We start from the raw sequence: 51,108 nt of genomic DNA on the forward strand, positions 1-51,108 counted from the left end.
TGATTTTTAAATAAATATCTAAATAATCCCAAATCATAAAAGCGCCTAACACAATGCATCACACTAGATAAATATACAAGGTAACATATGCAAAATAAATTCATATCTTAATGATTATAGGAGGAATAAATGTGCGAGTGTCATCCGTATCAATGCATCCAAGCACGGGACTAGAATGTCCAAGCCATGTTATTATGTTATTATTATCCTGCATCTGTAGTATCAATTTAATTATGTAAAAATATATACGTGTAACAGTATGACAGGGCAATTATTACCACCATTGTGTTTATTTCTGCTTTTTTGTCTATATTCTTTATCTTGTTGATGGACTATACACAATGGTGGTAATAATTGTCCCTGCCTCAGCTGGGGTTCAGCCCTGGAGGACAGGGGTGCAGAAGAGGCATGTACCTAGGACACAATGGTGGAGGTGGGGTGCTAGGCACGTACCTCCCTTTTAGCCTTCCCCCAGTCCTGCCCCTCATCCCCCCTCGACTTAACCTGCCTTCCACACTCCACCAAGGGGAAGGGGGGGGGGGGCGAAATATTACTGGAATTATTACTTCTTTTCCTAGCTTTAGCGAGGGTGTTACTGATATAGCTTCACATAAGACTCCAAGGGATACTGTCATAATTTTTATGGTATACTTTTTATTTCTAAATTACAGGGTTTACATAGCAAATAATTCACTCTACCATTTAAAATGTTATTCTTGAAAATTTTAGTTGTAATATTGGTGTGCAATGGCTTGATAAAGGGTCCAGTAAGGGCCGAAACTTTGCCTTTCTGTTGTCTACTTGTACTGAGCCAATAAAGTCACTTTGAGGCAATACAACAAGTTCTACAGTGTGCGGCAGTTTCTTAGACTATATGTAATATTTGGTGTGTAGGTGCCATCTCAGTGCATTGTGCCTGAGTCTGAACTTTTAGAAGGAACCAATGCTGCACATTAGAACTGCTTTCAGATAAGCTAAGTTAAAGAAGATTAGCCACATAAGAAGCTTTCTCTGTTTAAGATTGCAGCTGCCATTTTAGCTTGGCCTTCATAGCTTCTTGCTTGCAGTCTAGCCAGTCTTACACATTTCTAAAGGTGAGAGGAGTGAGTTTTATGAATTGGAGGGGGGAGCAGGGGAGAGAGGGAGGGGGGAGCAGGGGAGAGAGTTTTGCAGACTCTGGCCCCGGGAATGAAGGATATTTCTGAGAGAGGAAGTCAGATACTGAAGTACATGTTTACAAAAAAGGAAACAACATCCTGTGTTTCTTTTGATAGAGGACTCCATGCAGCTTAATCTAAACGTTAGTTTTAGATAGCTGCATTTAAACGTACAACCTATATCCGAACGCCGGAAGGAAACTAAAATCTGAACGTGTATGGCCACCTTTACTGTTGAGTGCTATTCAACTGGGAGCTGCTATCTTGCTACTTTCCCATTGTTCTGCTGATCGGCTGCTGGGAGGGGAGTGATATCATTCAAACTTGCAGCTCAGCAGTGTGACTGATGTTTATCAGAGCACAGGTCACATGGTTGTGGCACCCTGAGAAATATGGCTTGCCCCATGTGAAATTTCAAAATTAAATATAAAATATTGAAATCCATTTTTCAAAAATTTCAAAATATTTTAAAGCAGGAGTCTGATGAAGAAGCTCTATTATCTGATGCGTTTTGAAAAAAACATGTTTTCCTTATAATTTTTTATACATATGTTTGAATACTGGGTTGTGGTCAACTTGATTTGATCTCTAACAGAATGGTCCACATGCTGCATTGGGAACAACCCCCTAGGTTTGCTAAGAACGTTTTTATGAAAGATACCATAAAACATAACCAGTGACCTGCACTAAGAGCTTACATATACAGATAAACCTTTCACCAGGACAGATGCACATGGAAGGGTGCTTATACAGGTATAGGACCCATTATCCAGAATGCTCGGGACCAAGGGGATGCTGGATAAGGGGTCTTTCTGTAATTTGGATCTCCATACCTTAAGTCTTCTAGAAAATCAATAAAACATTAATTAAATCTAATAGGATTGTTTTGCATCCAATTAGGATTATTTATATCATATCTTAGTTTGGATCAATTACAAGGTACTGTTTTATTACTACAGAGAAAAAGGAAATTAGTTTTTTAAAATTCTGAATTATTTGATTAAAATGGAGTCTATGGGAGACGGGCCTTCTGTAATTCGGAGCTTTCTGGATAATGGGTTTCCAGATAAGGGATCCCATACCTGTATTTGTTTTCACCTGCCTGTACATGTAATTGGATAATACTTTATATTTTGCAATACTGCTGCCCTAACATTTACATGATTTGCAACTTCTTCACAATACAGTAAACATAAGTACACAAATATGCAGAAATTTAGAGTAATCATAAGATCCTTTTAACATTTCAGCTTTAAAAAAGGTGAAAATAAGCTGTACTAAGATGGCAGTAAAAAAAAATGTCAAGGCAAGGGGCTCTGCTAATTTACTCCTTTTCTCTCAGCCCTTTCTGAGCTGGGGAGGGCCCTTGGCAATAGATTTTCTGGTGGGTGCCCAAGGTTTCTGCTACCAATATATCCATTTAATAAAAAAAATACTTTTAATGCTAAGCATTAGAGAATAAGCTATGGATATTGGCCAAACTATATAAGCAGGAGATTCAATTCACAGAAGGACATTGAGCAAATGTAAGAATATAATTCTAACAATCTGTAATATGACTTATGTGCTGCATCACTTTACTATACTCCCTTTTTTATTTGCTACCCTTTTATAGGAGTTTCATTTTTTTGTGGTTTTGCAGCTATCTAACCTTAGACACACAGGGGCACATTTACTAACCCACGAACGGGGCGAATGCGTCCGATTGCGTTTTTTTCGTAATGATCGGTAATTTTGCGAGTTTTTCGGCGTCTTTATGATTTTTGCGTAAAAACGCGAGTTTTTCGTAGCCATTACGAAAGTTGCGCAAAGTCGCGATTTTTTCGTAGCGTTAAAGTTTTAACGCTACGAAAAAATCGCGACTTTGCGCAACTTTCGTAATGGCTACGAAAAACTCGCGTTTTTACGCAAAAATCGTAAAGACGCCGAAAAAACTCGCGTTTTTACGCAAAAATCGTAAAGACACCGAAAAAATCGCAAAAAATACGAAAAAGTCGCAAAATGTTCGTTTCCAATCGGAATTTTTCCAATTCGGATTCGAAATCGTGTCTTAGTAAATCAGCCCCTTAGCTTACCCTATTCTTTTTTTCAGTACAGTTCTAATGGTCAGTAAAGCATTGAAGTTTTATTCTAGTCTATTTGCCTATCTTATTTCTTTCTTAATATTGTACCTTTTGTTTAACCAGCATATAATCATACAGTAAGCACCAGTGCATTATAATTTTGCATAATACACACATATTCCATTACTGCTTTTTAGTACTGCATCTTAGTAGCAGTTTAGGGAGCTTGAGCCTACTTACTTTAATATGTTATCCTACACTACAACATATGTGACTACTCTTTAGTTGTACCTATCACAAACATGCCATTGCCTAGCCTCTGTACATGTTACTATGGTCACATTTTAAGCTCTAAGCTTCTTTCTGCTCCTTACTTGATATAATGGTGTTGGCAGTTTCACAGTCCCAGGGGCCATGCCCACACACATGCATAAATCCTGACTTTAAAAGAGAGCACAAAGTTAAAGGTAGCTGTGACAGGATGTGTAAACAGTGTTCAGTTCATCCAGACTTCTCTACAACTCCTATTTTAATTACCTATCCAGTTACCATAACTGTGGTTATATATATATATATATATATATATATATATATATATATATATATAGTGCATAACATTTATTCTAAAATGCAGTTAAATTTAGAAATGCTATTTATTTGTGGCATTTTATTAATGTTTGAAATATTTAATTGTATATTATTATATACATATTAGCATTTGCTATCATTTTAAGAAGAAATCACATAACTCTGGTTCTATTCTGACCAAAGGTTGGCACTGAGAGAGTGAGACCACAGATGTGTGCCTGTAGGAAAACGCATCTTTGTGGAAAATCAGCACCATGGACAGCAGCATAGAATAAAGGCACAGTCTGCCTCGCACGTACCATATAGCTCCTTTGCGTTAGACATAATACTTCCTCCTTATCGTCATCTGCATATTTACCATCATGATTATTTATTTAGTCTCAACAAGTTAGGATCGATTATCATAAACTTGTAACGTTTACTGATTGCTTTACATTGAGGGGGCAGCAGGGAGAACACCCCTTTGGAAGCCATATAGAATGTAGCCAGAAGGATTTAATCAGCCTTATGGGCTGCTGTGATCTATGGGTAGTTCATTTTTCTACTTTTTGGTCACTGACAATGTCTTACAATTTTTAAATGCTAGGGAACAAATCACAAGGCACAGCTATGCTGAAGGATTTTGTCAGAAATTGCTATTTGAATATAACTGAAGTGACTGCTTTGCATGCCAATCATTTGAAAAGATGTGGTGTTGCTTAATTTCATAGGCCTGAGCCACATGTAGAGTGTACATGTAAACAGTTTGATGGGAAATAAAACTCCCCCTACCCATTTTAATCAATACTGCCTCTCTGCACAGGTGTTGCACCTGAAGAAGGGGTCACCCCCGAAAGCTTGTGCTGTTTGTACATTTCTGCAAATAAATGATTTAAAGGCATTGCCGACACACTGGAGTGCTTCTTCCCCTTTGCAAACATACATGGAAAAAAGGCTTGGGAGCGTCTGTGGAAGTTAAGCATCCTTTGAGAACATGTATGTACTAAGTGGTGTGCTGAAAATTTTTGTTTATGTTGATCTCTGCACAGGTGCCCATGCATGCTTTTGAAGTCCATAACCCAGACTTCCAAATTATTCCTGTTTTTCCTATAACTCTCAGCAAATGCAGAGCAGTGTAGCAGGGGTGGTGACTGCCATGTTTGGTCTCATCGCTTCCAGGTTGACCAGATCAGCTTCTAGTGCACATGCTTCTACTTGCCAGTTACCACTAGGGAGTTTAGGCATCAGATGGGACTAAGCCAAACATACCCTCTGTGCTGCTCTGCATTTGCAGAACAGGTATGGGGGAAATGAATGTATGCTAGGATCTTTATATTTATTTTATACTAAAATACTCTCCTTTTTTGCACTTTCTAGAAGTTCAGTTTCAATCCAGTTTAGCAGGACTGTATTTATTATGGGTATGCTTTTAAATTTGTGGTAGCCCTTTACACAAGAACAAGGAGTGCCTAAGCTTTTCTGTGTCTCTATGCTACTCCTTTTATAGTACACTGAATTCTTTCCCCTGCCCCATTGTCTTTTAGCATCAAGGCATAGTGGAATTGAGCTTTAACTTTATTGTACTTAAAATCAATATTTTTGACAAGTGGAGCAGCACCTGTGAAGCCTGAGTGAGCTGTTCATTTTAATGATAATATAGCAGCAGTTCAGACCGAGCCAGCTCTCGCACACTGCCTAGGGACCTATTCTAAAGCAATCAGGAGAAGTAATGTTATCTCAGCTCCCAGCATTGTGTGAGCGACGTGACCCTACAAGATGACTGCTTCTTTAGTTTTCTTCTGTATCTTCAGACCCTATCATTTTTAAGTCAATTTCCATTTTATAAAGGACAAGGAAATGGTAACTGGTACTGGTAATAGAGAGTATTTTTACTATGAAAAAATATTTGCCTGAAATCAAATTACACACACATATATTTGCATGGACTTTTCTGGTCCACCTTGAACATGAAGCCTTAGGCCTATGTGAGCTGCCACTTCTGCGCTATGTAAATATGTGCTACAGGCAGGGGGCAGCACGGGGAGCAGCCTAGTGCCAATGAGTACTGACCTGTTGATGGATTGGAGTGGCTCCCTAAAAGGGTACTGTTCTCAAATACTACAAGCATTGACAATGTTATACAATGCACTGTGTCCTCATAGTCTGTACAATAATATACAGACAAAAAAAAGGCAGCATAGGTATTCTGTAACAAGCACACTCTAGCGGGAAATATAGTCTGCCATGAAGCTGCAGGAAGATATTTTTTTAAATATAAACATCTGTTAATGTAAACATTAACCCCCAACAAAAGACATTTTTTTTACATCTAGACATCTATAAAATGTGTGCTCTTGTCTGACATGATTTTTTGCATTGTGTTATCTGTGATATAGAGCTGTATAAATTGTCTTTTCTTAACCAATGGAGGCTTATGAAGCAGTGCTGGCAGTGCTTTCTAAAAATTTACTATTGTTAGGTTTGGACAAATAGATGTAAGAAAATGTGAATGACCTCAGCGAGTTAAAGAACTCACTCATGTTGATAATAAATCAGCCCCATATTGTGCATGTTGACTAGACCTTACATATGTAAAACACAACTGGTAATATGTCTGATGTGTACCCAAGTCTACATTTATGTTCAATGCAAAAATGTATCAAAAAATGACCATTATTTAGCATCTAATATCATCTCTATAGAACTCTATGGATTAAATCTTGAATAATATCAGCCAACATATGAAATTCCTGAATTACTTACATCATGCAAAGGCAAATAAAATCAAACCCTATCAAAATGCTAAAGTTAATTTTAAATAACCACATAAATATTGACCAGTAAAGTCCAAATTGTAATATTACGAGAACTAAGATAGACACAGTGGCACTAAATGTTACAGATCTATATCATTCATTATGATACAAAACCTATTGTACAACACTATCTCCTGCTCATTAAGTAAAACTTAAATCATTATTCAGATGAGGCTCTTGCTCATTTTCTGTTTGCTTGAACTAGCAGATGTTTTTTTCCTCTTCACTTACTTCTCTTCTCTTCACTGATTTTATATCCTTATTTTCAGAATGACATTGATATACTGTCCAAATCATTAATCTTTACTGTTTCTCTACATCACAATTGTATTAGGACATCTCTTTATGGTTTGACTATTTTTCTGAATTACTGTTTGATGTCATAAAATACTGAAACTAGCTTTAAAAAAAAAGTAATTATCACCAGTGGCAAAATGGTCTCTGTTAATTAAATGTCTTGTCTCACCTATTAGTAGTATCCCCATGGCTGTCAGGTAATGCATCTGGTATACTGATGAGAAAGGAAGAGCAGCCCGAAAGGAGTATGACCTTGAAAGGAGTCCTTTCTCCAGTCTCTAGAAACAGACAATAGCCAGTGGGCACAGACTTTCTTTTAATGACTCTCGGGGATAAAATTAAAACAGTTTACTGAAATCCTAGTACAATATTTAGGGTCACTATTTTTAGCAGGTGTAGGAAAGCAACTAATTTGCACACATTTACTTTAATTAATACATATTAGGGTTAATCGAGGGTTGGCCTGTTTAAGAGTTAGGAGAAATGAGTTGTTTCCCTTTACTGGTTAAAGTATTCCCTAGCAGTTCTATAGTTGGCAAGGTGTGTCAAGTGTCCCTAGTCTTTAAAAGTGGAGTCATCATTGACTCTTTATGCATCTTACAGCCGCCCCTCAGGCATTTGGCAGAACCCACAGATTGCCAGTCTGGGCCTGGATTTAAGTGGTTAGGTTCAGGGATAAAAAGATTCCTGCAATAAGGCACCACTATGAGCATCCTTTTAGAGCTAGGGACAAGTAGTTTTGCCAATACTATGAAAATGTAACATATTGTCATATGTAACATTATTTATGGTTCACAGTTTGGCAAGTACTATTGTATGGTAACATAGTAAGTTAGGTTGAAATAAGTCATACGTCCATCAAGTTCAACCTTAATGCTTATATATAACCTGCCTAACTGCTAGTTGATCCAGAGGAAGAAGAAATCCCCATCTGAAGCCTCTCTAATTTGCAGCAGATGGGAAAAAAATTATTTCCTGACTCCAAGAAGGCAATCAGACCAGTCCCTGGATCAACTTGTACTAAGAGCTATCGCCCATAACCCTGTATTCCCTCACTTGCTAAAAAACCATCTAACCCATTCTTGAAGCTATATAATGTATCAGCCAGTACGACTGGTTCAGGGAGGGAATTCCACAACTTCACAGCAAAAATATTAAGATGGAACCTCCCTTCTTCTAATAAGAGTGGGTGCCTTTGTGTCAGTTGTAAGGACCTACTGGTAAACAAAGCATTTAAGAGATTATTGTATGACCCCCTTATATATTTATACAGTATAAACAAAGCGTAAACAAACCCAACTTGGCCAGTCTTTCTTCTTAACCGAGACTTTCCATACCCTTTACCAGCTTAGTTGCCCTTCTCTGGACCCTCTCTAATTCAGTAATATCCAGTTTCAGCACTGGAGACCAAAACTGAACAGCATATTCTAGATGGGGCCTTACCAGCGCTCTGTAAAGGGTAGTTTTAGAAAGTCTCAGGAACAGAGTTCTCTGGAACATGAAGTTTGCTTGACTTGGGAAGTTGAGTTAGTCAGTGTCAGAAACTGTGCGGGTGAATGATCCAAACTGCACTTGACTGCAGTTGATTTATTGCATTACTACAGAAATAAGGCCCAATATTGTTATTCTGAAAACCTTTATATTGTTCCTAGAACACTAAGGCTGGCAAAAAGAGAAAATCTCTAAATGAAAAACATAAAACAGGTGCTAAAGTAAACAATGCACTTTTTGGTTTGTAACATTTGGTGTAGAACAGCTTTAAAAATGCAGCGTCTTTTATTTCCTCTGTCCATGAAGAAATAGTTACCCAATTTCCTCCTGCTCCACCAACCTCATTAGCTGTTCCCCTTCCTTTGCGGAAATAACCGGCCATGGTAGCCACAAATCGGGTCACCAGTTTTTGCCCTTTGTCTGGGTCATCTATAATGGCTAGTCCTGGCCACTGCTGTGAGTTGATCAAACTCTTCTATCGTTGCCCTTTCTTCTTGGCTGTTCCCTAGCTTCCCAGTGCAGCAGGATCTCCTCCACACTTATAACATGCTTTGACCACCCTTGTTGCTTCAGGTAGTTGAGCACTTGGTTTGCAGTTGGCTTTTTGTTCTTGTAATGTGCTGAAATTATTAAAAAAAAAAAAAAAAGTTTGTACTGCTGCAGAAAAAAATAATTAGAAAACAACACAAAAGAAGCCTGCGTGATTCTTACCAATGACAGCATCCAAGCGGCATTTTGTCTGCGGCCTCCTCCACCTCTAGTAGCAGTATTTTCTGTGCGTTTCCGAAAACCTCTGGCACTCTTTCAGTGTTGGGCCTTTGGATGTACCACATCTCCTTCCCTGACGACTTCATTTCAAGTGTGCCAGATACTTCGCCATGTCTGGAAAACAAAATCAGAACAACAACAACAACAACTTAAAAGGACATCAACAACTGCAAAGGCAACCCCCACTGAGAATGCTCAATCAGCTAAACTAACCGTGAGTTTGACGGCTGCTCCAATGTCCTCTGAAGCTCGCTCACTCTCATTGCAGCACGCATATACAGTATATAGATGATGCTTTATGTGGGTTGAAATCTGACCTCAGATATATATTTTTCAATTCTTGGTCTTCTAAAGTGCTTTCACAGATGATGACTTTTTCAAAAATGTGAAGCGCCTCCTTCCCAGTGGCCAAACAAGCAATAAAACTACAGCAGAAACATTAGTGTGCTTCATTTGTTTACCGATACTTTGAACGGCCATTAACCCTTTCCCTGCCAAGACCGTAGGTACTACGTCGTTTTAAAAAAAGCAGTTTCCTGCTAACGACGTAGTACCTACGTTCTTTCTCCCTGAGCGATTCTCTCTGCATCGGCGGCAAAAGCCGCCGGTGCAGAGAGACAGATGTGCCCCCAACCCCTTCGGCAACGAGCCGAGGGGGTTGGGGGGGATGGTCCTGCGATGCGATTGTCGCAGGACCATCCTACAAGCAGCAGATGCGATCGCATCTGCTGCTTGTACAGCTTCCTGCTTCCCCCCCCAGAGCCGCCTCCCACCTACTTCCTCGGCGACTGCAGGAAGGAGAAGCAGGGAACCGATCTGACCTTCAGACAGGTAAGTGTGACTTTATTTTTAGTTATACACACACTTACACACATTTATATACATTTATACACACATACAACACAATTTAGCACAGGTTTTTTTTTTCCCACTTTGCACACTTATATACACTCATATACACACTGTCACACAACCTCACATTTTTTTGTTTATTTTTTTTTCATTTTACTTTATTTTGACAGCGTGACTATTGGATCAGATATTCTGACCACTAATTATGCTGTTGTGTGACTTATTTTGTTGTTTCATTGATTTGCACATTTTTATCCCTATATTAGTATTCCTGATCTGTTTTAGCATATCTTTGCCATGTGTAACTTTGGTGTACAAAAATAACTTTACCTATTTTGAATTCATCAGAATGTGTACTTTCCAAAAATATATGGTTTTCTGGGGATCCCTGTGTAGTTTGGCGGTCTTACTGCATATAATAGGCTGTCAGGGGGCTCTGTGTGCAAAAGCTGAGCTGGCAGGCGAGAAATCCTTATGCGCTATTTTCATTTTAGGGTCAGTACATACCGCAGACTTTGTTATATCTATGCATATTGGGCATCAATCTATTCATTAGGCCTCTGATGTTCCTATTTGGGGTGATTTGCCATTGTATGCAAGAAATTGTGAGAGATAAATGCGGCAAACTGCAACATTTTTATGTGATTTTCTGAAATGTCATAAAAACCGCTAGTTTGCAGATTGGTACTTTGGTGTAGAAAGGACTCTTTACCCTTGTTGGATTTGTCAGAATGTGTACTTTCCAAAAATATAAGGATTTTAGGGGTCACCCTACATTTCTGCAGCTTTTACCCCTCATAAAACTGCCATGTGTTTATGAATTAGGTAAAGATAAGCCATGAAATTAGTGTGCACAAGGTATATTTGGGGGTCTCTAAGTGCCATGTGCTTTGATAAACCTATGTACAGTGGGCATCAAACTGTTCAGTAGACCTCTGGGGTTCATATTTAGGGTGTTTTGTCTTGGTACCTAATGACCTGTAGAAAATAAGATGCTGCATAGTGGAAGTTTTGAGGTGATTTTTGGAAATGCCATAAAAATCGTCAAACTTAGGAAAGCTTTATGGCTTGGTACTGTGGAGTAGAAAGACATGGGTACCCATTTTAGATTCGGGGAATGTGTACTTTCCAAAAATAAATGGCTTTCTGGGGTGAATGTACATTTTACTAGCTTTATCCCACACGTAATGATGTAAATGTTGATTTTGCAGAAGCTGAAATTACAGAAATGACACATACTTAGCTAAACCTATACATATTGGGCATCAAACTGTTCAGTGGACCCCTGGCATTCATATTTAGGGTGTTTTATTTGGTTACTTTATGACCTTTAGGAGATAAGATACTATAGACTGAAAGCTTTGAAGCGATTTTAAAAAAATCTCACAAATTTTGATAAAAACCAATAACTTTAGGAAAGCATTGCGACTTGATAGTTTGGAGTAGACAGACAGTTGTGCCTATTCTGGATTCCCCAGAATCTCTTCTTTCTAAAAATGTTACATTTTCTGGGATAAACTTTCTGTTAGCGGAATTTTTGGCCTTAAAATCTAAAGTATGCAGCTTTCTGGAGCAGTGCTTTGGAAATTTGGTAGTGTACTGCTGGGAGTTTTTGACCTATACAAGTGACAAATCTCCATAAAACTATATATATTTGGTATTGGCACGTTCAGGAGACATGGGACTTTCCAAATCAGGTGTATTTTCATGCATAAAATAATTTTTGTTTCTGGTATGTGTGTTTATATTATGGAAAATATAATTTTTTTTCATTTTTTAGACATTTAGAAGCCTATATCTTGTTACAAAATTGGAATTACACAAAAATTCTACCATATTTTAAAAGCTTAGGTTGTCCTGAAAAAAAACAATATATTGTTTTCCTGGGTAAACTAAAAGTCCCCCCAAGGAAAGGCCCCTAAAGTGAAACAGTGCAAAATGTTAAAAAAAAACTGTCTGGCAGTAGAAGTTCCGCTTTGTTCAAAACGGCTGGCAGTGAAAGGGTTAATACAAATCAGATGATGGAGACAATATTCCCAGTAGAAAAATAACTTACCTTTCTTGGAATCTGTGGACATCAGTTGCCGGGTTCTGAATTTTTGATCCTTTGCTGGAGACAAAAAAGTATTGTGTCTCCACTGCTGCTCCTCTTTATAAAAGCTGGTCAGACAAATCTGAAATAAGTGTCGAACCACATCTCCTCTACCTCACCAAGGACCACAATGTCATGTGTTGCAGCCTTTACTTTTTTGGCAGTATAGTACTCAGTCATGTGCTGGATAACACTTGGTCTCTGTAGGTGCTGTAAAATTAAGAGTGCTTCCAAGTAGAAAAGCATGGACATCATATCCTTGTAATTCATTCCTGGAATTGGCCCGATCAATTATCTCAGCAAAAAAACTGTTTGCCAGGGTTAGCACTTCTTGGAACTCTCTTGGATTTGTGCACATTCTGTAAAAAGAGAAATACAAAAGGCAAATTTAGTACACAGATCTATAAACAATCTGCTTGGACTTATCCTGTACAATATCACCTGCCGCTAATGAGACTCACCTTCCAACATACTTTTCTTTACTGGCACCTCTGCAAAAGGATTTCAGGATCTCTGTTATGCTTTAAAATTGACCCACGCAGAGATGGATCCTCTTCCAACAGCTGATGTTACGAGTGGGAGAATGGGAAGGTGAGTCCTTTAGGCAGGGGCTGTTACAGGATGGAGTGGGCGTAAACAGGACGGAGCGGGCGTAGACCAGGTGGGACCAGCCAGGACAGGACGGAGCGGGCGTAGACCAGACGGGACGGAGCGGGCATAGACCAGATGGGACGGAGCGGGACAGAGCAGGCAAAGGCAAAGATCAGGAGTCAAACAGGAAGCGAGCAAGGAGCGAGAACAGGAACAAGACAAAGGAACAAAGGAAGCAAGGAAACAAGGCTAAGGAGCAAGACAAAGGGGCAGAGCAAAGAAGCAAGACGAAGGGGCCAGAACAGGAAACAAACTAGGGACAGGCCACAGTGCTTAATGTAAACCAATGTTCAGGCGATGTGTGTGAGAAGGCCTGGGCTTAAATAGGGCAGAGTCAGCCCTAATTGGCTGACCCCACCTAGCCAATAAGGCTGCTGGGGTGATGTTATCAAGCCCAGGATACGGGTGAAAGGAAACACAAGGCAATCACCTCTTGCCAGCCGCTCTCCTAGCTCAATGGTTAGGGAGAGCAGCCAACAACCAGGAGGTCAAACCCCAATGGACCCTTACAGCTGATCCTCTGAGGTGACAAGCAATACATTTTTTCACCCCACTCATGTAATTTCTTGATGTCGTTCTGCTGGCTGCGTAAGCTCCTATTTCCCAAAAGAACGTCACGCTCCTCTCAATGTTACGTATGCAGCTAGTGGAAGGTTCGTTTGGGTTCACAAAATGCAACCATCTTGATACATTATCAACCTGAAAGTAGAAGGTTAGAATTAACTGGTTTGCCTGTGAAATAGTCTGTTATTTAAAGTTTGAAATGGAATCAACCAACATTGCAGTGTTAAAAAAGTACCTCATGTTTGATTCCTGATTTGGCATGGTTTTTCCAGGTAGCTTCTGAATCCCTGCAGCAGTTGTGAATCAGCCGAGTGTTTTCTGTGAAGTCCAGCCTCCTCCATAATCTTTTTTGTTGACATCTTGCTGGCAGATGTGCTAGGAGACAAAGGAAACCTTGTGAATAGGATATAAAGCATGACCGACCCTGATGAACTGTACAAAAGATGAACTGTCACAGAGTGTCAGGACTGGTCTCAGGTGAGGGACCAGCAGGTAGGAGCCTATGTGCAACGTAACCCCCAGAACTCCCTTTAAAGGACAAGGAAAGCTTATTTTCAAGTAACATTTATTATACAGGCATTTGTCTATAGTACTCACTGAAGAGCTTGTTTCCCAGATCCCTGCCTTCCTGTCTTTGATCTAGTGCTGGCAGCCTGCAGCATTCTGAAGACTCCAGCGACGTCACCAAATCTGCAAGCTTCTTCCTGTGGGCTGCCACTGGCAGCCTTAAGCCGCAGTGCCTTCTACTGTGGCATTCTGCGCACTCCTGTAATTTGAGATCCCCTTCCCTGCTGTGCCTGTGCGCGCTCCCTGCATCATTAGTATACATGTCTTAGCCCCGCCCCTAAACGCCCCTCAGCCAATCAAAAGCGGAACCGCCGTTGCCATAGCAACGCGCGTCAACAACCACTCCATTCGATTCTTCAGAGCTACAGGAGTATTTACACAGCGCCAGCGTTGCGCAGTGAGGGGCAGAGTAATTTCTTTCAATTTTTTTGCACAATTGCAATGGTAAGCAAATAAAGGGGACATAAGAAACTAAATTGAGCACTTTATAATTGTTTATATTGATTTTTAATAGCGTTTTCTACTCCCAAACTCTGCTTGATAATAAGAAAACAGCAAGCACGGGAGTGCACCTAGGCTCAGGGGGGAGGGAATTCTGCACATGCTCAGTACAGACATTGAGGCAAAGGAAGTGGGCATTCCTTTTCAAAGATGGCCGCGCCATTAACTGAAACAAGTGTGCAGCATGCATCTCTGTAAATATTTAATTAGGCAAGCCAGAAATATGGCGTTTTTATTTAACAATACTAGTACTATTTAATAGTGTGGTTAGTAAAATTTGACTTTCATTTTCCTTTAAGGGCAGGACAGCCAAATGTGGTAAAGCAAAGATATTTAATAAACCAAACAGAACAAAAGAGTAAATATACAGGCCTGTGATGATAGGCAAGAATAGAGTCCAGTAACAGGGAATAAGGTCAGGGCTGGCAGAGTACTGGCAAGGTTCAAAGGCAGGCTGAGGTCTGTGGCAGGCAAAAGAGGTCAAGTAACAGGCCAAAGGTCAAACCAGGGAGATCCATAAAAGACAGGGTACCAGGTGGGGACAGGAGAACGTAGACAAGAATCAGGCAGGGAACGCAGGAATCAGGAATCGCGGAAGTCAAAATCAGGACGTGGCAAGATGAGTTCAGCAAGGATGATGATCAAGCACTGGGTGTTGCCAGGAGCAGGTTTATAAAGGCTGCTAATTACTAAAGCAGCAACACTTGCGATAAACAAGATAGGTTGCGACTGAAGGGAAATGGGCAGAGATGCTGAAAGCACATAAGGGCAACTGACCCCACATAGCTCAAAGAGCCTCCTGTGGCTCAGCAAGTAAATGCACTTGTAGCTCAGCACAAAGTCCTGGGTTTGATCCCCTGCAGTTCCTGACACAGAGTCTACTTAGGCTTTTTACCTCAGCATAAGAAGCGAATGCTCCATATCCATTTCTTCTACACAAGTATCCTCTTCATCAGCTGAGGTTCTGTAACATAAAGCAAAACTGTAATCATCCATCATTCCATATTCACAGTTACAATGTGTACAAACAATACACATTTGGGCAAAAAATGCTAAACTACATAAACATAAGCATTTTAATACATATATTAAATATATATCCTACATATAACCTACTTCTATCAACCACACACATATATAAGAAGGCTGTTTCACCTTTATAATATGTTAATCAAGTATTATTGAGTGCTTACTTCTCTGTGTCTGTGTGTGATGGCTTTTCACAAACAAAACACCCATTGGACTCGAGAAAATTGATGAAGAAATGCAGTGATCGTTCATACGCTGCAGCATATGGGGGTTGCCCAGTACAATGTTCAAAAGTACAAACTTTTGTTAACTCTTTAAAGGCTGTCTTAACAGATAGTGAAGCAGCACTACAGCATTTTGGTTAGTTGCAGATTCCTGGCAGTTGACAACCAGCTGGGGTTGAGTATATAGAAGCAGGGATTCAAGCAAGCAAGTGATGTATGTGTACCTTTAGCTGCACAACAGACATATGAAAACATAACAATTATATATAAATACTGACTGGTAGCTGAAGTCAATGATGGGGGTGGGAGACATATCTGATCAACAGCCTGTCTTGTGCCTGTTATAATGTAACATTAGGTAAGCAAGTGATTCAGAGCTGGAGACTGGATACTTCACAGAGCTATTGCACAAAGTAGGGTTAGGGCAAAGTAGAGAAATAAAAAATCTAGTTTGGTGAAAATAGATCAACTGTTGCAGCAATTGTTAGAAAATGGAAGAGGCCAAAGACGACTGTCAGTCTCCCTAGGACTGGGGCTCCATGCAAGATCTCACCTTTTGGGGTATCACTGATGATAAGAAAGGTGAGGAATGAGCCCAGAACTACAAGGGAGGAGCTGGTCAATGACGTAATGAGAGCTGGGACCACAGTTTCAAAGGTCACTGTCGGTACAATACTACGCCGTCATGGTTTCAAATCATGCATTGCATGGAAGATTCCCCTGCTCAAGTCATCACATGTCCAGGCCCGTCTGAAGTTTGCCAATGACCATCATTGATCATTGATCCAGAGGAGGCATGGGAGAAAGTCATGTGGTCAGATGAAACCAAAGTAGAACTTTTTGGTCTAAACTTCACTCGCCGTGTTTGGAGAAAAATAAGGATGAGTTGCATCCCAAGAACACCATCCCTACTGTGAAGCATGGGGGTGGTAACATCATGCTTTGGTGCTTTTCTGTGAAGGGGACAGGACGACTGCACTGTATTAAGGAGAGGATGAATGGGGCCATGTATTGTGAGATTTTGAGCAACAACCTACTTCCCTCCGTCAGAGCATTGAAGATGGGTCGTGGCTGGGACTTCCAACATGACAATGACCCGAAGCACACAGCCAGGATAACCAAGGTTCTGGAGTGGCCTAGCCAGTCTCCACACCTAAATCCAATAGAAAATCTTTGGAGGGAGCTGAAACTCCGTGTTGCTCAGTGACAGCCCCGAAACCTGACAGATCTAGAGGAGATCTGTGTGGAGGAGTGGGCCAAAATCCCTGTTGCAGTGTGTGCAAACCTGGTCAAGAACTACAGGAAACGTTTGACCTCTGTAATTGCAAACAAAGGCTTCTGTACCAAATATTAACACTGATTTTCCAGGTGTTCAAATACTTATGTGCAGCAGTGCAATACAAATACATTATTTAAAAATCATACAATGTGATTTCCTGATTTTTTTTTTAAATGCTGTCTCTCACAGTGGGACTGCACCTACAATGTGAATTTCAGAACCCTCCATGATTTCTAAGTGGGTGAACCTGCAAAATCGCAGGGTGTTCAAATACTTATGTTCCTCACTGTATATACATATATGTATATATATGTATATGTGTGTGTGAATACATGAATATATTTTTGTAAAGCAAAATCTGCCACTATAACATTGATTCCTCTGAACAGGTCCCAGCCCTCGGAATATAATTGTAGGAAAAGCTCCTCTGTTAGAAAGAGAAGACTCATATTGTCGGCTGGAATGCCAGAGTGCTTACCATATCCTTGGCTTCCAACCAGCGGGCCTTTACTACAGAACTAAATACCTCACTTACTGTGCATGTCACCTGTACTGACCATTTGCCTGGATTTGCTCAGCAATATGGTTCGGACTTTTCTGGGTTCTGTAAGTGAGAAATAAAGACATTTAGGTTGTGGCCAGAAAACAAGGTCCTGCCAAAAGCACAAAATTGTCGGACAGGTATAATGTGCTTGCTTGGCTGCTGAACCAAATTGTAGGGCCTCTGCAAAATGGGAGGTAACTGCTGTACATCTTCTTAGTTCATGGCACAGGCCCTTTTCTCCCCACCAATGGGGCATGTTCCACTTGCTGCTCTGTATCAAGTCACTGGATGACCCTCCTGCCCCAACATAACAATCATCTACTCTGCAACCACAGGGGTCACCATCGTTCCCAGCTGGTGGAGAAAGAAAGAGATAGAGGGTATTAAGGGCCCAGCCAGCAAGTTGGCACACGTCACGGCTTAGTAATCATTTCATTGAATCCGGCCCCATGTATTATTGTGTTTAACAAAGAAATTCCCATGGAACCTCAGACCCTGTTCCTCACAAATTCCTTGACTGATTTACCCCGGCATTCCACGGAGCAGTTTGGGATAAAGGGGGCAGACTGACAGGGCACATATTACCGTTTACAGGCCCTTTTCTCCCCACCAATGGGGCATGATCCACTTGCTGCTCTGTATATAGTCACTGGATGACCCTCTTGCCCCAACATAACAATCATCTACTCTGCAACCACAGGGATCACATTTGTTGCAGAGTCCCGGATTGTCCTTCAAATGTCCTGCTTCCTCCGGCTGCGCCCCCCAGCTCTTCTTCTCCCCATGACGTCACACTCACGTCTCTCGGGAGCACCACTTCTTCTGCTTCTGCACCGCTCTGTTCCATTCATTTAGGTGCAGAAGCTGCGGTGCTCCCGAGAGACATGAGTGTGACGTCATGGGGAGAAGAAGAGCCAGGGGACGCAGCCAGAGGAAGTGGACGAACACAGCGGGCAGGTGGTGTGGGGAGCAGGGGGAGCCACAGGAAGCAGGGGGACGCTGGGGAGGACATTGCGGGGAAGCTGATGTTGGGTAGGATGCTGGGGGGAGCTGAGGATACTAGGGGGGAGCTGGAGGAAGTTAAGGGGGAGCTGGAGGATGCTGGGGAGGACACTGGGAGGGAGCTGGAGGATGCTGAGGGGAGCTGAAGGATGCTGGGGGGAGCATGAGGATACTAGGGGGAGCTGGAGGATACTAGGGGTGAGCTGGAGGATACTGGAGGATGCTAAGGGAGAGCTGGAGGATTCTGGGGAGGATGCTGGGAGGGAGCTGGAGGATGTTGGGGAGGATGCTGGGGGGAGCTGGAGGATGCTGCAGTGGGGAGTGACCCATAGTATGGGGACACTGGGGGAGGACCATCAATGCTTTAGGGGGCCCTGGGCTGGCTAGCAATGTTTTAGGGGGTCCCGGCCCTGGCACCAATGCAAAACGTACCACGTATGCACCTGGCTACCAGTGTTTTAGGGGGACCCTGGCTACCAATGTCTGTGTGTCCTTTGTACTGATGGGACTTCATACAGCTCTGGTGATTTTCTGAGTTTTGAATTGTTTAGAAATGGGTATTAGAGATGCTGAGGGTCAATATGTAGCATGGGATGCTTGTCTGCCATGATATACAGGTGCCACAGTGCCTAATGAAATCCTTAGGGCCACTCAGATTGTAAGCTCTACGGGGCAGGGACCTCCTTCCTACTGTGTCTCCTACCACATGGCACTTATATATATATATATATTTATATATATATACATATATGTATTTATTGTATTTATTTATTATATCACTCGTCCTCCCTGTGTGTAATTTTGTATTCTGTAAGACTGTACAGCGCTGCGTACTCTTGTGGCACTTTATAAATAAAGTTATACATACATACATACATACACAATATGTCATAAAATGATTGAGGCCACTGTGTCTTTCTTCTGGTGCACTTTGTGTATGCTATGCTTTTCAGGTGTGGTTTTGTAAAATTGGCCTATTTTGGGGGCGTAGCCATAAAATGTATTTTATTTTAAGGGACCCTTTGTTTTAGGGAGAAACCTAGTAGGGTTTAGTACACTGGGCTGACAGCTAAAAATGTTGTTATCCCATATGTTTATCCATATCTCTAATCCCCTCATCCTATGGGCAAGAGCAGGTGCTCTTGGAAACTGCAATTTAGGAAACTGCATATGTATGTATGTATATCTTTATTTATAAAGCACTACTTATGTACGCAGCGCTGTAAAGTAGAACGCATATTAATTTAGTTTATAAGAGGACCTTTACCCCATTTCCTTTTGGTATGGTTTTCAAGGTAGGAATTCACAGTGTTTTTGTCATTTTATTTGAGCTCAACATCACATAGTTCAAGATTTGTGAAGTCATAAGCATTGTGTACACTTTAGGTGAAGGGGTTGAAGTTAATCAGGGATTGGTAGGAAGTCATATATTATATAGTTCACCTTCAAGTTAACTGTTAGTATGTTGTAGAATGTCCTATTTTTAGCAATTTTGCAATTATGTATTTTTTTGATAGTTTTAGAATTATTTGCTTTTATCTTCTACATCTTTTCCGTTTTTAAATGGGGGGCAATGACTCTGGCAACAGAAAACTATTGTTGTGTATGTGTTATTGTTACTTTTTATTCATTATCTTTCTATTCAGGTCCTCTCTTAAGGTCCCCATACACGGGCCGATAGTAGCTGTCGATATCGGTCCCTTGGACCGATTCGGCAACTAATCGGCCCGTGTATGGGCACTCCTGACAGGCCTGCCTGACCGAGATCTGGCCTGAAATCGGGCAGATCTCGATCGGGCAGGTTAGAAAATCTGGTCGGATCGGGGACCGCATCGGCTGGTTGATGCGGTCCCCGAACCGACTTTGCCATTGCCCGTTGTTGTAATTCGATCGTTTGGCCCCAGGGCCAAACGATCATATTACCCTGGATTCTCCCGATATCGCCCACCCGTAGGTGGGGGATATCGGGAGAAGATCTGCTCGCTTGGTGACATCGCCAAGCGAGCGGATCTTATAGTGTATGGGGACCTTTATTCAGATTTCAGTCTCTCATTCAAACTACTGCCTGGTTACTAAGGTAAACAAGACCCCAGCAACCAGACAACCAGAGACCTACTGAAATTTCAAACTGGAGAGCTGCTGAACAAAAAGCTAAATAACTGAAAACCACAAAAAATAAAATATGAAAAAAGCTAAATTCTCTCAAAAAATCAATGTCTACAACATAGTAAAAGTTAGTTTACTAAAGAAAAGATCAAGGATTGTGAGGTCAATCCCATTCCTGGATAAGAAGTAGGTTCAATGATCATAACTAGTCCCCAGTTTTACTTAGGTAGTCCTACATACTGCATTGGCATAGAGTAGGGGGATTTCAAGGGCATGACCTCTTGGTTGTAAGGTAGGCCAGACCCTTCATGATTTTTCTTCCTCCTCAACCAGCCCTATATAGGACTGTTAGATTGTTTGACTGTTGTAAGTTACAGAGAAAGGGCAACATTTTAATTATCACAGCTGAGTGAATATCAATAAATTCTTTAGAAGTCACTGGCACCCAATATTTAGATAAGATAAGATAAAACTGAAGTAACCTGCTACAAACTCAGAAACACAGAAGTCAGAGGGTTCACACTTATACAAGAGGTCAGAAGAGTAACTTGTGCATCTGTGGATGTATGGCAGTAAGGAGTGATAGCAGTCAATGAAACTATAATAATGCAGGCAGATAAGGTAGAATGTAATACATCCTGAGAATTTCTAGGCACTTTTAGCTTCAGAAACATGAGTGGATTTGACTGCCATGTGTTTAGTGCTTGCAATCAGATAATACATACATAAAACAGCAGCAAAACATAAAAAACAGCCATTCTGTTAATTGCTTTCTCTGTTGCTGTCATGGCTGTCTCTCACATTTCTAGCATTAGACACATGGGAAGCTGTAACAGTCTTGTATCAGAGCCAACAGAGAAAAAAATAGACAAGAACTTTAGGAAATTGTCATTTTGTTAATAAGGTAAAGGATTCAATAAATCTTCATGGCTGCCCCAAAAGGTATTCAAATATTAAAAATGATTTCAAGCCACAAAGGAAAACATTTTTCTAAACAGCTTTCACTGTTTTTGCTAGCTTTACAAAATGTCTAGTTCAGCATTAGAAAGAAATGCTTCTTAATTGAAAAATAAAATTCTGCATTGAAATATAGCTTCACCAGAGAGAGTACTTTGATCTCCATTTTCAGACCCAAAACTGTGTCTGTTATAAAACTTAATAGATAACTGGTATACACAAAGCAAAGATCCCACTGGTTCAATCTTGAACCCCCAACCTTCTGAGGAAAGTCCATAAAATAACCAAGTATGCTGTGGAAAAAAAGAGCAAACCTGAGTTTGATTCACAATAAAAAGTTTTATTTTGGCAGTTTAGTTTGTTATTTTGCAGGCTAAGACGAGTAAGTGATAAAAGCTGTAAATAAAGTAAGATGGAAATGTTGCTTACTAATTATATAAATAGCCACATTGTGATTGCCAACATGCAGTAAATTCCTCACAGCTTGCCTTGTTTGAATTAGAATTGTTTGAAACCAAATGAATCACAAACTTCAAAGGGGAAGCTTCCAAACCTTGCCTTGTTCCAATCTTGGCACTGTTGCCAGTTCCTGTCATACCGGTTGTGTTCTGTTGAAAACCATTATAGTTTGATAAATGCTAAGATTAAAGGCTCAGCAAGCAGTTTTGGCACCAGAAGGATATTGACTATAGATCAGATAACTGATGTCATGGATAATTCATCTTCACTGATACACTTACTGCATAAAGGAAATACAAGAATTTTAATGTGGCAAAGGTTGAAAATGAGGTCCTTCTGACAAATTATTGAGGCCTTGTGGTTCCCTGTAAATCAATTATATTTGTATATATAGCATTTTACCTTTATTTAAGAGTGACTGTGGCTCAGCACATGCTCTTTCTAAGCCATTCAGTTTCCTTTTCAACCCAAAGTCATGGTGTTCCACTAGGGGATTTGAGGTACAACAAGGTGATGAAAATGACTGTAGCTGTATATGTTGAGGTATAAGCAGTTTACATGAATTACAATATACAGAATTCACATGCATTATACAAAGCATTGCTGATGAGGAAATCTTTGAGGTGATATCATTACTATTTTATTCCACAGAAAAAGAAAAAAAAAGTGTTTGATCAAGTTACACAGTTCCAGAGTTATTTTAAGTTATTTTATTTTATCTCTATCCAAACATGGCTACAAAACTTCACACTCTTCAAAAGGTATAGATTTTCTAAGCAATTTATGAGATTATAGTCGTTTCAAAATGGCTAAAGTTTGTCCCAGGAGCCCTAAATAACAAAGCTGATTCCTTTTGAACTGGATCGTTCATGTGTGGTGAAGGCACGTGGCAAAAATGTATTGTTTGTTGCTATTCAGCACATCTGCCAGAGAGTTTTTTCCACTGCCAGTGACACCCACAGCTCAGTGGTTAGCTCTATTTGCCACCTTAATACAGATTAAGTTAAATAAATTGAACTCAAAGGAAATTCACCTATGTAAAAGATTGAGTGCAGTATGAAAAAACTGTGTTTCAATTGTTATATTTGTTATGATATATACGAGTAATGCAGTGCAAATACTCTAACCATTTAGGAACTAAATCTGGCGTTTGTCACAGGTCTATACCCATGAAAAATAAACACCAATTTTTAATTATTGAAATCTTAGACTGAATTGTACAAGGGATCTTATACAGCCTGTTTAGAAAGTTCTATAATGAGAAGCACTCATAGAGGTAGCTGAACTGAGGGCTAGTCCTTAAAGATATGTACACGGTTTTTCCAGGTCAGGAGAGTGTTACAGTCCAAGTCTTGTGCAAATTATAGCTAACTATATAGCAGATTTGTGGTTTAAGCTAATATTATTTTTTATATTGTGCTGATATTTGATATATCGCTGTACAAACCTTGCAATATGTTTTTGGAGTGTGAGTGGAAACTAAAGAACCTGAAGGAAACCCACACATAGGGAAAAAATACCAGTTCCTGACAGATAGTGCCCTGGCCAACTGACCACCCTAGTAATGCCACAGTGCACTGCCCTTTATGGTTATATAATACCAACACACAAAAACAAAAAAATTACCATTGAATTTTAGCATTATCTGTAACGTATTCACCTTATGCTTAAGTACACTGTTATTTTATTCGTTTTACTTTGCCAATACCCAATTCACATTTATAAACAGTCCCAGCCACATTAAAATATTTTTATATTGTTGCATTATTTAAAGGGGATTCATCATGCATAAATATTTCTAGCCATGAATAGGTTATGAATGCATCTACAACAGATACATTTTACATATTCAGTACTAAGATTATATTCTTGAAACCACTGTTTATTACAAGTTATTAAGGAAAATCTGTACTTTTGATAGTAGAGTCTTTCAAACGCCCATCTTTTTATATTGCTTATTTGCAGTATGAATTTGCCAATGCAATCATATCATATAAATTTTGCAAAGAGTTTATATAGTTACTGATCAAAGGAGACACATTTCTTCTTGAAGACCCAACTCTCAGATACTGATGATTCCATACAGAGTATCTGCTAAAGGTTGTGTAGCACAATCTCTGAAACATAGAGGTGGCTTTGAAAAATAGCAGATTAATTGGAGAATTTTCTTTGGGTAGCGCTCAGCTGATTGATCAGTTACGGTTCAGGCCTGTTGCCAGCAGGACCACATGGTTGCTAAGGTTACTGTGTATGCCAACATTGCCACTAGATATATCCGGAACAGTAGAATATCAAGAACATACCCAACCTGCAACCACTCTTTGGCGATATCACGACATTGATCTCTCTTCTCTAGGTACTGTCTGATGGATGCAATTTCATGGAGGATATTATCAACCACCAAAGGATTCTCTTTTGAGGGCACAAGGACTCCTACTGACCTTTCATAATCCTTAGGATATTCAGTGCTATAATGAGCAAGTTTTGCTGTGGAATATAAAGGTTTTTACATTGTGTTAATGGATAAGGCTTTAAACAGCTCCTATATGAATTTTTTCCAAATGTTTGTTCAGTCAGTGGTAGGACACTGTACCACATTTAATACAGAATATTAGAGGAAAGGACTGATAGTTTATGACATGAGCTAAGGTTGAAATGAGGGAGAGGAGGGCTATTAATATCCAATAATCCATCCCTACACTGTGAATTAATATGGTGATTTTCCCAAAATAGGTGCATTCAACTATTCAGTCCAAATTGGATCTGTATTAGGACCCGATACAAGTGAAAGACTCACTTAATAGGCTGTGCTTTACCAGAGAGAAATGGTTCCTTTGTACTGTCTGTCAGCACAGCTCAACATGTTGAGGGGAGGAAGCCTTTTGCATATTCAGTTATTGCTTGGGCTGCCGGAGGAGCAGACCTCAAAGCCAAAGTAGCCAAAAAGCTAAATAATACTGGAAATCTTGAAAACAATTTGAAAACATTAATATAACATTACAAAAGTACCAGTGTATTTTTATTTATTCTTATTTGTCTGGAGGGTTTCACTTATTTTTTTTTATTTAGACACAGGTGTTGATTTTAGTTTTTTTTTTTAGTCCTTATGGTATTTTCTCACAATTTTGACAAAACAAAATATAATTTTGACCTGTAATATCTTAAGGATTATCATTTAAACAGGGGAATGTATTGACAGAATATGAGTCAGAATATGGCATTATTAAAAGATTACATTTTTGCATTTACTATTTGAACTAGCCTGAGCCAGTAAATGCTAATAAATTAGATAGATGTTATGTTACTAGACATAAGAATACACTATCCCTGCTGCCTATAACATACACACATTGCAATTAAACAGTAGAATCAAGCATAGTTTTCCATCTCTTACCAGTGCTGCTGTTCTCCATCTGATGGGAAATATCTGAGCTGTGGACACGAACAGCACCAAACTTCTTTTTGTCTCTAATGCAGAGTAAAGCTGTTATCTTCTCTAGTACCAATCTTTTCAACCATTCGGGAACATGCGTCTGGAGGTCTTGCTTATGAACCAAGCGGACTATAAGTATAGTCTCTGTCAGGCTTATTACAAGCAAAGCCATGCAGACCACAAAATATACTCCTAGCAACAGAGGAAGAATGTAATACAAAGTAAGTGTTGTAAGATGTGAATGTATTGGCTAATGTATGTATGTATGTATGTATGGCTAATGTAATGTAATGGATTTTTTGCTTATACATTTTGCTGAATTTGTCATGAGGATTGAAGACAAAACATATATGGTAAACAATGACATACTGATAAAAAAAAATGTAATATTTACTTACACTGTATAATACATGAATATCCTGTAAATTATATTATATATTATAATTGATGCTTAGTGATGCAATTTCTGTGACGACTCACTGAAACTTGTGTATTGTAATACATAATGTACCCCCTGTTGTAAAATATGAGAATATTAGAAATGACCTCAGAGTTCCACAACCTTTATAAAAGCATTCAGCTTTTGACCTTGTGCTTTTATATGGTCATGGAACTCCTTCGTGATTTATTATACTCTTATATTTTACAATAGGATGTTCACTATATATTAAATCAGTGGCTTAAATAGTCTGGGCTGGGCCCCCCTGCAAAAAAGAATCAAAGGGGCCTGACACATAGTAGCAATCTGTCATCCCCCTATCTGGGTGGGGATAGGGTTTTATACACGTGCAGGCCAGGAGACACAAGAGAGCAGGTTGAAGGAAGGGCGCCATGCAATAACAGTGTATGCAGACCCCACGGTCCCGCCCCCGCGACCGCGAGTCTGCTTCTGACATATTTGAGACAGAATGAACATTTAATAAATGGAGTAAGTGAATAAATGAAAACCCAATAAACATATGAGTTTGAGAAACTGCTGAGTAAATACAATAACTAAAGCCAACTATATATTAAACCTAAAACCAAGGGATAATGTTTTGTTAAAGTTAATAATGTTAAGTTGTAATTATAATGTATCGGCATGATATAATAAATATTAGGGGTCGAGAAAAACTATTTCAGACATCTACAATAAGACACCCACAGAATAAAATAATTTACAATAAACCAAGGAATAGCCAGAGTGCCCCATGTAACTTGTAATTTAATCCTGAATATTATTGAGTGTAGTACAGAATATAAGTAAGAAGATAGAAAAGGTTTATAGAACGATATTAAACCAGTATCTAAAGGTTTGAGGATAGACAGCTCCAGACAGCTCTACCAGGGATAGATAGTAGATGTGACAGACGTGTGAAGGACTGGATGCTTTGATGGATTGTACTAATATACAAATAGACTAAAACTAATACTAATAGAGGTAGCAGCAGGGTGAAGTATAGAAGGTAGCGTCTGGGGAGAAAAAATAAGTCTGGAAGCCACATTCAGGGTTGGACTGGGGGGTAAAGGGCCCACTGGGGCTCCCGCCCCGGGGGGCCCTGCAGGTGCACACGCCCATAGCCCCCCCGGAGGGGCCCCCCTCGCAGGGCCCCCCACCCGACATCCTCCCCGAGCGCGTAAAATTAACATGTCAGGGCAGGAGCTGTCGGGCAGAGGGAGCGCCACAAGGGTCAAGTCTGACCCTGGCCGCATTCATAAAATATGAAGTGGAGGGAGTCTGTAAAGTGAAGTGTGGGTCGTGGGGCCCATCCTGAGGCCAGATAGGTTAAGATTTGGGCTGAACACATATTTGCTGTTTTAGATAAGATATGACTAGAAGTCACCAAGAAGACCCATGACCATGTAAAACTACATTGTTGAGAGCCTTTATACTGGCCGCAACATTGTTTTCTATATCATCAAAGAAATAACGACCTAACAGGAATATATTTTGCATTTAATATTTTCTGTTTTCTAGCTCATTGTCCATGCTTACCAATTTCAGTCTTACCTATTAATGGTGTTCCAATGGCTGTGGCAGGCAGTGTATCTGATACAATGATGAGGAAGACCGAGTAACCCAAAAGTAGGGTTATCTTAAATGATACCCTTTCCCCACTGTCTGGGGGCAGGTAGAATCCAATAATATCCATGACCATGAGAAACATGCTTGGTAAAAGCAAATTTACAGCATAAAACAGGGGTCTTCTTTTGATGACTACCTAAAATAATGAGAGGTCACAAACAACACTTAAGTTCTCTGATGAACATTACAGACAACATATTTAAAAAGCATGGAAAATGCTAACCATGAAGTGTATTTAATGGTTCAATTATATAAAAAAATACTTTTTTCTGATGTAAAATTCTTGCATTAATAGCTTCAAATATTACTTTAAATAACTTTTATTTTTGTTTAACCTTATTTATTGTAACTCTTATTTAGCAGCAGTGCCAGAATTGTAAAGTATAATCTTGGCACAAATAGTAAATTAGACCTTATCCTTAAACTTTGAATAACTTGCCTACTAACGCCCAAGAGATTTTTTGAAATAATTGCTGGCATATGATTTAAGATATGAGGGAATGGTACAGTCAAAGTTTTATAAGTATAAAACCTGATTTGTCTAATTTAAATGTTGCTTTAGCCAAATATCAGTATAAGGAACGCTGAAAGGATTGTGTTTCTTGCTACTTAACCATAGAACATACAATATATATATATATATTTTGGCAATACAATGGAATTTATAAATATAATGTAAACATATATATCTATTACTCATATACGTGAAGTCTTCACGGATTTTGTGGATAATGGATTTTGCAACTCCAGGCAGTTTCAGTTAGTGACTACTAAAGTAAATAAAGTACTTTCTTGCATAAAAAAGGAATTGACTTGTAGGATCAAAATCTAATTTTATCTCTTTATATATTCCTGGTAAGGCCTCACATCACATCAAGGCGATATAATATATAAGCTTACGTGCATGTATTTTACATATATATATATATATAGTGTAAAAAAGACCAGCAACACCGGGATTTCTTGTGAAAAGTTGGAAATATATATTTAAAGCAACATGAACAGCCGACGTAACGTTTCGGTCCCCATCGGGACCTTTCTCAAGGGACCGAAACGTTACGTCGGCTGTTCATGTTGCTTTAAATATATATTTCCCACTTTTCACAAGAAATCCCGGTGTTGCTGGTCTTTTTTACACTATTGGAACTTTTTACAGTGCACGCGAGGTATGTTATATAGTGGTGTGCCATCCTTTGTGTATGTATATATATATATATATATATATATATATATATATATATATGCACTGGGGATCATTTGGACTAAGCTTGATAAACTATTCTTTATTTTAAATAAAACAAATGTAAATAAACAAATGTAACTCAAAAAAAATTAAACAATATTAGTAATATAGATAGATAAAGAGTTTTTCACAAACTGAAAGTTTTTTTTTTTTTTTAAATAATATGCATGAGTTTTATCTAGTGCAGTATGTACCATTGATACCCAGCTTCTAAGGAAGTTCATGTCTGAAAATAGTTGATAGTTCCCACATATATATCTAACTTACATGGAATTTCATCTCTGCAAAACTATCTTCATTTTCCACAAATTTTCTGTACTGGGACAACACACTGAGAAGTTCCCACTCTCCATTGTTCATAAACAGACTCTTATCCTCTTTTACCTCCTCTGGTGTTCTCCATAGTGATACATTGATGTCCTGTACTAAATAGCAAAAATATAAGAACTGTAAATCTCAGGGGAAAGTCTTGTTAAGTATTGCACATATTGATGAATTTAATGTCCCTTTTAGCACATCGAGGAAGACAGAAAATATATTTTTCATCTATCTATCTATCCATCTATCTCTATCGGTCATCTATCTATACCCATATTTATGTTGGTGGTATCTTATAAATGAAAGAAGAACCTATATGAATAGCAGAGCTTACATTCCATTTAATTCCCTCAGAAACTGTGAGGGATGCCACAGTGAATGCCATATCCAAAGCAAATATAAATTAAATGGGAACATAAAAATGACCTATAAATTTGGTGTATTTTTTTTAAACATTTCTATTGCACATATGTTTAGGAAGTCTTAACATTATAATAGTTTTTATTGAGATGCTTAAACTTACTTGTGTGAAGCCAGCTTGTAAAGGTGAGGGAGCAATTCTGTACATCAAAAGGGAAGTTGTAGATATTAAGGCTGCAAGCTGTCACTACTTGGATAGGCTTGTAGTTTTGTACTCTTCCTTCATGATTGACATAAACGTAGGGGATATCTGGGGATTTTCCAACATCCACACTAGATAGAAGGAGACCATATCAACAAAGGAAGACTTACCGGGTTACTGTATGTATCCCTTTATCCATTCAACATTCTCCTACTTTGCTTTCAATTCACAAAAATTATATGCATTCGTGTGGTCTGTCCTGTATATAAACAGGACAATTTGCCTTAAGACTGCATTTTGAAATAATTAACTATAAAAGGCACCATGAACATACTGCAAAACATTTCTTATAAATATGGATTAAATGTAGTTATAAAGATTTTCTAAAATGCTTTGAAGTTGCAATAAAATGAGAATAGTAATTCAAACCCATCGCCAGGCTTAATACTTGTTCCCTAGTTTAAGATACTTTTAATTGGTTTTCCTGAAAAAACTGCAGTTTGTTATTTCAGCTTATTTATTGCTAAAGGGCCTTGTAATCTACCAGAGAGATTTTAATGATAGAAGTAATGGCAGGCCACAAGTTAATCTCATTGCTGTGTTTTTTAAAAAGCTGCAGCAGCTCCTTCAGTGAAGCTCCTGAGAATTAATGCAGATTAATGAATTAGAGGTTTATTGCCATGGACAATGTGACAGTTAAAATGGTCCTAGAAATGTGATCATAAATTGCTCTTTTTAAAGTAGCTAGTATGCTAAAAACCCTAGTGGCAGACATTTATTTTAGACCTCAGTAAAAGGTAACCATATACTAGCATACAACTTGGTAGAATTTGACCTTACATAGGCCAGGACTTTGTAATGGTTTGATAACAAAATAAACTCTTGAGCTAAACCTATTGTTGGCTAACTTATACTGTTAAATAAGCAGGTTATGAACATTTGGTGTCAGATATATTTGTTATCAAAAGAGTTATGGGCACTACATATGATCTACTGCAAAGGGATTTTAGCCACAAACCTTCCTTGCAAATAGGTTTCCCAGTAGAGAAGCTCGTATACACATCTGTCTTGGAAGATAAACCTGCTCAGAATGTCCAAAAATGCTTGGCACACATTGTGACTCTGGATTAGGACGCATTAAGAACTAAATTGAGCTTGGTTGCTTTGATATGTGGGTACTCAAGGTCAACACATCCTTTGACATCATTTTTGGCAGATACAGGGTCTATAAGCTAGATACCAGGGGTCCCCAACCTTTCTTACTCATGAGCCACAGTCAAATGTAAAAAGATTTGGAGAGTAACACAAGCATCATAAAAGTTCATGAAGGTGCCAAATAAGGGCTAAGATTGGCTATTAGGTAGCCTCTATGCACATTATCAGCTTACAGGAGGCTTTATTTGGTAGTAAATCTTGTTTGTATTCAACCAAAACTTGCCACCAAGTCAGGAATTCAAAAATAACTACCTGGTTTGGGGGCACCGAGAGTAACATCCAAGGGGTTGGTGAGCAACATGTTGCCCCCAAGCCACTGGTTGGGGATCCCTGCTATATAATATGCTATAAGCTATATAATACATGAAAAATATAAACGAAACTGTAACCTTTGATATGCTGTAACAATAAAGCTTTGTTGAAATACAAAAAAAAATATACATGAAATATATATTGATATTAATATTTTAACAGTCATGATATAATGTGAATTTAAGTATTTCGGTATTAAACTAACCATAACCAGACATAACAAATATAATAAATCTCATACTGGTCGATATCTATAGATAATTTTCAGTCTCATTATAATGTTGATGTCCAAATTATTGCTTTTATATCTATTCATCTAATAACTTAAAAAAACTTAATAAAGATAAACATTGACCTTCTATATGGTATATGGAACATAAGTGGCTGTGACAACTGACTAGTTAAGAAAAAATGTGCAACAAACATTGAGGAATACATATGGTACAATAAAACAGGATTTTTTGTGAATGCTACTTACAACTCATTTATAAGTATATCTGGTACCCAGATCTTCTCTGTAGGAATAGAAATTTGGGAGACATTTTCAAATTTTTTAGGATCCCAGGTAAGAAATTCATCCACCCAGAACTATAAAGAAAAAGCAAAGAATTCAGACCAATTAGCGTACACTTCATAAACACTGGAGGTCATATGGGAAAGCAATACAAGAATTTTTAAAGGAGAAAGGTCTATGTAAATACAGCCATAAGCACTCACAGAAACGCTGCACTGACTTTGAAAAAAGATTAGTTGTGTCTGTAATTCCTGTGCCAGAGATACGCAGCTTTCTGTTTTCTGCTCTTTCCTGCTCCCCCTTCCCTCAAGAATGCTAAGAACTCACTCCCCCCCCTTAGGAATGTGGATCTGAGCCAATCAGCAGGAAGCTGACTCATAGGGGCACATTTACTAATCCACAAACGTCCGGAAAGCGTTCGAATGTGTTTTTTTCGTAATGATTGGTATTTTGCGAATTGACGCAAACTTTTTCGAGAATTGTCGCAAATTTTTCGAGCGCTCAATATGAAAAAGTCGCGACAATTCGCGAAAGTTGTAATGGCTATGCAAAAGTCGCGACAATTCACGAAAGTCATAATGGCTATGAAAAAGTTGCGACAATTCACAAAAGTCATATTGGCTATGCAAAAGTCGTGACAATGCACGGAAGTCATAATGGCTATGCAAAAGTCACGACAATTCACGAAAGTCATAATGGCTATGCAAAAGTCGTGACAATTCGCGCAAGTTCAGATCTTCTGAACAGGAGAAATATGGGGAGACTTAAGGGCACTATTGAGACAACTGAGGGTATGCCTGCAGCTTGAGATTAACTCTTTGCTAGCCTTTCCTTCTCCTTTAAAAGTATTTTTTATATAGAAACATCATTTAAAATGGATACCCATGTTTTGCACTTTGCACATTGAAATGGAGCATGGGGTTGGTCATATGGGGGACTCTATAGGTTTGTTAAGACTGCAACTGGGGGGGGAGAGGAAGGAAGTGCTACCTGAATGAGAACCAAAGGATGCATACCTGCTGTTACTGGGCTGCTGTTACTGGGCTGCATTTCCCAACTACATACACCAACACCAGATTGCTATGTTTAAGGCCGTAACAGAGGGGTTTATGTGGGACACTTTGAACTGTAAAATATGATCATACATAATCGGCAAAATTGTGATCTAGGTTCAAATGTGGAGACTATAGATAGCTGCTTTGCTTTTGAAGTTGCAGTCCTCCACCAACAAAGATGTCTATGCTACAAAGAAATTACTAGAACGCATATAATAATATCAAGTAAGGCAAATAGTAATGCAAATAAAAGTGTTAATGCAATTATATTTAAAATAAAATAAGCACAAAGCAATTTGGCACAGAAACCAATGGTTATTTCAAAGAAAAGGGTGATACGGAATTTTCTAATGATTACATTGCCGTCTTACTTCTAAAGTAAAGACATAATCGCTGCAACTTTTCACAAAGTTGAGGTAACTAATCTGTGCAGCAGAAAACTGTGCACGAATAGTCACAGCAACTTATACAGTACCCTATGGCTATAAAAATTCGCTATGATTAGTTGCCGCAACTGACTTTTAAAAAAGTCACGGTGACTAATCGCCATTTGTGTCTTTGCCCTAGGTGCCCATACATGGGTGTATATTTCTGAGGATATGTATAGAAGCAAAATGTCTTTTTATTCTGACAGGCCCTTCCCCCTTTCATAATATAACAAACCAAAGCACATGTGATATCTTGGGGGCAAAAATAACGACCAACATAAACTAACAACAGTTAAGTGTAGGGCAATGTAGAATCACATTTATATAATATTTAACTATTAACCTTTGTAACAACTGATACACACAATTGTCACCAAGAGTGAGGGGCCTGCCTGCTGTCCTTTCTAGGCATGGCTTTCCTTTATAACATGTCCCTTCCACCGGGCCCCTTTCATCAGGCCTAACCCCTGTTACGTTCTTGACTTGATACCACTACCACAACAACCCCCTCTAACTGAGACGCCACTCTAATATCTCCACCCTACACCGCTACCCCCCTTTTTCTGGTGAGGGTGGCCGGGAGCTATTCAAGGTAAAAAAGAACACGCTCTTTATTTCCTTCTTCTTTCAACCCCTTGTGTCTCCTAAACTATTGTGTATCCCAACAGCAACCCAAGAAACACCCATAATCCCTAACAAACTCTTTCAGTTCCCTTCTTCATAGCCCTGTCATTCCCAGTTCCTGGCTCACTCCCTACAGACATTCTAGAATGATGGAAATCTGATCAGGTTTGTTTATGTATTGAACAGATTGGACACTGAATTCATTTGCTTGAGCACCACAACAACTTGTACATACTGTAGTGTATATGCATTTGCACAGCCTGGTCACCCCATGTGATCCATTTACCCAAAAAGATGAACATTTGGATTGAACTGATTTGGTGCACTGCATGGTTGGCCAAAATAAAGCAAAGATCCGCTTGGCCAAATAAGCAGATCTACAGTGCATTTGTATTGCCGTTTTAGTTACCCAAAACTTTATCCAACTAAGATCTTAATGGGAAGATATACATGGGGAAAAAAAAAAAACTATTTAGAACAGGCTCAAATACTGGTTGCAACAGAAAATTGGTATTTAAAAGCTGTGTCTTCTTTATATTTGGCAAAAGTATGTGACTGTTATTGTACTATCATAACATTGCATTTTCTATTTCTGTTTACAATATATACCTGTCTGTACCAAATGTAGGTTGTCAGCACTTGGTTCTTTTCATCCTGAGAATGAATGAATAAATATTAGTGATTTGATTTACGGAGGAAGAAATTACAAACAATAAAATTGTGCAGACATACAGGGAATTGCAAACTAAACACTGAAGTCAAAACTCAAATATGGCTTAGTTCAGTGAGTTTTATTCAGATTATATATTTTATTAAGTGTAAACAGTCTATAACTGTATTATTCATGGACATTACAGAGTTGTTACAAATGGATCGGATGGAATGTAATACCTGCCACATAAAGAGGGAGCACCCTATATTTACACTCTATCCAAATGTGTTTGCCAACAATAACATTAGTATCCCATTATAGCTAATTGCTTTTTAAGTGTACTGTGCCACACTAATCTGTCCTCTGCCACCAATGTACTGTACGATGAACTGAGAGCCTGCTTATTGGAGTATCACCTTCTGCACTCAGTGCAACTGAACAACTTAGAACCAGATTCACTTAGATCGTTAATCCATAACAAATGAGTCTTTTGTGTCTTTTTTTAACTATTTAACTTTTTGTTCTACACCTCTAATGTTTGTCATTGAAACTAAACTCCACATGCTAGTGTCCCATCAACACAAGCAACCGGGTAGTGGTTTCATGCAAAAGATGAGTAATAATAACCATAATCAAAATATACACTCAGAATTAATATGCTTTTTGCAGTTATCCCCCATCCTATGCTTAAGGGACATGGTAGGAGTAGCTGTGACCTTTTTCAATAGAAATCTAAGGACATGGAAGATGTAAGTTAATTAACTTAGCTAATGTACTTTCATGTCCATTGTTTTGATCATTCACAGCCAGAATGAGAAGGTGTTTCAAATGTTCCTAAAGAACAATTAAATAATCAGATAAATAAAAGATGGAATGGCAAATTGCTATAGATTTTTTTCTGATAGGTTGCTAATACCGCCTTAGATTTTAATGCAAATTTTTCCATTGCAGAATACTGAACACCATTTTTAGTTAAATTGGGTCAATTTAGATAATTCTTATAAAGTTTTGGTAGTTTCTAAAATTAAATTCAAATATTAATATAATATTATTATTATTAATTAATAATCAATAAGTGCTCTAAGCACTATACATCTTATTCAGATTGCAAAGCTAAAAGTTCTATATTCAAAAGTTAAACTCTTTACTTACCACTCCAAGAATTGCATATACCATTACATCTATATAAACAGTAGTTGTCTGCCTCCAGTCTAGCACTGGTCTCACCCCTTTTTTATACCCTTCCATCAGGTGGTCAGAAAGCCGTAAAAGGGTTGGTTTTGAACTTCTGTTCACATTGGCTGTAAATGGAAGGAACACATTTAAAAAAATATACTACTCTCATATTGTCTATAAAATTCCATGTCTCCATAGTTTTTAATGAAATACGCCAGTCATTTGTTAAGAGAACATAAACATAGCAATAATTTGGTGTACAGGTATTTAAGCAACAGTATTGCTGATCCAGTACGAGTAATATTTATCTCCAGTGTTAGTAAACACACCCCTAATTTTGCTCATGAAAAATGTTAATATTCTAAGAAAACCCTTAAATAGTTAGCTATCATTATAAATGGCCCTTTGCTATGCTATTGATTGATGTTTTTTTATGTTATCACTGATTCTCTATATTTTCTTTTTCCATCTGTCTCTCTGCATATTACTGCTACATGTTCTTTGTGCCACACTTGGATACAACATATTTTGTACTTTTTGAATGTTTTGTTTCATTTATTATTATTTATCTATGAACCACAGAATTAACATCCAGTGCATAAGTAAAACCCCCATGCAAGTGCTAAATGCTTTATATACTAACAGGACTATCACATATAAAACATACAATGAATTTAACAGACATCAACTCACCGTAACAGGGTATAAGCAGTGACAGGATCAGAACAACACAATGGATCGAGTAATGCGCTGGGAACATTTCCTTAAACCTTCAGAAAATGGGCTCAGTAATGAAGCTCTCCCAATTTACCTTTGTATATTTCACTGTTAACCTCTTGTAATTGTTTTGTAAGATCTTCTTTCTGTTGTCCTTCAGAAAATGTAATATTTTTATTCAGATTTCAGAATGTTTACAGAATTAACTTAGAAACCTTCCATTCACTGTCATAAATATTATGTGTCCCTTTGGAATCCTGCATAATGTACTAGTGACTAGGCTTTCTATGTATTGCCATCACAGACAGGACTATTCTCACTGCCTATGACTATTCTCACTTTACTTCAACAACTCTTCAAAAACTAAAAAAAAACCTCACAATGGGATCTCAATTTTTTCATCACCTATACTAATGCAGTTGTTGTCCCTTCTTTTTCTCTCTCTCTTTTGCCCCCATGTTTGTGTATTTAACATATATATATATATATATATATATATATATATATATACAAACACACACAAACACACACACACAATCCTCTCCAGCCAACAGCTCACCAGTTTCATTTGTACTTACTGTATCTTAGCCAGTCTACGGCTGTGCCTATGAACCCCTCTAAGGTGATGTTCAGTAACTTTCCTTGATGGTGCAGTCTGACTAAAGCATCTGGCGGCTTCTCTCATGTGAAGTCACCTTGTAATCTAAGAAGTCATATAGAGCCTATTGCCCTATCTTGCTCTCACCCATTATCACTGTCATGTCCAATTGATGCTAATCATTCAGACAAATGCTTTCGCATAGAGCAATTAGATACCTGAGCTCTTATTAACTCATCTTCTGCTAGGGCGTGTTTAGACAGATGTGCTACATTTTTACTCACAGTTCAGTCCATTGTAATGAATAATGAAAATTGGATTGCACAATTGTGAACTGTGCATTATTTTATTATTTATTTAATTATTTATGTATTGCTTATATATATCTAAACAGCCCTTAGAGGTATTTACCAAGCGGTAACTGGCCATTCAAGGGTTAAATAGGAAATGTCTGAGCACAAGTTTAGACAGCCTATCATATAATCCATTTTTTAAATACCAGACACACAGACACAAGGGTTTTATAACAGACTATGTAATTTCATTTAACCACTAATTTTATCATTTGTAAACCACATATACTTTATATCTATTGGTTTAACATATCAGTCCTTTTAAGCATTTTCAAAGTGCTTGACTGGCATCATTAAAATGACTACATGCAGTAGCTTATAAAAGCCTTTTTACCAAAATGAAGCTTCTTTCCATAAGTGTCCCAGTTACTAGACTTGGACAAAAATTGCATCTTTGATAATATCATCCTGAATTTCTGCATTATGTGGAGGACCTTAGTTCTGGGGGACTTTAACACAAATGACCGCTCCAAGGAACCTGACAGGAAAAACCCAAAGTGCTACATGGGTTCCATCAGTTTTATACAAAGTACACGCTGTTATTTTACATTACCCTAGACAAAATAATTTGTAGCATAAAAATAGTGTCAAATGCTGTGTACAAAGTGCCATTGACATAAAAAATGCAGGATACCATGGCTTACAATGGCAATGCTTTATGTATTTTAACACTTTTTTCACACCAAATATGCTGCTATAAAATAAATGGCATATTTATAAAGCTGCTTTTTTCTCCGCAAATGTGAACTAACTCATTTGAACTAATCCACTACAAACAGCTTATTGCATTGGTATAAAAGCGTGCATTTTATTTACAACATTGTTTTATGCCACCTTAGCCATAGAGGGCGATTTACTCATATTTAAGATTTTACAGCTTCATTGAAAATGTGTTTTTTTATTTGTGATCAACTTTTTTATCTTGACTTTACAACCCATTCCAGTTTTTCTTTTAAATATGCTAGTGATTGAAGAAAAGGACACACAAAATTGATGACATTTTTTTTCATTGCATTCTTAACAGTGATATATCTAACTCAAAGTATAATCTATTGAAGTCAGTGGGTGAAACTTGGAGGTGGATAACAAAATACTTAGGAATAAGTTTAACCTATAAAAACTGGAAAACTCTGAGGGGCACATTTACTAATCCACAAATCCAAATCACGAATGGAAAAAAATCGCATTGGAAACGAAAATTTCGGAAGATCGCAAATATCACAAAATTGCTTACGAAAAAATCACGTCACGATAATATCGTATTGGCGATCTGAAAGTCACGAAATTCTCGAACTGAACAATTGTAAACAGCTGTAAAACCTTTCCGATTTTTTCGTGCAAATGTCCGAAAAAGTCGTGCGCCGTACGAAAAAGTTGTGCGGACGCCCGAAAAAATCGGCGAAAATACGCTCAGAGTGTTCGTGCTTTTGTAAATGTGCCCCTGAGAGTGGAAGACTCCGGTTACTAGCGGACCAGTTTGGATACCAGTTCCCTCTTTCCCAGGAATGCTTACTAATCTTAAAACTTTTATTATCAACTTCTTAAAATCTGCCCATTTACAAATGTTATCATAAAAACTTATTTGCACCCATAATGCATGGTTTGGGATAAAACCCTTAAAATACCTATAGGGTTAAAAAAACATTAAGTGGACTATTGTTGGTAGTAACAAATAGTGAATCCCTTTAAGTAATATGAAATATTGCTCCACTACCATATACCTTGAGGAAGCCACAACAGCACTAAAATGCATAGGGCAGAGCTACATACGGGGACTGTTAGAGATTACTAGCCCCCTTCAGTTCCAACGTAGACAGGCAGTTGTTGATTGTTGGAGGGTGAAGGCAGACAGTAATGGAATGAAACCCATATTATTTAAATGGATTCACTGTTAACTACTACCAACAATGGTCCCCTTCATGTGTTTTTTTTTTAACTGTATAGCTACACAGAGTTGATAATAGAAGAAAGACTGGCCAAGTTGGGGTTGTTTACACTGGAGAAGAGGCGATTAAGGGGTGACATGATAACTATGTATAAATATATAAGGGGTCATATAATAACCTCTCTAATGTTTTATTTACCAGTAGGTCCTTCCAACGGACATGAGGGCACCCGTTATGATTAGAATAAAGGAGGTTCCGTCTAAATATTCGGAAAGGATTTTTTTACTGAGAGAGCTGTGAAGTTGTGGAATTCCCTCCCCGAATCAGTTGTACTGGCTGATACATTATATAGCTTTAAGAAGGGGCTGGATGGATTCTTAGAAAGTGAGGGAATACAGGGTTATGGGAGATAGCTCTTAGTACAAGTTGATCCAGGGACTGGTCCGATTCCCATCTTGGAGTCAGAAAGGAATTTTTTCCCCTCTGCAGCAAATTAGAGAGGCTTCAGATGGGGTTTTTTGCCTTCCTCTGGATCAACTTGTAGTTAGGCAGGTTATATATAGGCATTATGGTTGAATGTGATGGACGTAGGTCTTTTTTTAATCTACAGTATGTTACTATGTAAAACAAGTAGCTGGTATGTCAACTGGTCCAGTAGTAACCACTTGGGAGACAATCTCAGAGTCTTCCAGTTTAAAGTGAGTAGATTAAACTCATTGCTGTTGTATATAATTTGAACATGCATGTGGTAAATATGCATGTTAATAAAACCTGTTTATATGTAGAATCAAGGTAGTAACCCTTTATACACCAGTTGTTAGCCTCAGATAGTGATTTGCATAAATACATGTGATTTTATACTGCAAACAATGCTGTAAAAGTGCCACTGTGTATCAGTATTTCAACACTCATTTTTGGAAAACCGTAATAAATTTACCCCTAACCCCCATATGTAATAAAAGACACTAAGTTTGCTCAGGAGCAGTAACCCATAGCATCCAATCAGCAGGTAGAATTTACTGGTCACCTGTTTAAAATAAAACATCTTATTGGTTGCTATGGGTTACTGCTCCTGGCCAATATGGGGGTAAGAGTCTTACAAACACTACATTTAAGGGCAAAAAGAGATGAATACAATTTGTGAAGCCATGGGACTCCTTATGAGCCAAGTTCAGTTAAATATGGAGTTAGAAGTAGGAATAACGTTGTGTGCATACAGAAAGAATGTAAGGCAATTATACATATCTGCTTGCCTTATGTTCTTCCCCTTTGTGGTGCACTAATACAGGAACAAGACATCAGCTGTCTGCTACAGAGCACAGCCTTAAGACATGTTAGTGCAGATTAGACAGCTGCCCTACACTGAAATAACAGTATTGATTATGGATGAACAGTTGATTATTAAATTGACCTCCTGTATGTCAGAACTATTTTAAAGGCTAATTATTTAGAAATGTGACTGTAAACTTCTGAAAAGAAGTAACTGTACAAATATTTTACAAAGAGTATTTTTAACTATATGGCTGATATCCAAGGCAACAATTTCAGTATAATTTACAACGTTAGAATGCTTTAGTCTTTTTTTCTTTTGAAGAACAGCTATTAATGATTTCTTCATAATTTATCATGGATTTCATTATATGCTTTGGTCTATGTTTGATGCTGAGAGGAAGTTTTCTTGAGAGGGAATGTGACCTTAAATACATCAAATAAATCATGAGAACTGTGCCCATACCATAACATTTAGATTGGAAGAAACAATTCACTCAAAGCAGGTAAAACCATCACAGAACCCCAGTTACTGCTGCTGATAAAGTAGAACAAACATAAAATACACATCACAGGAATCAGTGAGGCTGATACATCAGTGTTTTCATATGTCTGTAACTAGTTTTGACCCGGACAGGCCAGTTTTTGGAAGGACTGTCTGGGTCAGAACTCTGCTCCCGGTTTTCCAAATTAGGAAAACTCGGCAGGAATCTTTTAGATTTACGTACTGATCTGCAAGTTGCTATTTGCCATGTTGTAACCACATTGCCAACCCACCCCCAACATCACCCATCCCGCCCCAGTGATATCACTACCCCCACGCTTGTTATAAGCTAAAGGGGCCATGAATAAACACTGGATCTCAAAGGGGAATTTGAACGTGAAAAAGACAACCACTGAATTAAAGGTCTAAATTTGATATATTTATTAACTGATAGTTCAGTCACATTTGGAAGCTTATCTTAATGGTCATGTGGGGTGAACATGCGTGTTGTCATAAATTATATATACTATGGCTGATACATGAATGTTTTTATATTTCTGTAACTTTGTTATGCACTAAGGGGGGCCTACACAAACACTGAGTACTTGAACCTTAACAACCACTAAATTAGAGGTTCTAATTTGATATATATTTATGGACTTTAAAATTAGTCATTTTGTTTACTCTGCCTCGCGGCAGTTCCTCTAGGGCGCATTCAAGATTCCCCATGCAGTGTGCAAAAAAATCAGCAATCAGCCTTTTTTTTCACTTTGACCACTGTGTGGGATATTGCGCAAATAGCTGCAGGATTCTGAAATATTTAGTAGACGTAAATCTACAGCAAAAAAGAGTAATTCAAGCGCACTACCTCAAAGGCAACAAGTATTGTTCCTCTTATAGGTGTACCACTATCCCGTGGTGAAATTCCAAAAATTGTACAAGGGAGGAAGGCACTCTCAGGCAGAAAAACTGCTGTGATTAAGCTTTTTTTTGCAGACTACCTTAAACAATATGTTTTGGTCCTTGTGTCCCCTTTCTCAAGTGTGTGCGAAAGTGCATACAAACCCCGAAACATATTGTTTAAGGTAGTCTGCAAAAAAGCTTAATCACAGCAGTTATTCTTCCTAAGAGTGCCCTCCTCTATTCTACAATTTTCAGTAAATCTACAACAACTGGACATGTTGAGCAATCATTAAGGAACTACCCTTCTAAAACATCAATACTAAATTAACAAATCAGTTTACTCATGTCTGCAAATATTACTATTATGCAGAAACTTAAACAGCTGGAATGAAAATCATCAGAGACAACCCACAGAGGTAGAGAAAGGAGCCTGGCAAATGCCGGAGGGGCTACATTAAGATACTGTAGACAGTCACTATTTTCGGATCCTGTGGGCTGTTTGGGCCTGAAGGAGTCTACCTGGTCTCAAGAAAAATTGCAAGTAAACCTCACTACCATACACCATTGGAGCTGCTATTATGAACAAGAGTGTTATTATGGCTACCACTACACTATAAAAAAGTCTATACAGTGTAATTAATCTAAAATATCAATGAAAGTATAAAGCATAAATATATCTGCTGTTTCATGTAAGAGTAATCGGAATTTTAGTCTTACAGTTAAATTAATGTGGTATATAATTACAGTTTGTACGCAAATAATTGTAATTACTGTTTGTTACTTTTGCTTCAATACTTTTGCCACCCAAAAAGCCAGAAACAAAATATAACTGCAAAAGGCAAAAAATATGTATTTTTTTTATTTCTTCTTTGAACCTTTTCATGTAAACCTTGATGTTGTTGTATAATAAGTATTGTGTGTATTTGTATATTTATTACATGCCTTTTTACGCGTACACATTTGTAATCTATATTAATATACATGTGCTTACAGGACCCAATGCACCACTTACTCACTTGGAAACACCAAATGGCCTTTTTATTAACTAAATTCAATAAACATGGGGCAGCTCAGGAAGTGAGTGCTTCTTTTCAGCTCTCTAAGTGTTTCAATCTAATTAGAGAGTCATTTGCAGCTTTGATAGTGCTAATATGCATTATGCATGCCTGTCAGACTCATGAATCCATCCTACTACAAATACACACAGATACAGTATCTTGCACCTTCCAATTTTTGAACACCAATATTTATTTGTTCCTATTTTTTCTGACAATTAGAAAGGAGTGGTTCACCAATATGTTAACATTTAGCATGATATAAAATGTCTTATTCCTATTATTTTTTTAATTATTTGCCTTCCTCTTCTACATTTGTCTAGCTTTTGAATGGGGTCACTGACCCCGGTAGCCAAAACACTATTGCTGTGTGAGCTTACAATTTTATTATTGTTCATTTTTATATTTCTGTTGAGTCCCTCTCCTATTCATATCTCAGTCTCTCATTCAAACCCCTGTGTGGCTGCAACCAGCTGCTAATAGTTAAAATGGAAGCCCTGCTTGACAAAACAGCTAAATAACTGAAAAAACACTAAAAATAAAAAATTGAATCCAATTGCAGATTGTCTCAGAATATCACTGTCTATGTCATACTAAAGGTAATTCAAAGGTGAAGCAAATTAGTCAAACTATAGTGATTAAAACCTTCCCTTTCAGTTCTTGGAACAAAAGTTAGCATATCCATAATGCAAATCTAGTAAAAAAAAATGATAACCCCTTCTCTTCTGAAAATAAGTTTTGAGTAATGTAGTGCTGAAACAATTTCAGTATAAATCAGTGTCATCTGTAATATAGGGTGGCCAGATAACTTGAAAATTTAAGGACACACCTAATAAATACATGTTGCAGGGCTGCACTGATTGCATTTAAAATTATCTGCAATTAGTTTAGCACTTACTGTACTTTTTAGACATGTTTATACATTTCAAGTAATCTGGTCACCCTACTGTAACATCTACAGGACAAGCATCTCTATATAATACTTGTAGCTGTTATTTAGAGCCCTATGTTGATATGTAAAGCATAAATAGTAAGTTATCTGCTCTTGTCATGCCAATGACCATGTAATTTCCACACTTTACTGATATTGTGGGAGGTAGCTGAAATATATAAGGGAAAGCAGAGTGGGGCAAGTTGCCCAGTTTGGCCATTTGTACTATGCAATGGGGTCAAGTTTGTGCCTTACTGACACCACATAAAACAATGGGCTGTGGTGTGTTTATTAGGTTTTGTACCTGGTGCCCCTTACATTTGTTGTTAGCCAGTACCACTCAGTAAAGTGTTTTGGTGCTGCAGTGTTATCATCCCATCACAGACAATTATAACCTAGAAAAGAATGCCTGCCTACCAGCTAACAGCATCTGCTTAAATGGCTGCTTGTGTTTGGCATTAAGAGCTGTCAGCCAAGTAATGTGGGTAGTTCAAAAAACCCAAAAAATAACGACATTGAGGAAAGGACTGGTAACACCAAAAAATGAAAGTGTATAAAAGTAATTACAATATAATGTACTGTTGCCCTGCATTGCTACAACTGGTGTGTTTGCCTCAGAAAGACTACTATAGTTTATATAAGTAAGCTGCTGTGTAGCCATAGGGGCAGCCATTCACAGGAGAAAAGGCACAGGTTACTTAGCAGATAACAGATAAACCCCCATTATATGGGGCTTATCTACTAGTTATCTGCTATCTAACCTGTGCCTTTTCTCTTTTTTCCAGCTTGAATGGCTGCCCCCGTGGCTACACAGCAGCTTATTTATATAGTAGCTTTTCTGTAGCAAAAACACCATTTTTTTTGCAGAGCAACAGTACATTATATTTTAATTACTTTAAAACACTTAAATTTTTTGATGTTACTGTTCCTTTAAGAAAATGCAGGAAAGCTGACTCCTGAGATTTTTAACCATTTTCCGGTGTATTTCACACATATATATTTTTGTTCTGTTTGGATTTGCAGCTTTTCATTGCAGGATTTAGCCATGCCCATTTGGGTTCCAGTTAGGGGACATAACACCTTTGGCAGGATACTGTTGCCTAAAATCCCAGCATTTACGCCTGTCTGAATGACTGCTTTTGGAGGGAAACACAGGAGTTTGAATAATAGCAAAACAATAATTATTTTTTATGTAAAGTCTTAATCTGTCATCCAGAAATCTGTTTGCTAAAATGCTCATAAAAAGAGCCTTTTTAAACAAGCAATTCGTAATTTTTTTGCTTATTTGGTTTGTCAACATAATAATAAGACAGTATTATAATTATTATTAGTAGTATTATTACTATTATTATTACCATGTATTTATAAAGCACAACAATAAAAACCATGACTGATACGAGAGGTAAAGAGGATAATAATTAACATAGCATGAATCCATATTGATTGCAAAACCATATATTTTAATGTTGATTTTTTTTCAATACATAATACAAAAAAATTGTGTTTTGAAGGTTGCAACTATTTTAAATACATTACTGTACTGTAGTCCCATTCAGACCCAATACTTATCAGCATTTTCCTACTGACTGGCAGGATTATCCTGACCCCCACCGTACTCAATGGGACTAAGAAAATGAACCTTAAAGCATCCAGGGATTAGAAGGATAGATTTTTTTTTCTGTTTTGTGTCTGGCTAATAATGAACCAAGGCACAAGTATCAAATTCTCCCTCAATTCAATTTCTGTAATGGGATTTCATTCTAGTAACTTGCTGATCTATAATTGTGTTTCTGGGAAACAGATTTTATAAACTAATGCTATGAATCCAAACAAGAGAACAGAGCACAACAGCATGTGAGAATTTTAGGGATGAGAAAGTTAGGCACTGATTTGTTTGGAGACATTTGGTAAATAGTGATTGAAGAGAAATACCCTTGTTTACTAAAAAATGAATGTAATTATTAATTTAATGTATGTCCAGAGTTCTTTTAGACCAGTGTTTTTCAACCTTTTTTGGGCAAAGGCACACTTGTTTCATGAAAAAAATCACGAGGCACACCACCATTAGAAAATGTTAAAAAATTTAACTCTGTGCCCAGCAGCAGTGCCCCCCTAGTACATTGGTGCCCAGCAGCAGTGCCCCCCTAGTACATTGGTGCCAAGAGCAGTGCCCCCCTAGTACATTGGTGCCCTGCCTACGGCACACCAGGCAACATCTCGCGGCACACTAGTGTGCCGCGGAACAGTGGTTGAAAAACGCTGTTTTAGACTATACCATATCATTTTATGTTCCTTAAAGGGATAGCTTGACCCTTTCAGCATACTTTAGATTGCTGGTAGGAACTCTTATTATAAGATTCTTGCAGGGAATTGTAAAGGGAGACTGTAGGGAGACTGTAGTATAGATGCTCAGCAGTAGGATAATACTACAATAATAGCAGAATAATGATTAACCATCTGGCTAAGCAATTTCACTAAAAAATGACTGAGTAAAGGAGCAAAAATACTACCTATATAGATAAAGATCTTCAATGTATTGCACACAGAATAAATAGCAGGTGTACCAAATCTTCTCTCATCCATTCTGTTACAAAACAGGAACCTGTTTACATGAGTGAATGGTAAAGAGAGCATATAACTATGTACCTGCACCATATCTCCCTATGGGAACTGTATTGCACTAAACTATACCCTATACACCAGGTTACTGAAACTTAACTCTTGGTCTGGGGAAAGAATTCTTCCCCTCACAGTGACACATTAGTTTCATTTGAACAAAAAGGTTGAACTTCATGGACCTGTGTCTTTTTTCAATCTCATTTTATTATTAATCTCTTAGCTCATTAGGCAGAAAGTAGCCAGAGAATAGTTGGAAAAGTTACCTTAATTTTTATGCTATTTAAATAAAACGCAATTAAATACAACTTGTGAACATCTAGGGGGAGATTTATCAATCCACGAACGGTCCGATCGTTCGTTCTTGTTTTCTGCGACTTTTTCGTACCTTGCGTATTTTCGCCGATTATTTCGTTATTTAACGCGACTTTTACGTACTGTGCGTAAAAACAAACGTGACAAAATCGTATTGTCGCAACGAGTAAGAAAGTTTCAGATTCATTCAAGCTTTGGTATCGTGACTTTCCTTGGGCCAGGGTGGAGCTGCAGAGTGCCATTGATTCCTATGGGAGGCTTCCAAAATCATGCACAGAAGGATCAAAGTCGGAAAGGTTTTCCTGCATTTTACGATCGTTCGGTACGAAAAATTTTTGACTTTCGGATCGCCAATATGATATTATCATGACTAATACAATTTTTGTAAGCATATTCGTGATTTGCGATCCTAAGAAATTATCGTATCCAATCCGAATTTTTCCCATTCGGGATACGAATTTGTGTCTTAATAAATCTGCCCCCTAGTCATGTGTTTAGGATATATATCTGTTGATTAAGTAGGCAAATTAGATATATTCACGTTCAGCTAGGGCAGTGCTGTCCAACTTCTGTTGTACCGAGGGCCGGAATGTTTCCGACCTACGTGGTGGAGGGCCGATAATGGAAGCCAGTTTTGACCACTCCCCTTTTTGAAACCGCACCCACTTGAAACCACACCCATGTTATCACATGACCATACCCATATTAATGGTTGTAGTACAGCAAAAACCTGCCATACTCTGCCTGCCCTACCCTGCCTGTGTGCCATACTCTGCCTGCCCTACCCTGCCTTTGTGTGTGCCATACTCTGCCTTCCCTACCCTGCCTGTGTGTGCCATACTCTGCCTGCCCTACCCTGCCTGCGTGCCATACTTTCACTGTGTGTGCCATTCTTGGCTGGTTTGTGCCATACTTGGCCTGTGTGTGCCATACTCTGCCTGCCCTACCCTGCCTGTGTGTGCCATACTCTGCCTTCCCTACCCTGCCTGTGTGTGCCATACTCTGCCTTCCCTACCCTGCCTGCGTGTGCCATACTTTCACTGTGTGTGCCATTCTTGGCTGGTTTGTGCCAAACTTGGCCTGTGTGTGCCATACTCTGCCTTCCCTACCCTGCCTGTGTGTGCCATACTCTGCTTGCCCTATGCTGCCTGTGTGTATGGCACACACAGGCAGCCTACAGTGACACAATGCTGGCACTACTCCTACATTCTGCACAATAACTATATATTAAAAAAACTTTTTAATTGCAGTACCACCTCAGTATATGTTCTTTTTGTAGTATGCAGGGATTATTTGTGGGTTTCTACTGCTCCTGAGGTGTGAACAGGGGAACAATGGGGGTGATTACAGCCTGAGCCTGAGGTGTGAACACTGCAGGGGGTGAACAATGCAGAGATTAAAAGGTGTGAACAGTACAGGGGATTACATGTTTAAACAATACGGCCTGATTACAGCCTGAATCTGAGGTGTGAGCAATGCAGGGGGGGCAGTTAATCACAGTACAGATACCATTTAAAGCTTACACAAGAGTAAGCCATCAAAGCAGCCAGACAGGTGGGGGGCCACACAGAGGGGGGTCGGACCGCCAGTTGGACAGCACTGAGCTAGGGTATAATTGTAGCTTTCCTCCTTTTTTAATGCTTTATATTTAGCTTCCATTCCTGGTTTTCTGGAGTTTATCCTTCTCTCATCTGTAAATGATAGTAAGCTTCTAATAAGTCAATTGGATAAAAATACAATGTAAGATAAATATTATCTGGGTTCCCATTCCTTAATATTGAACCAATACTCAAACAGTTTCATGCTTATGATGTTATCACGCACTCAGATTTAAATGCAATATTGTCAATCACTGATTGTCTCTAGTATTATTTGTGTTTCCTCCCCAAAAACCAACTGATTTGTGTGATCAGCTTGAAGGGCAAAGGCACACAGAGCAGATTGCTTCCCTCTGCAGGTGTTTTTTTTATAGATGTGGGGGGAAAGCAGATCCACACTTCTGCGCATGCCACCAAAGCTCAATTGACAGGCTCGTCATCAGCCTGTGTGGAGCTACAGAGAGCAGATATGGGGGCAAAAATGCATAATTTGCATTCTTGTGCATACACTCTTGAATTCAATTTGCCAGTGTACATTTATATTAGTGTTGCCTTGGCCAATTGCAAGCAAAAAATTTTTATTAGTGCAAATGTTGTCACTTCTAGCGTGCAGTGTCAATAAAGCCATTTTTTTATGTGTCCATGGGTACTCTTGTTTATACCTTGTAAATAACTGCACACAATTATCAGAGAATGCTAAAAAAAAGGTGCACTGGTGCTACAAACAAGTTATAAGTAATTGTGCACAAGTATGTTTTTAAAATTGCACAGAAGTACAAGTAAAATAGCACACAATTTTGTGTTCTGCATATAACACATTGTACAGATTCACAATTTACAGATTCTGCATTTGAAAAAAGGTTGGCAAAGAAAATTGCTGATGCAATACCATCTCTCATATTTTTTTAAAAAAGTGCAAGGTCTTGCCTAGCGCAACCAGTGCCAGAATGGTGCCTTCAAGAGTCTGTTACCTCCCACCTACTGACACCCATATTCAGCAGCTGTTTTGTTTGTTGTCTGACATTTTTTAGTAGCATGTGCAATACAGGGTAAGAACCACTGGGGTCTTCAGTTTAAGGGCTCGTACTCATGAGTTCCAGCGCTACCCTGTGGAGGCGTTCTTCTGCTTTCCACCACAAGGGAGAGCAGAAAAAAATGCATGTTATTCTTTCTAATGGGGCTCTACTGATGCCAAACGCAGGTGGAATGCCGCTGCAGGGGAGAACAAACATTCATAAGTACAAGCCCTTATGGTTTTAGGGATTTAAAAAAGAAGTATTGTGTTTTGTATTATACTTTATTTGTTCTTCTTAATTTTCCCATTGCTTCTTTATTCCCCTTCTCTATTTCTGCACGTTATTCTTTTCTTTATTTCCGTTTCCCTGAGTGTACCCCTAAGCTTTACAGTGCCAGTACACATTCAGGATTTCTATATTAATTTTACCAGTAGGGATAGTTTGGCTGCTAATATATGGTGGGAGCTGTACTATAAAATCATAAAGCTTTACTGATAACATTATGATGACATTAATAGCATTTTTTTGAACTTCTGTCGGCTTTTCTACAATTCACCTGGCTATTTTTCAATAGAAATAAAATTGTGAAAGATAAAAAAGCAGATGTGGGTTTTATAAGCTACTTTGTTACTTTTGAGAGATCTGCAGGTTTGCAAGCGTCAATATTTCAGCAGTTCTAGGCAGTTACCTCTACCTACTAAGATCAATTTGTTTGGTCTAATGGTGGCTGTATCTCTCTCTGAGGCAATGTCAGGTTCAATAGCAGAATGTGACAGCCCTCATAATGCAATAAAAATGTGACTGTTAAATGCGCATCTTACAGGAAGAGCTCACAGGCACAAAGCTAGGGCAAATAAACCAAGAGAGCTGTTGGCTGATGAAACCTTATGTGTCACAAGTCCACAGTTCCACTGTTACATTTCACCTACTCCAGAAAGCAGAATTCTTTTCATCTCCAAAGTGCTGCTCCACTACTTCACTATTATGCCACCCCAAGTTTCAGTCCAGCTCTTGAGCATAATAAAAAAGAGGATTTACTTCCTATGAGTACATGACACAAGTGCTGGAACACTGCATGCATACATGGGTGCAACTGGAGGCAATTCCTGAGGGCAACATGCACCCGTCTTTTGAACTTTGGGCCTTTCCCATTTGTTCTGCTGCTGCTCCTTGTTTAAGAGCTGGAACCTAGGTTCAGAGCAAAGCTGTTCCCTGTATAAATTGTTGGGAAACCCGTTCATCTTTTAAAGAAAAATGACAGCATTACATTTTTTAACACAGACCCTGCCAGTTCAAAAGAATATGTCTCTATGAATAACTTATATATAGAAATGTACAGGATAAATGAAGGCAGGCAATAAGTGCTGCATTACAATATAATAGTTCTTACATTTAGTACTGTGGCAAATGTGTCTTGAGAGTTCTCTCTATCAGATGCAACCAAGGTGTCATATGAGAGAACTGGTTCCTGACTGTCTGCCATACTGTATTAAAGTAAGACTCACAGTACAGTTCCATAGTTTTATCAAGCTGCCAAGCTAGGAACAGAGGAGCCAGACAGAAGTCATTTAAAAACAAACAGACACTTCTAGATATACAATTGTTTTCAATGATTTAATGGATTTATACAAAAAAACTTTTTTGCACAGTGAAAGGAAATGTAATTTTGAATTTTGTGCTAACACTCAAATTTTTCTCATTTTTTCTTAACTTCTAATTTCTACGAATATCTGACATTTATCAAAAAATCTTAACTGAAAATGCACACGCCGAAAAAAAAAGTT

The 51,108-nt window shown here is 38.4% G+C and overlaps 1 protein-coding gene across 1 annotated transcript; it reads right to left on the reverse strand.

Annotated features, from left to right (window-relative positions):
• Positions 1–21,851: 21,851 nt before the first annotated feature.
• On the reverse strand, positions 21,852–36,965 carry htr3a (5-hydroxytryptamine (serotonin) receptor 3A, ionotropic). Its single transcript, XM_031906630.1, has 10 exons — positions 36,879–36,965; positions 36,277–36,454; positions 35,560–35,708; positions 34,365–34,409; positions 31,613–31,722; positions 29,569–29,738; positions 28,995–29,152; positions 27,410–27,620; positions 25,381–25,611; positions 21,852–24,473 (listed from the first exon to the last, which is right to left on the reverse strand). The coding sequence occupies exons 2-10, from the start codon at positions 36,341–36,343 to the stop codon at positions 24,190–24,192; spliced, it is 1,425 nt and encodes a 474-aa protein (XP_031762490.1). The 5' UTR covers positions 36,344–36,454; positions 36,879–36,965; the 3' UTR covers positions 21,852–24,189.
• Positions 36,966–51,108: the final 14,143 nt, after the last annotated feature.

This window comes from Xenopus tropicalis, chromosome 7, assembly GCF_000004195.4.
Source record: "Xenopus tropicalis strain Nigerian chromosome 7, UCB_Xtro_10.0, whole genome shotgun sequence".
NCBI classification, from domain to species: domain Eukaryota; kingdom Metazoa; phylum Chordata; class Amphibia; order Anura; family Pipidae; genus Xenopus; species Xenopus tropicalis.

Excerpts from the sequence above, each read along its gene's own strand:
- htr3a (XM_031906630.1), bottom strand. The coding sequence starts at position 36,343 with ATGTTCCCAGCGCATTACTCGATCCATTGTGTTGTTCTGATCCTGTCA. Across the intron at positions 35,709-36,276 it reads ACTGCTTATACCCTGTTACG|CCAATGTGAACAGAAGTTCA; the intron begins GTGAGTTGATGT and ends TTCCATTTACAG. Across the intron at positions 27,621-28,994 it reads TTGCAGAGATGAAATTCCAT|GTAGTCATCAAAAGAAGACC; the intron begins GTAAGTTAGATA and ends TCATTATTTTAG.